General features: G+C 34.5%; 4 protein-coding genes, 1 long non-coding RNA gene and 1 other non-coding gene across 13 annotated transcripts; 1 reads left to right on the top strand and 5 right to left on the bottom strand.

The window, feature by feature from the left end:
• Positions 1-271: 271 nt before the first annotated feature.
• On the bottom strand, positions 272-2,063 carry LOC141672815 (uncharacterized). Of its 3 annotated transcripts, none has more exons than XR_012555712.1 (5): positions 1,838-2,063; positions 1,277-1,313; positions 937-1,097; positions 745-859; positions 272-579 (listed from the first exon to the last, which is right to left on the bottom strand). XR_012555712.1 is itself a non-coding variant. In XM_074479498.1 (4 exons), the coding sequence occupies exons 1-4, from the start codon at positions 2,051-2,053 to the stop codon at positions 809-811; spliced, it is 465 nt and encodes a 154-aa protein (XP_074335599.1). In that variant the 5' UTR covers positions 2,054-2,063; the 3' UTR covers positions 581-808. The 3 variants fall into 3 exon arrangements, 1 of the variants encoding a protein (XP_074335599.1); XR_012555713.1 differs by having other exon boundaries at positions 272-512; XM_074479498.1 differs by lacking the exon at positions 272-579 and having other exon boundaries at positions 581-859.
• Positions 2,064-2,208: 145 nt separating this feature from the next.
• On the bottom strand, positions 2,209-7,663 carry LOC141672814 (small GTPase LIP1-like). 6 transcript variants are annotated; one of them, XM_074479492.1, is made up of 7 exons: positions 7,015-7,663; positions 6,220-6,311; positions 6,008-6,140; positions 5,568-5,872; positions 4,633-4,686; positions 4,422-4,546; positions 2,209-2,634 (listed from the first exon to the last, which is right to left on the bottom strand). In XM_074479492.1, exons 1-7 carry the CDS (start codon positions 7,106-7,108, stop codon positions 2,433-2,435), a joined length of 1,005 nt encoding a protein of 334 aa, XP_074335593.1. In that variant the 5' UTR covers positions 7,109-7,663; the 3' UTR covers positions 2,209-2,432. The 6 variants fall into 6 exon arrangements, with proteins under 6 accessions (XP_074335593.1, XP_074335595.1, XP_074335597.1 ...); XM_074479494.1 differs by having other exon boundaries at positions 6,008-6,117; positions 7,015-7,170; XM_074479496.1 differs by having other exon boundaries at positions 6,008-6,114; positions 7,015-7,170.
• Positions 7,664-11,429: 3,766 nt separating this feature from the next.
• On the top strand, positions 11,430-13,653 carry LOC141670802 (ras-related protein Rab7-like). The gene is made up of 7 exons (XM_074476800.1): positions 11,430-11,546; positions 11,754-11,780; positions 12,352-12,451; positions 12,561-12,707; positions 12,814-12,894; positions 13,062-13,210; positions 13,355-13,653. Exons 1-7 carry the CDS (start codon positions 11,494-11,496, stop codon positions 13,419-13,421), a joined length of 624 nt encoding a protein of 207 aa, XP_074332901.1. The 5' UTR covers positions 11,430-11,493; the 3' UTR covers positions 13,422-13,653.
• A 1,098-nt stretch (positions 13,654-14,751) lies between these two features.
• LOC141672003 (RNA cytidine acetyltransferase 1-like) lies at positions 14,752-29,918 on the bottom strand. Its single transcript, XM_074478478.1, has 26 exons — positions 29,658-29,918; positions 29,427-29,518; positions 27,043-27,214; positions 26,814-26,936; positions 25,496-25,669; positions 25,092-25,202; positions 24,875-25,008; positions 24,686-24,779; positions 23,743-23,841; positions 23,032-23,168; positions 22,775-22,872; positions 21,933-22,056; positions 21,761-21,848; positions 21,568-21,667; positions 21,429-21,481; positions 18,925-19,101; positions 18,760-18,797; positions 18,343-18,436; positions 17,607-17,786; positions 17,404-17,512; positions 17,246-17,318; positions 17,021-17,168; positions 16,636-16,764; positions 15,848-15,973; positions 15,276-15,341; positions 14,752-15,192 (listed from the first exon to the last, which is right to left on the bottom strand). Exons 1-26 carry the CDS (start codon positions 29,760-29,762, stop codon positions 14,926-14,928), a joined length of 3,111 nt encoding a protein of 1,036 aa, XP_074334579.1. The 5' UTR covers positions 29,763-29,918; the 3' UTR covers positions 14,752-14,925.
• Positions 29,919-31,144: 1,226 nt separating this feature from the next.
• LOC141672005 (uncharacterized) lies at positions 31,145-34,518 on the bottom strand. Its single transcript, XR_012555322.1, has 3 exons — positions 33,661-34,518; positions 31,447-31,676; positions 31,145-31,353 (listed from the first exon to the last, which is right to left on the bottom strand). It is a non-coding gene; the product is annotated as an uncharacterized LOC141672005 (long non-coding RNA).
• Positions 34,519-40,047: 5,529 nt separating this feature from the next.
• LOC141675659 (small nucleolar RNA R71) lies at positions 40,048-40,154 on the bottom strand. The gene has a single exon (XR_012556301.1). It is a non-coding gene; the product is annotated as a small nucleolar RNA R71 (small nucleolar RNA).
• Positions 40,155-72,071: the final 31,917 nt, after the last annotated feature.

The following is a 72,071-nucleotide window of genomic DNA, read 5'->3' as shown; positions in this document are numbered from 1 at the left end:
TTTGTTTAAAACCCGATATAGCTTATGCACATATCGTTACAAAATTATTAAATCCATGGAACATGATTTTTTTTATAATTAGAAATTATTATTTTTGAACTTTTCTAATAATTTATTTTTTATGCGAAACTTCTAAAAATACCGGGTATTTTTTTAATTATAACTCAACCAATTGATAAGAAACTTAAGACTTGATCCAAAGAGCCAGCAAAAGAAAGAGCAAGAGAGCTATAGCAAAATTAAACTTGTATCATTGATGATGAGAGTCGGTGAAAAAATCAGCAAGAAAAAACTAAAAAGTCCTTTAACACTGATTAATCTCATTGCATAATCGTTCAACAAGGAGCAAGATGACAGACAAATAATTTAATATTCGTACTTGTGTACAAGTTTAAGATAATAGGAACTTGCAACATATTCTGTAGAGAACACCTTTCATAAATAATCCTTTTCTTAAGACTATGTGACCAAAGACCAAATTCCGTTGTTTGTTCACCACGACACATTCTCCGCTGCAACATATTGTGTAAATACCCCATATCCAGGACTATGTTAAATTACGTAGAATCACCCAAAAGTCTGAAATATAATACTCTTTTGAGTTTTCATAATTTTTTTGAAAACAACGAAATTCGAGATGGTAGTGTCATAGATGCTCTAAAATTCTAACAAAAGGGACAAAAATAAAGGAGTCCAAAGCAATAAATACCCTTGCAAAATGCCCGAACTTGTATTGAAACATACCTAAATAACTGAATTTCCAATGTATCTCGTAGGACCTCCTTCTTGGCCAGCACAGAGGAAGCTTTTAGGGCATGGTAGCATATTGTCCCAAAAATATCTTCTTCAGCTTCCGGGCCTTCAATACATGAAAGGATGAACATTTGACCTCATGCATTTAGCACAATCTTTGGGAGAAAAGCACAGGTTACAAACCTTTTGCATACAGAGAATCAAATGCCATGCCAAGCAATATAAAGGTATCTGCAAGACGCCAAGACCCTGCACTCCAACACCAATAGGCCCTGTGCCTTTAATTTGACCTTGCTGTCTCAATTGGATACTAATTAACGTCAATGACCTTGTTAAGGTTGACCCTAACCAAGGTCCCAAAGGAAGCAACAGAACAAATGAGCCTAAGTTAGTAAAATCCCACTTCGATTACTAAATAAAATTATATTATTAGACTACCAGTAGAAACAGGCAACTATATAAACTAGACAAACCTCAGCTAGTTTGTCAAGATCTAAATATCGATTTTGAGAACCTTGATTACCTGAAAGCTTTGATGCTTGAGATTCATCTGCTACACCCTGCAACATACAAAATTGGATACTACACCAGGAACCGAAAAACAAGAAAACCAGCATCCCTTCATATTTCATATTGATGTCTCCATTATTCACCTTCTCTCTTACATATCAAGGTAGAGCAACTGATGTTGCATACAGCAGTTTCTTTTCGTCTTGTGTAAATTACCTCAGTATAGAAGTTGGAAGACTTAATTGTTACTCAGCTCAGTAATGAGCTACAAAGCTTTAAGATGACTTGCTTGTTCTTAACTAAAACTAAGAATACCTAAAAAGATGCGATCATGCTAAAAAAAATTGTGGACAGTAGACAACAATGCATAACATTAAACCAAAGCAATATGAACCTGATCAATCTAACCGAAATTACCTGTCCATCCTTATTCCTCAAATCTAGAATATCATATATATATATATAAGAATGCCAAATACACAGCAAAAGCACCTACTTACCTAATTATTTTTTCCCATAAACATAATATAACATAATCTAGAAGATCAAATACAACATGACTTAGGATATATACCTTTCCTTTTACCGCTTCCTTGATCAACGTAACGGGCAGTGTCACTGAAAGACGGAGCACTAGAAACAATTCCATTGGATGTGCCATTAGTTCGACGAGAAAACAGAGAAGATGCACAACAGTCAAGCCAAATGTCAAGTGCTTTAAATACAATGAGTTGACACTTTGGAAGTGAGTGCCGAAAGACGAAGTCAATGGGAAAGGCAGGGTACTCATGGTAACGAGATATGTATGGCCAAATTCAAATAAAGTGCTAGACAAAGATAAGAATGTAAATGCAGCCTTTCCGTCTAACTCTCAACTAAAGCAGAGACTAGCTCGCTGCGAGAACCATCTTTCTCTATAGATTTTATTATTTGTTATCATCAATATAAAAATTAAATTAAATATAATATAATAAATCAAACCGAATATACACAAGTAAACAATATTGCAAAACAATATATAGCTTAGGCTGAAGAATACACGGGGACTATTTTAATCAACTTTACAACTGTAATGTCATATATGTGTGTGTGTACTTTAGAAACTCATAATGGCTCATTTTACTGTCTTCCAGAGGAGATATGTTCTTTCAAGTAATGATAAGCAATCATCAGACGTTAATATCTGTACGCTTGGATCTAGCAGCAATGCTATACTCGTTAGTACTTGTCATTGCGAATCTTGGGATGCTGGTGTAATTGGTGTCGGGGGTTGACATGGGCTGCTGAGGATAAAGCGTAGGCGGAGGTGTAAGATTTCGCTGTGCTGGAAGTGGTGGGAGTACATTGTACTTGTAAGGGTCACCTACGACACTGCAATTAAAAATAGACGTAATAAATAATTAACAAGTGTCATACAAACAGGACCATAATATATGCTAAAAATCTTAAATGTTACAAGAACATATCATAATCGCATAAATATGAGAACTTCACAAATCACAAAATGTATAATAATACCCCCTACACGAATGTAATATCTAGCACATTAAGCAAATATTAAATTGACTACTCTAATAATTTAAAGAATAAATATTACAAGATAACATATACGGCCGTGTAAATGAGCTGAAATATTATGTATACACAGAGAGGGAGCTATAGAAGGGCTCCCCTGGGCTTAAGCCCAGGATGATTTTAAGAAAATAATTTAGTAGTTATACTTATTTATATATTTCATCGCCCAACTTTTATTTGATATCTAGTGACCAAATAAGTACTATCAAATGGTTAAATACCTTACTACTTATTATTACTGCTTCCGTTGCAAATATTTTACTGGTGAAACTTGGCTAGTGACTTGTCAAGGCCCCCTTACTTGAATTTTTAGTTCCGTCCCTGTGTATATATCTAATATTGTGTGAGCCCGTGGGTGGCAATATTGGTACTGAATTAATTAATTACCCGGTGATTGGGTGCATATACAACAAAGCTATATCACAGATATTGTACATGCAAAATCTTAAACCTATTCTAGTCATCAAAAGATTTGGTAACATGCAATAAAAATATATAAAAAACAAATAAACATAACTATATATAATATATGCATGTATGTATATACAGAAATTTAATCAAATTAAATAAAAATATGTAAAATATATGAAGACATACGCACACCATATATTTACTACTTTGTAGTTTATAAGCACACACCTCGGCATGCACAGTTATGACATATAAGTTTTTATTAAAGGAGCAGTTTCATTTTTTTTAGAATTATATCAACAAGAAATCAGAATGCTAAATACTTCATGCATGCAAGTCGATCTACGTAAATACATTTTTTATAATTCAGTTTTGTATTTGTTTCTGGCTTTCTATAATTACTTGGAAATCATTTGAAACTTGTGCAAGTGTAGAACTCAGCTATTAGAAGTCATTACCCTAAAGAAGATAACGAAGACACACTTGTCTTCAACAAATTACTCATGATGCGTCTACAACAAATTACGGATACCCTCTTCATGAAGAAAGGGAACTTTTTATTAATAAATATTACTTCCTCATTTTTAATTTGAACATCAACCAATGTAGACAACAGTAGTCTAAAATCCTCATAATTAGTCATACATGCAACACAGCAAAGATCTGTCTAAGATTTTAATACAACGGCATTACCCGTCCTATTCCATTTTAGAAAACTAGAATAATGATGGATTACCATAAAAGTTACTTCAAGGAATGAATACTGGTATAAAGGGTTCTCATAAAACAAGCTCGAAGATTTTTAGATTATAACAGGGTAAGGTTTAGAATGTAAATCCTTTGTCTTTCCCATAGTATTATTAAAATTTCATTTCCGTAAAAAAGAATTGAAGTAATCATGTTGCTTCCTTACAGTCGAGAGTTTTTAAAGCCAACTTTCATGGAAGAGGAAGGTTAACGTCATCACAGGAAAAATAAACATATAATTGAGTATGCAACAATGTATTCTCAATGGTAGTCGCAGCAAATATTCACATTTATATGTGAACTAAATTTAAATTAATGTGCTTTTCTTTTGGAGGAGAAGTTTGATTTTCTTACAGACAAAATCTAATTCAAGCAACTAGTACACTTACAGACACAAATCCAGCAACAACGGAAAGAAGTGGTACCTTGTACTTTTGTATAACTGATCTTCGTCACTCATAATTTCACCAGACAACGATAAATTCTTTACTGGGATAGACCATGGGCTTGCCGCTGAGATTTCATCTGCAAAGTATCTCCTCCTGATCAACTGGAAAGGGACATTAAATGAACATTAAAATTATATACTAATTCAGTCATTAAGGGTCCATTCCACGTAAGGAGGAAAAGACAGACCATCCAAAAGAACTTCATCACGGCTTCCTTGTCATATCGTGCTTCCTTGGCAGCCTATTATGTTTAACCAATTCAAGATTTTAGACATAACATAGAGAAAAAGTATCAATAGGGAAAAAAGGGGTAATCAGCAGAACTTATCTAGCTGTGCAAGATGAATGATCTTTCCATCTATATATATAACATCTCACCAAAGAAAACTCCATGTAGTAGCGAATGTTATAACATTTACGATTAAAGTAAAAAAAATGCAGCAAAACAATATCCAACTCTGGAAGATTTTTTTTTTTAAATTCGATATATGACCAAATCAAATAAACCAACGGCGCTGTCATGTATTAAAAATTTACAGTTCTGTTTCTCTCTAAAATAACAAACTAGATACCTAGGAAATTCAGTTATGCATGAAATCCTAATGCATCCATTAACATATACAGATTACAATAGCAACTAGTAATCGCCATAATATTTTAAGAAACCTTGGTTAATCATAATTGAGGGAGGACTAAGTAATTCTAGTTCAGTTGTGGGTCGTCAGGATGAATATAACAAATTTAATTCTTTAGGGGCTTGGCAAAACCCACATATACATCCTCCCTGTTTAAAAATAGATGTAGACACACAAAAGCTGATACATGGCTCAAATCCAAGCTGAGAAAGATTGGGGATAAACACATTAAAAAAAATTAAATCTAATAGTTCCATAATACTATCTGCAAGCCAGAGAAAATATAAATAGAAGTGTTTGCAGAAATATATTGAATTCATGTAAAACAGTGCACTGGCATCACTTTGAACATTTCAGAGGAGCACATGTTTCGGATAAAAGACCTTGACCAACAATAAAAACCAACATAGTATGATACATATAGTTTATTATTTTGTTATTTACATTTACTTTTTCAAATTAAATTGTCGCTCACGTCAAATCTTACCGCTATAAGGCCTCCACCACTAGGAAAACTCTCAGTTATCGGAAGTTCATCACTTGATGAAAGCAGACCCTGCTTCTCTACCCATTGTCGAGCAACGTCAACAAGATTGCCACTGCTTCCTCTTGTACCTTCTTTTGCAGCAATATCTGCTTTATTACTGATGACAATGTATGGAACAGGAAGGCCACCAGGACCTCCAGAACTTAGTGGAGCTGAAAATGTCCCATTTGCTGCAATCTCGACAGCCCAACTCTGCAGACTTGTTTTTGTCCTTCTCTGGGAAAGATCATGAACAAAAATTACACCTGCCATTAAGTTTCAGTTGAACTATTAAGATAAGCATGAATCCCGCAGTTTGCCTAACATAATACTAATTAGCATATCTTTGAACAGGTAATCAGGTTCCCATAGTTTTACAAGCAAGAAGGTTCCCCTCCTACCATTGATCTGTGAATAAAAAAGAGACCGGCAGTCTTTGTATCGCTCATGTCCAGACACATCCCAAAGTTCAACAAAAAAGTCTCTCTCAGCATCACCATTTGAAGAGCTACTAGAAATTCCATAAGTAGTATGCTGGATATCAGAACCAATAAGAATTCAACAAAAGCTAAATGAGTCCAAATTTGTACGAAATGAATTAATAATGACTTACTTTAACCCCAACATTACAGCCAATTGTTTGAGGAGGACGTGCAAATGAAGAACCTTTCATAATGAGATGAACAAGAGAAGTTTTCCCCACACCTACCAGGAAGAAAAATATTTATATGCAGACCAAATAATTTACTATGGTTGAAAGCATCTCAATGGACTGCAGCTGTCATCATACAACAATAAAACAAAGTTTCAGTTCCGTTACACACTTCTAGGACAGTAAAGACGATGAGCAAAAACGGAACCTTAACATGCACCAAAAACTTCACCATTAATTTTAAGTTTGGCAATGTAACTGGTTCGGTTTTGGTACCAATTAAAAACCGAACCACACTGATTTAAAACCTGGGCTTCCTACATGTCAAGAAATAACTCCCATAATTATTTCCAAATCTTCATTTTACAGATTTATTTTCAATTATTATATTTACCTCAGATGGTATGATTACAAATGCTAATGGCACACTGATGAATTTATAATATTTAACTTGACGATATAGTGCTATTTCAAATCGTCACCAATTCTGCTCTCTATCATGGAGAAAAACTAGTCTTATTGGAACCATTGTCATATAGTAGTATCAGATAATTGCAAATACAATTATCGTTCTCTGACAGGAAGTAAAATCCTGTGTCTGCTTATGGTGACAATTTACTTAATATCATTGCTCTATAATTGGATTTAAAGTACCTCTCCTAACTTTCAGATTACAATTATAAAAAACAATACTAAAAACTCAATGCAGCTACTCTTAAAGAACTAAAGAACAAAACGCAATGAAAACAGAAGTACCTGAGTCACCCACAACAAGAACCCGAACCTGCCCACAAGGCGGCACACTATTCTGTTCTTTGATCTCCCTTTCACTTCCCCTCTTCCAGAACATAACTTCTTTCAATCCTCACACCTCTCTCTCTCTCTCTCTCCTCTCTCTCTCTCTCCCCCTCCCTCTCCCTCTCCCCTCTCTCTCTCCCTCTCCCTCCTCTCTCTCTCTCTCTCACACACACACACAAGCTAAAAAAACCTTGTTAGAAGCCCTCTCTCTATATCTCTCTCTCACACACACAAGCTAAAAAACCCTTGTTAGAAGCTCTCTCTCTCTCTCTCTCTCAAATACACACACACAAACTTGTCACAACTACACCTGATCAATCAAATTCACAGTAAACACCAAAACAAGAAAAGACCCAAAAAAGAAACCCAAGAATGACAGTACATAAAAAAACACTAATAACCCAACAGATCTAACACTAAATAATCAACTGGGTCACCCCAAGTTCCAATTTTTAACTAAACAAAAATAACAAGTGACTGCTAATTAATCTATACAAGTTACACACATAATGAATATATATCTAATATCACTTAGCAATGCATTCTTTAAGAAAAACAAAAGGGGGTTAGAAGTGACAGTGATCAGAAGAAGCCAAGATTCAAGATTGTGAATGACGGTGATCAACATATTCACCACTGACGGTTTACAGTAAAACAGTAAATAAAAATTAAGTATTTTTTGGTATAAATATTTATTTAGATTTTTTTTATGGATGATAGATTTTAGGGGCTTTTTTGAAAAATATCAAATTTCAAAAATTCTTTTTTTTAAAAAAAATACTGTAAATTTTTTATTTGAAAATGAGATTTTTCAAAAAAAATTACAAACATACGATTTTTGTACAATTAGATTCAATCTCGACGGATTTCAGTCATAAATTGTAACAAAAAAAAACTCGACGAAACTAATTGTATATCTGTTTGATTTTGGTTACATCATTTTTTTGCAAAAATTTTCAGAATATAGTAAAATTATAAAAAAAAAGTCCTAGAAAAAAATGTTTTTTTATAATTTCTCTAGATTATATTATATTTTTTATGTTTGTACTTTTAGTTCGAAGTTTGAGTAGATTAGGCATACAAAGTCTCAAACTAAATTACAAATTTAAATTTAATTTAAATTTTATATAATTGGGATTCTGGACATAAAATTTATAAATTATCGTAATTGAAGATATTTATACATCAAAATTTATTTGACAAGGAATTAAGTACAAATTTTGTCAAGTATAATTGTTTAAGAAATAACTATTTAATAAATAATAATTGATTTCATTTGTATATTCGTGATACACTTGTCAATGGATTGAAGTTTCGATCTGATCTGGTCCGATTCGAGACTTAATACTTAATAGGTGGATATAGTGTTCGTTTGGTAAATTTTTTAAATAAGTAACTTATTATTTAAAATAAATAACTAACTTATAAATGATAAATAAATAAATACTTATAAGTAACATAATAATTTGGATAATTTTACTTATATGTATGGACTAAAATAATTAGTTTTTAAATATAATTATCTTTTTTCAAAAATATAATTATCTTTCATTATTTTTTGATTATATTAACATTTACAAATATATATTTTGAAAACTAAATTTAATTAAAAATTAAAAAATCAAAATAATTTGAAAGAAAAGTACGTTATTGCTAACACTCAACTTATCGGCTTATAAATTGTAAATTTGACTTATAAGATTGATAAACAGTCATCAAGTGCTTATGACTTATAAGTTAATAAACCCCCGTATAAGGGGTCGGTCAAACAAGCCTAGCCTAGATTGTATCTGATGCGATAAAGAAGTTGATATAGATTTCCACTTATCTGATTCGATAAAGACCATATCTAAACTGCTAATATATATATATATATATATATATATATATATATATGTCTACTACACTACAAATCAATTTTAGAATAGAAACTGGAAACCAAATATTTTTTAAAAAAATACTTCGAAATATATTATGTATGATATGCAAATCGATTGTTGAGAGATGAAGAAAAATACAATGAAGTCGGTTTTAAAAAAAAAATTACCGTTTGACGGAAAAATCAAATGAACAACGGAGGGGAAAAGTTGAGATTGTATATGGGAGGGTGCAAATTAGTTGTGTGTGGTGTTTTTATGGGGACCATTAGATTAGATTAATCTAACGGCTTGGATTAGTTTCTAATTTTTATTTTAGTTTTATTTTTTATTTGATCATGTGCCTATATGTGTGTATATATATAATATATACATATATATATATATATATATATATATATATATATAAAGAGAGAGAGAGGGAGAGGGAGAGGGAGAGAGAGAAGTGTATGGAGATCACATTTTTATCGGAGACCACCTATATTCTGCAATCAAAACACTATCAAATATATTATTTTGTGAATTATGTTTTACGAATATCACTAATTCATTAAAATTGTTAAAGATCATTTAAGTTTAATAAGTATAATGTGTATGTTCTGTAACTTGAACAAATATTCTGTAAATTAAACATGTTTAGTAGAATTAAACATTTTGGGATGTTCTACATTTAGTACATGTATGATGTTCAAGATTTTGAATAACATAATGATCTTTGTAGATCATAATTCGCAAAATAATACAATTTGCAATATTTTTATGCAAGATTTTAATTGCTGAACATAAGCGGTCTCTCTGTTTCCAACAAAAACGTGGTCTTCATATAACTTGACCCTATATGAGATATAATATATATAGGGTAGTACTTCATGAAATACCCTTTTATATAGAGAATCGTGGAGAACCATTTTTTAAAATATATAATTTATTTTATTTTTCATTATATATAGTTATAAATTTTAATTATCAAGTTACACAATTTTTTATTTAAAAAATTATTGAAAAAGTTTAAATTGGTTTTAGAGCAGAATCACTACAGAATCACGCTTATTAAAAATTATTCCACTGTATAATCAAATTTGAAATCAAGTAATTTTATCAAAATTTAATTGTTATTTTTTTATTATATTTATTATTCTAGATTAGCATCAAATTTTATATTTTTTAAAATAAAATTTTACAATTTGTGATGAGATTCTATAATAAAAACAATAGTTCTTCACGGTTCTCCATATAAGATGGTTATTCACGGAGTATATGCCTATATATATATATATTAAATATAACACAAATTATTATTACATCATATTGTAATTTCTTATAGACACCATTTGTCATCATATTCTAATGAGTGAATTATGTGTGTCGAAATTTATTTTCAAACATTGTGTTTTATTCGTAATTCACAAAATTTCTTTATTTTAATTAATGAAATTTATATATAAAATTAATTTTTTTATGTTTCTCAAATTACATTATTATATTCTTATTTATTTATTTCATAATTAGTTTAAACTTAAAAGTTTTCACATATTTTCAAATATTTTTAATTTTCACATCATCTTTGGCAATAATATAGTTTTTTTTTGTGTTTAGATTTATTTTATTATTGAATTATGTTAACTTAATATTTTTCATCTCAAAAAATAATCTGAAATACTAATAAATTTGGATATGAATTAAGTTATTAAAATTTGGAAAGCATCCAATCCAAATCTGATTCACTCTCGCGGGAACGTGAAGCCGGGGAAGTATAACTAAAATATTGTGATAACTCGTCAATTTTACTGATAAATCTTAAGCTTTGAAAAATTGTACCGTAAAAATCTAAGAAAACACAACTCAAAATATTGATCCCAAGCAGGCTAGCATGCCACAGAGTCATTGACCATCTACAATATTTTTTCACAAGAAAAGTGCCACAAATCAGCACTTTGAAACTTTATATTATAGGTGGTTTCACAAGAAATTACTCCTCCTATGTGGCCCATATTTTATCATATTCAACTTTTAAACATCAGTTTATTTTCTTAATATAATACTAAAGTGATCTTCGTGTTCGTGTACTTGTTGATTCGTATTATTTATAATTTATAAGAGAGTATTTGTAAATAATTTTCCGAAAAATTGATTCTGATGCAGTTTTAGTTCAAAAAAATAATACTCGGATTTAGAGAAATACTTGTATTATTATATCTATCCTGATCTATCTGTATTCTGTACACATAGACCAAATTATTCAGTTATAATTAGGCCTATTATTAATTAGGAAAAAATTAATATCAAGACTGAACTGTCATGTACACATGTAACACATATGTGGGATGCACGATACTTGCATAATTATAGTTAAACCCAATAACAAGTGCATTAAAGAAATGATACTAACAAATAACAACACTAAAATGATTGATATCATTAGCATTACACAACCTGTCAATTTATGTTTTTGTCAACTTTCAGACAAGTCAGCAATGACTCACATATATTCATCACAAACTTTCATTTTCTTGAAGTTGCATTTTTTTTTCACATTGATTTTTTTGAGTAGTTGATAATCATGTTGACTCCACAGAGAAGTTTGCTTAAGGTCATTGTTCTTGGTGATAGTGGGTATGTTTTACTAATCTTTATGTTTACATTTTCTTGTTTTTTTATATGCAAGTTCTTGATTCTTACCCTATAGCTCCTGGTATAACTCGCTACCTTTACGGAATGTCGAGGTTTGAACCTTGTCAAATACAAGGTGGGTGTGTAAGTGTGTTTAAGTAGCGAAAAAAATAAGTTCTTGATTCTTGCTCTCTTATTTATGCATTTCAGGGTGGGAAAGACATCTTTGATGAATAAGTATCCTTATTAGTTTGTTGTTTGATTTGTAGGGTGTTCTTAAGTTTGTTACATTTTGAGTTTTTTATCATTTACAATCTGTTTTTAAGTATTTTGTCATGTGCAATTGTCTCAGAAAGTTTTCCTTGTCTTGATTTGTATATGGAACATTATGACCCGTCGAAAGTAAGTTACGAGGGTGAGATGTACGGAAATCTTATCATGTTGTGACTTGTGAGTAAAATGTTGTGAGGTTAACAAGATTAAATGCTATATTAGATTGAAGCACGTTGGATGACAAATAAACTTCATGTTTTGCCTATTGCTTTTCTTTGTAGTTTAGGGCTAATATATGATTATAACTATTTAATGATCATTTATTTACTACCTTTCTCCTTTTATGAGTAGGGGCAAGGGCTGCGTAAATTTGACATTCCCTGTTCTCTACTTTCGAGTGAGATATATGTTTGGTTTGCTTTACAAGATTACAAATCATGTATTTGTTATAAAAAAAAAACTAAAACCAAGGATTGGAACCTTGTATCCAACCCAACCCTCTTCCTCTGTTGAGTTTCTTAACCTACACTCCTAGATATGTGTACAACAAGTTCAGTCAACAATATAAAGCAACAATTGGAGCTGATTTTGTAACTAAGGAGTTGCAAATTGATGATAAGCTGGTTACTCTGCAGGTGAGAACTGCTGTTTAAACACTTAAATTCCAACCACTTTTTTCGGTTCAGTATATATAGACAATGTTAGCCAAGCTGGTATGACAAGTTTGAAACATGAACTGCTCAGATTTGGGACACGGCAGGGCAAGAAAGGTTTCACAGCCTTGGCGTCTCGTTTTATAGAGGGGCAGATTGCTGCATTCTTGTTTATGATGTTAACATACATAAAACATTTGAAACGCTCCAAACCTGGCATCAAGATTTTCTTAGACAGGTAATTGGTTGTTGATGTTCATGCTTATTTAGCTCTTGTTTCATCTGAAAGCGATTAGTCGTTTGACATGAGAAGAGTGGCTTATTTTTCGTTATTTACAATTCAGGCAGATCCAATTAATCCGGAGTTGTTTCCATTTGTGTTGCTGGGGAACAAAGTGGACATAGATGGCGGGAACAGCCGAGCAGTAAGAATTCATTCTTTTACCTCGACTCGTGCATTTAAAACAACTTAGTTATACCAAACGCACTGCACAATTACTTGTGCTCAAAGTCTAAATTAGACAAGATGAAGGGACAAAAAGACGATTTTCATTGTAAATGTAAAAGAAGTTAAACTGCAAAATTTCTGCAGGTCTCGGAAAAGGTAGCCAGGGACTGGTGTGATTCAAGAGGAAATATACCATACTTTGAGACATCCGCGAAAGAGGGCTACAATGTGCATGATGCATTCTTGTGTGTTGCACAAACTGCACTTGCTGCTGAACACCGTGATCAGGACATGTAAGTATCTGCAGTAAATAAGTTGACACAAAAAATAAACACATAATCAATAACATGAATAAAACAACATAGACCAAATGTTAAACAAATTAACTCTTTGCTTGACCTAGCTACTTGCTAATTGTTTGTTTTTCGCAAGCACAGTTATTTTCAAAGAATCCCTACAACAGTTTCAGAAACAGAGGAACGACGTGGAGGTTGCGCATGTTAAAGTCTGAGAAAGTGGGTACTGTAGAGTTCAGGCGAGGTGGAGGCTGCACATTGTTATGGATCATGTATTATTAGACACGGCTAATTTATAATTATTTATTTTTTTGATTTACAAGTTCAAAAAAGTGTGAAGAGTAGGCCAATTTATTCTTCTTAATTCACAAGTGTAAAAACAGGAGCATGGATGAAGTCAAAAATTAAATACAAGTGAGGTATGGATATCTGTTTATTTACATTGTTGTTCAAGTTGCACACAATGCCATAACAAAAACTCGAAAACTCGGCCTTAAGGACTGGGATATCCGCTAAACTAAGGCTTGGAAATATTAGTCGCTGAAAGAGAATAAAAGAAATCATGATAACATTAGAAACGCAAGTCAGAAAAATTTGCGGAACCAGAATTCAGTTTTTGACTATTCCATAACAAATTTGTAAAGCACATTGAAGATATTGGAAGAAAGCCGGAGAAAATACAAAAGCATGCCCCCAAAAGACATTGCTGCATCTGATATCAATAAACTTGATGGACTATGCTCGATATAGAGAATCAAGAAAACAAATATTCCTCTAGATTCTCTACAAGTTCAAATCACTCACATCTACTGATTCTAGTGTTTTAACTAATAATCTGCGGAATCTTCAGGAATTGATTGATGTATACCTAAGGCTAAAATTTTTAAACATAAATGCTCATTCGACCAACATTTCCAAAGTTACAAGTAGTGCTGATTACCTAGTAGAGAAGAAAAAAACTGCTATGATTACTCGAGAACATCACCGAAAAAGAATTCTTACTGTTTTCTTTTCTCTTCTTCCTTGTCGGGGATTAGAATCTTTCCAAGAGCCTTAGATGCTGCCGGAGCTTAGTTGGTCTAACCATGGCGGTTGCCGGATTTTCATATCTGTTAGCTATTAGCTATTACACCTCCCATGAATTGTATAAGGCTGCTTCGGACAAACCACTTCTCCCTGGAGGCGCACAACTTAGCAAAGAAAAAAAAGATTATGAGATCAGATTCCAACAGTAAAACATTGTGCCCTATGCTTTGCTGAAATAAAATCACCCTTCTCAAGTTTATAAAAACTAATAGATATAACTGGCCAAAAACTAACAGATGTGCAACAAAGGGTTCCAAAGTTCAACACTTCCTTGAACCTTTGAAGTCATAAGATGCAACTGTGAAAACAGAATGTCCTTTCTTCCCCTGTTAAACTAGAAAGTGCATCTTCAAAATTCCTGAGTTAGAACCACTGTATTTAAAAACAAAATTATTTTTCGGTAATTAAAATTAACTATATATTGGTTATCTTCATTAAAAAAATAGATGCAATGGCAAGGGAAACTTTCTTTGAATTACATTTCACAGGTGTATGAGATATAGCATAAATTACAGCTTACAAAATTGAGACAACTATTCCTACAGTAGATAGCACAACTGCCAATCTGCCACCCAAACAGATACTCGTGTTTTCTCCTTTGAGCTTTGCAAGCCACGATTACAATTTTAATCTTCAAACTTAGCCCTAGCCCCTGGGGAAGACTTCCTCTTCTTGTTTGATCTTGAACCATGCTTCTTTTCCTTTTCTTGGCTTTCTTTTCTTTTTCCTTGTTTTTCTACTGCGCTTCTACTGGATTTTACACTGACAAGACCACTTGAAGGTATCTTCCCGCTACCATTCTTCAGCGCGCTTCCAAAATCAACTTCAATGGCATACTTTTGGAGGTGTTCTGGATTTAATGTGGCATCATCCATCTTGGCTTTCATCTCATTCTAAAAGATTAAACTTGTAATTAGTACACCTAATTTAATAAACCAAATAACATAAGATATTCGTCCAAGGAACGCAAGCATACCATGACTTGCTTGGCACCATCATTTAGATCTTCATCCAAGGATATTGCATGAGGTTTCATAGAAATCTGGCAACAAAAGCGAACAATTACTACAATTGTGGCTGTAGTTGAAAATAATACGGCAAGGACAACTGCAAATACTAGATACCCATATTACCCTAGTAAAGTGCTATCTAATAGCAATGCCAAGACATGAGAAGAAACTATGCTCCGTTTCTAGTAAAGTAAAACAGAAATCCAAAATATACCATGTCAGCCATTAAGTTTCAAAAACCAGAATGAAACTTGTTCATGGTGACAGTAGGATAAGGACCGCTGTCTACTTCAAGTTCTTATTACATGTTTCACTAGTTATTCTACATTTATTCAGAAGGTAGTTCAAGTGATCATATCCATCGACAGGTGAACCTTCCAACGGTAAAGTTTTAGTGCATTCCAACTTCAGAACCTTAGAGCCAAGAATACTAGACCGTCTATCCCAGTAATATCATGGGAGACTCTTAACTCATTCAGAAAATTTACTAAAATAGCTCCCGTACCATACAACTGACATAAAATAACTATATACTTACTTCCTTGGGTCGAGGTAGAACTGAATCAATCTCCTTGGTGGCAATACCAGTTAAATACTTGTGAAACTTCTTCATAGTCTTTATGTACATTGACAATATTTGATGCCTTTCCAAGTTCATTGCTCCCTGTTAAACAAATACAAGCAGAATATGATAAACCAATGTTGATACTAGCTACCGATTATAATACCCATAGAACAATCTAAGATACATATAACACATTAAGATCATAGAGGGGTTGAGAGTTTATTCTCAAACACTGAGCAATCCACCCAGGCCAGAATGAGCAATTGTGGACCTAACTACCATACGACAGTATAAAATGAACATGCAGATAACATCTATGGATATAGTAACCCTATAGTCCAGGGGCAAGTGACTTGTGGAAAAATAACTTGTTAATAAAAAAAAATAGTAAACAAACACAATAAATGTGGAAATACAGTCTGATGATTCAAGAATATTATTTTAATTCACATTTAATGTTATATATGATATTTGCTAGAACTGCCATCTGACCAATAGTAAAATAAAAAAAAATGTTCAAAAATTGAAGGGGAGCATTCTAGTATATGTGAATGTAATTCCAACATCTTGATTGATAAATGATTACTAGGAACATTAGGATATAATTTAGTAAATCGCAACCGGAAAATCGAAAAATGCTCCCTCCGTTCCAAAACGTACAACTCTTCGACTTTTCATGCATAAGATACATGAAAAAGTCACAGAGTCATACTTTTTGGGACGGAGGGAGTAATAGCTTACAAAGAAGTCAAAATGCAAACCTCGACATATGAGAGTTCTTGTCTCTGCAATCCCATACATAACAATACAGAAGCCTGGGTATATGACAGAGTAACTGGAAGTTTTTCCTCAAAGTACAGAGTTGCAAGGATGGGTTCAAGATATGAGATCTGCAGAAAAATAAGATTACTACAGGAAAAGAAAAAGGGAAATGTACATTGTATTCCAGAGGTAATTTCCAGTAATATTGCATTCTGATCATAATTTACCCAAAAAAGAAACCATGTTTACAATTCGTATAGAACTTCCAAAAGACCCCGCAGTTTTGGGCTTTCTGAATAAAATAAATTCCAATAACCCAGGACCCAGAACAAACTAAAATGACGGGAAAAAGGATTTGACCTAGCAATCATTAGGAGATCTTACCGAAAGAAAATCAATAAGGTTGTTCACATAGTCCGTAAGCCGAGCCATACTGTAACCCGATAAAACATGATTAAACAGATATGATGATTCCCTTGTAGGTAATGAAGTTGGCTCCATATCTGAAAAGTTGATCTTTGGATCCAGCACACTGTGATCCAGGGTACAATGAGCATAATTGACAACTAAACAAAAATTTCATACAGACATTTGTAATTAGACTTGGACCTCATCGCAAGCTTGTATTCCATTGTACGAAAGCTAGAAGAACCCAGTAGCCATGTAAACTTTTTCCTGAAATCTAATAACATATAGAAAGCAACAATCTTAATAAGGAATGACAGGATATTAAATCAAACACGATCCTGCTTAGAGAATATGCCCACCTTGGTAGAAAGGACCAAAAAAACCCCATTCATCTGTTCCACTAGTTTCAATATCATCATTATCTAGTGGCTTCAGAACCATACAAGTGTGCTCACCTGTAACAGCATTCTGGTACCAAAAAAAAAACAGATTTACTGGTCATTTATCTGATCATTATCTAAACCCCCCCCCCAAAAAAATATGTGGAAACAAAGATCTTAACTGGATTATGACCAACATAAAATGGCGCAAATTTCTGTTTCTTCCAAAAGCGAAGTAAATCCAGAGTAAGCCCAAAGGAGACACCAAGATAATGGAGCTTTTCAGGTCTTCGTTCACGTAGATGTGCAAGCAGCGGAGGAAGGTCTGTCCTAGGTTTTATATTTTCTTCTAGTAATGAAACCTGCAAGGATGCAGTTGGCATCAAACAAAGATGCTAATTCACAACTATCAGAAACATATCAATCAATTCATATAAAATGAATCATCGAAGGCATCAAAACTGCCAACCAGAAACATCCTCCCCCCCCCCACCCACTACAAAAGATCATAATAGAAAAAACCCAAGAAAAAAAAAGAATTTGATATAAATTTCTATTTTAAAGGCATTAATATGGGAAGAGTAAAGTCATGGAAGCTACACTCCAGCGCTTAGTTATCTATCTTCCTGTAGTGCATAGATGCTCCACAAAGAAAAATCATTGACCTAATTATAGGATTCGAGCAAAAGGAAGAATAAACTTTCACCTCTTATCCACCAATAAGGAAACATGCACATTTGCCATCACTACAACTTGGGGCTTTTCATATGAATAAATGTATAACGTGAAGATTGGATCAACGTCCAATATGACAAACCAATTTTCTTCTCTTTTTAAGAAGTTGAAAGTCAATACATAATCATTCAAATATAGACTACACACTACCCAAAAGAAGAAAAATTAGGTAATAGAGTGAACCTGCTCTGCAGCATCGGTAACTCTCATATGCAAAGGCTCGGAGGCAAATTCATCATCAACTTCAGATATAGTAGTGAATTGTCCTTCAAAATACCTGGGAACAGAAATTTTATATTATTACACATCAATCCTACAAGTATCCAACAGATATGCCAGCAGCACGTAGAATGCATGTAAAAGCACTTGGACTGCACAATTTTATCAAAAAGCATTTAAACATGATTTAAAGGAATAGAATAACACTTGAAATTAACAAATGCATGTACATACATTGGTTTCATTATTATAATCAAATTTTTAATAGAACTTATAACATATTTCTAAGAATTTTTTTGCCACACTAATAAAATAACAGAGCCGCCGTACAGTATATTTTACCCCGCGACAAGGATCAAGTAAAAGATAAAACTAGTTTACCTTGTCAAAAGTTCCACAGCCGTCGAACCATATCCAAGCTGTACGAAAAGTTGTTAATGGGAGGGTCAAATTGAAAGTTATTTTAAAGGGTTTAATTAAAGATTTAGTATCTATTTTATGAGTAAAATTTTTAAACAAAACTGTTCTGCTTAGAGAGAATTTTACCTTCATTGCATTTGGATGTGTGGCTATGCGCACAATACGAGCACCTGAGAGAGTTGGAAATACCGTGTCCCTGAACTGCTCTGCAAATTTCCAAGGAATTTGGTCTCCATAGGGCTGATGACCCTCAGATAAACTTTTTTTGGCCGAACTACTAGGTATCTGTCCTTCAAGACAAACCTGCAGATCATGTATAAAAAAATCTTAAAATGTTTTTAATCATCATTTTGCTGACTCAAGTAAGAGAATGGGAATGTCAAAGTGTCAGGAATCAGCTTAAGTAGAAGTCTATAGTAATATGAGTAGGGATAGTAGTAGTAAGGGTAATTGTGTCTTTTCATTACAAATTAGTATAACAAGTTAATAGAGTCTACAAATAGATCTACTCAGTTGTATTTTCTATTATGCATTATGAATATATGAAAATGGAACTTGTTCCACAAGTCTCTCTCTTCTCTCTCTAGGGTTTCTCTCTCTAGAAATCTATCTTCTTCAAGTTACTCTTTCTGTCTCTCTCTCTACAATTTCTGACTCTATCTCTCTGTTTCTGCCTCTATTCTAATGTCTCGATCTGATTCTCTGCTATATCTAGTTGTTATCTCTCTTATATAACAAGAAAATACCAAAAACAGTAACAAAACTAGTTCAGGAACCACCAATTCCTGACACAAAGTATATTAGACAACAATTCCTAGCTTAAGAAAAATGACAATTTTTTTTTGACATTACAAGTACATCCAGGGTTTCGGACTTTCAGTAACTTGGTCTTGTACACCATCATCGTAACATGTGCACACACATATGTGGATCGGTGGATCCTTAATATATTAACATATAACTGAAAATTAAACCCCGATAAAAATAAACCACCAGCGCATTCAATAAGGATTAGCATCATGTAAATTGAATCATTATCCTTCGACTCTTGCACATTATCTACATCACGCTTTGAAGGATGTCTTTTTTGGCTCTCATATGTATGCAAGGGAAAACTTATGAATGGCAACTGGATGTAGAATTGGGCAAGTTTAGTATGTTCGTTGTACTTTAGACAGGATCTCAAGTCCTCGTTGGATGAGACAACTCAAACAACTACTCATTTATCCAAACATAGTTACAGAATTGTAATGAAAGAAGCACATATCAAATTCAACAGAATAGATAATAACTAAAATTAGATCTACCCGAAATATGTAGACCTTAAGTACATCAAAACATTTTACCCAGGAATATGCTTATAAGTGTACAAATTGAGTATTTTTACTAATTTTGGAAAAATCATCACTTCTGATGCCTTGTGGTGGGACAAGATGACCTACATTTATTATTTGGACAATAAAATAAACCTTAATTTGAATTCTGCTAAAAGTTTAAAATGAGAAGGTTTAGATCTGGAAAGGGTAGCGTAAATTAGTGCCCAATGGGTGGGAACACAAAACGTTAAAGTGTGGCCCAGCCACAATATTTCAGGCATTGGAGGATGGTATAATCCATTTGAGGAAACTCGGAGCTATGAGTAGGAAAATATATCAGACAAGGACATTATGAATTTTCTATGGGAAATTAGTACTTCTAATACAACTTATGATATAGACTATAGAGCATGATTGGATAGCCTAGTGATAAGGGTTTATCTTCGGTCATGGACTTGATTCTCGCTCACCCAAGATTTATCAAATAATGGATACTAATAATTGGCTCAGATGCTATGCTTTTGTATAAAAAAAATCTATCGGGCAGATATGCTTCTGTATAAAGCTCAAATTCCACATGTCATGTTAGCACGGGTGAAAGATAGATCAAGAATATCCAAGGCTATACGTGGGATGATATCATGGGCCATGAAATTGTTTTAATATAAGGAATGCATTACCCTAGTGGTGCATGTCAGTCGTCGCCAATAACTATACCTAATGTAATCCATTTAATTTCACTAAACTTTGCATGTTATTAAATCTTAAAAGCAATACAAGTCCAATTCTTCATTAAGGAATTTTGGTCTCACATTGTAAACAAATTCAACTATAAATAGTCAAAACCCTGAGAATGGAATAAGATATAATGGAGTTCTAGCAGCAATACTTTCACCAAGCACAAAAATGGAAACAAGGGAAATAAAGTGTCTCATAGCATTGCTCAACAGCAATGTGAAAACAAAATATTATTTCTGTCAACTGAAATGGAGATAGTTTTCTTTAAAAATCTTTAACCAATGGCAATTAATAAATCTGGAAAAGTCCCCATTGTTTTAGCCGCTGCACGCCAGACTCATTTCCTCACCCCAAAAAAAGAACTGTGGAAGGCCGGGGAATAAAACAACACAATAGTAAAGAAAACAAAATGCCACACGCATGATTGCAAAGAATTTAGGCTTCATTCCAAAAGATCATTCCACAACAATATACAATAATCAAAACCACAACGGGCGAAAGCAGGCATTGTCATATGAGGCACTATGAGTCAATATCAAACTTAAATTTTAAACAATTTAGCCAAAAAAAGTCTACCTGAAGAACGCAGAGAATATCAGGAAGATGGTTCCTTGATTCATCAACAGGGCCTGCCACAAATGTTACCAAGTAAACATATCTGGTTGAATAATGATAGTTCGAGAAAAACTATAAGATAAACAGACGCAATAAATACCAAGCAACACAAATAAGTGGTGAGCAGGGGCATCAGCCATTAATTGTAAATCATTTGGAGAGTTTTTGTAGTGAGAAGCAACATAGAGAGCCATCATCCGCTGAAATAATTAAAATACATAGGCAAAAAGGTTCAGTATAGAAATGTAGATAACATTAACAAAAGAGTTTACATGCTAGAAAAGTTTCATTACCTGTAAAAATAACTCGCTATCTTTGTGATAAGAAAAAAGTGTATCTCGATTAACATAGTAAAGATCACATTCACTGGGTGAAGGCAACCTATATGCACCAGGAAGTGATGTTGTCAATAAAAAGAAATAAGCAGGTACCCTATGCTTCTAGTTTACATAACAGGGTTCAAACCTGCTGATATTGGGAATATAGCTGGTTACGTCCAAACAAAGTAACGTGTGAAGCCAAGACTCAATGGGATCACCAGATGCATATCTAATAGATTCAGCCAATTCAATCTTCTTAAAAAGACGACCTACATTAACAGTCAACAGATCATGAGACACTTCAATACAACAGAATCTACAAAATTATATACTTCATGTTTACAGTATACAGTCTCTACAAATAATTAATCAGTAGACGAACCAAGCGACTCAGACAAGCACTTCTCTGAATTCATGCTTTAGAGAATGACCCACGTACATTATTTCTTCAATTAACTAGTCCTATTTACAATAATTAAAATTAACCCATAATATGTGACTGGTAATGAAATGAACAGTCTACAACTTTTAAGTTAAACGTAAAAATGATAACATTTAACAAAGTACTGAAAAGTGATATGCCGTGAGTATAAGATTGATTATTTTTAGTCAAAATCCCAAATTAAAAAAGTACATAAAACCTTTGGCATATGCTCAACTTATAAATCTGTTTTGATTTGTAAGTTCTTAATTAACAAATATAATTTTACATAATTTTAGGCTTATAACTTGAACGCTAGCGATCTAGGCCCTTAAACAAAACAAGCATGGCAATCAAGAAAAAGGACCATAAGTTTGAAAAGTAAAGTTAATTGGCTTGTTAAGGAGCACTTTGAAGCAAGATGCCTATTTATTGGTATAAAAGAAGTTAGCACTTTCTAGTACCAGCACCTAGTTCAAAACAATTTTTTTCCCCAAAATAGTTGCCACTAATTAACAATCAAAAGGAATATTTTATTTCATGAACAACATAAAATTCACGAATACCAGAAAGAGAGCTTTCAGAGCTTTTGGTTGAGACACGGCTTTGCTCCTCCAACTGCTGCAGTAGTTTCAACGATAAGGACCTCCCCGTGCCTTCATAACTTTAAGATAGGAAAAAGTACATTCATGAATGTAAATGGAGCATCAGCGTCGATTGTATCCAAGAATAAAGACATTTAATTTCAAAAACTGAGTATAAATGGTTGATTGTTAGATACAACCAACATAAAGTGATAAACAATCGAGCAAATTTACTATACCCATTAACTGTAGAAGAAAGAAAGACCAGGTAAGGACCAAGCAACGACTTCACAACTGGCAACGGTATTGCTGCAGCTTCATCAACCACCAGCAGTTCAACTTGGGAAAGCTTTTCATGTTCGTGTGGTTGTATATACTGCAAGGAAGCATTTGGTAGATCTTTTACGATTATAGCGATTTAGAGACACTTGGAGCTTATTTTTTTGTAAATACATCCATACAGGGTTAATTGAAGATGTACATATTGTTATATTGATTGTTATTATTTTTCTATTAAAATTCTGTCCACAAAATGAAAACACATATTAACTGAATTATATATGCTTAGCACAGGTTATATGCTTGTAAAATGTAAGAGTTTATAGTTCATAACTGGAAATCTTATTTTCATGTAGTAAAATGCCGAAAATACACACATATAAAACACTAACTGAGGATATGCACCCTACATGCACCTAGCAAAATTAGGTTTATTAAACAGATTCATTTAGCAGGAGAAAACGTCAAACATATAACTTTGGAGGTAAAGGGCAGGATTTCCTTCCTCTTATGGATTCCATAATCGTGCTTCTTAGGTCACTCAATAACTACTAATTAAGAAATAATAGAAAAACAGAAGCAAAATTCCATTAAGAAGATCCATACCATACAACAATCATAACATCTATGTGTGTGTTTTGTAAAGCACATTATAAGTTATGTAAATCAACCTGAATCGTTTGTCTGTGTTGTCTGTAAACATTGATTCTCACAGTGGCTTTCTTGAAATCTGGATTGTTGCTTTGCACAATATCATAATCCAAATGCTCCTATAAACAAATATTGTAATTGGACTGATAAATAATACAGCTTAAAAAATGTCAAATGGATCTCTCTTTCGTTTGACTGCTAAAATTTAACATCAAGCATCCAATTCTTAAATGCAGAAAACAATTAAATTTGATTATTAATAAACATATAATCAATTTAAAAATATAAAACTAACAGTGCTTGGGAGAATTGAAGGAACAGCCACTGGGATATTAATTACTGCTCCTGATCCGGTTAAGACAAACTTAATAAATATCATATAATATCAAATTCAAGGCCATCAGAAGAGTAATAAGAAAACAAGTGGACATACACTCGACATCACTTGTTCACCATCAAGTCAGCTATTTATTTGTACTTTGTTCTCACGGAGCTGTACTCCAGTCAGGAATGCACAATATTTCAAAATAAAAAACACAATACTAAAGGTTGTTAAAGAAAAAAACACAATCACTATTTTTTTGTAAAATCTTAGGAGAAGAACCCTAAAATCTTAGGAGAAGAACCCCATAATCCACAAAAAAGGCCATAAGTCTTAGCTGAATATAATTTCTAATTATATGTTTAATGCTTTTCTAATTTTATTCAGTATCCTGTTCATCATCTGGAAGCGTGTTGCAAAAATTTTTTAACACTCATCCATCCTATTTCAAATACATACATGAATTAATCAACAATCCAAAATTGAATTGTGTTGCAACGTGAACACGAATAATGCAGTTCTGAAGTGTCAACAGTGTGTTGTCTACCCTTTCACTACTCCATTCTCCTTTCAGTAGTTATAACATGGAAATACATTTTTACAGAATGATAATTTGATGCATATTAACTAATAGAACACACCTTATAATCCAGCATATCAAATCCCTTGCATATGAACTCAAACAAAGTTTTCAGATTCTCAGGGCTAGGTGCAGTAACGAAGATATTGGAATACCTACAAAGTAGATCTTGCATTAGTGTATAACAAAGGGATGAATATACATGTAAAGTAATAATGTATCGAATCATATAAGTAGTGTCATGCAATACCCTGCAGCAATGGCTCCAGAAATTGCAAGACCAAGTGCTGCAGACTTTCCACGACCACGAGCAGCAAGCAAAGCAACAGTGCTTCGAAGTGTTTTATCCAAAATTGCATCAAGAAATGTAATCACTGCTTTGCCCTGTTTAGTTGTTTTAGTAAGTCAAGGCAGATATATAATAAATTAATTGACACTACCATGCAGATCAAATAAACAAATTCAACCTGGTCTAGTGTACGACATTTTTTAATCAACGGACCAACAGGAAAGTCATCATGTAATTGATCTTTCAAATCCTTCAGGTCCTTGTCAGCTTCTGAGAGTCCCTCCGAGTCCTTGCATTTCCACAAATAAAAAACAATATTACAATTTTACAAAACACTGTTAACACATTTGCATTTTGCAGACAGTAAAAGTTTATCACTGATAAGGTTGACAGTGACAATCCATACTTAACAAACTGTAACTATCAAGACTCTCTCTCCCCTTTTGTAAAACCACCACTGCATATTCTTTTATAAAAGAAATCAGATAGAGCAACTTTTGCATTTCAATACCCTAGTATCCATTAAACACATGTTCGCATGATTAATTTACAACAACGCAGATTCATAATCATGCAAATTACCTCTTTGACTGGAACTGGGGTAATTGATTTCATATGGGAAGAAACAGGTAGAATATTTAGCTCATCATCCATAACTATACACGCTTTGCATGACGTGAGTGACAGTAAAAAGCGTTCATTGAACCGTCCAGTAGCTTCAGAATGAGATGCTGTACGATACCTCTCATGAACATCCTGCATTTAATCCAAATATGTATACATTACAGTAATTACCATTATTTTAGAGATATAGCATGCATCTTATTACAGACAACTCCGGAAGTTTAAACACAATGTATCGGTGCTTTTTAAAACCTTAAGCCCTAAAATGAAACCAGAACATTTCACAGATCATTGTATTAGTTGGCTATGAAACACCCATTTTCTGCAACAAACCCAAATATTCTCAAGACCTCTTCATATCTTATCATTCCTTGGCATTTTTCACTCTAGTAGTAATAAAATATGTTTTCCAATGCACCAAGTAATACATAATTTGTAGTCTACAACATCAAATCAGACAGCTCTAATTAATGCTAAACAATGGATGATAATAGGAGGTACTTGAAACAGAAAATCATTTCAAAAAAAGGTTTGAAATGGCTCGTTCAGTTGTCTTAAAATTGGAATTAAACATTTGCATTTTCTAGTCTAAATTTAATTCTTATATTACTCAACAAGGATGAGAATAATCCTATCCAATATTCTACTTCTCTCTCTGAACATGTTATCAAACAGTTCTTTGCAGTGCTAGATCATGATGGATGTAGATATTGAAAGCTGAAATGAAATTCAAGGACAGCTTGCAGAACATACATGATATGCAGGAGAGGTCAGAAATGAGACTAAAATGTCTGATGCATAGTACATGGTACATTCTTTTCCTACATATTTGAAGTATAATGCTAAATTCTACCCTTCAATTGTAAGTAGTAAATATTTTAGGTACATACTCCTATAATATAACAACACTCAGATATTTTTGTGATATGAGGTTCTTTAAAAACTAAATTAAATGTGCATACATGTCTAGTAATCAATGCCTGACAATCTAACAAGAATGATGGGAATAGAGGAAATGAACTTGCAAAATATGGTAATGACTAACAGGCACAAATCCACCAGTTCATGTTATTGACAGTTAATTAAACATGCACTAGCACTTGAGAAATTATGCAACCAGAATTTTTTTTTACCAGGAGTCAACCATGTACAGGATGTAAATGGTACAATACAGTATACTATATCCAAAAAATATAATGATGTATATAACAGTTGTGTGAGGAGTTAAAAGAGTAGAACATATGCCGAAGATGATCATTGGCTCCTACATTCCTACCATAACCATAGTGCAAAGACTTGTTAGTGAGGCCAACTTTCGTAGCAGCAATATGACCAGTCCACCGCCCTCCACAGTTTCTATAGTTCTAGCAAGAAGATTTGGCGTCATAGCCTCAAAATCCTAAAAGAGGACAAGGCGACAAATATAGTTATTATAAATACACAAAAAAACTCTAGTTGAACACAATATGCACTTACCTCTACGGTAATTCAAATATGTAACCAACCTGTAACACCAACATGCCAAAGGTATTTCCTAAAATTCTTTCAGAATCTTTGTACTGGCAGTACTGTATTCCCGCAGTTTCCACAAAAAGTGAAAAAGCATCAACCTTCTCAGGATCCAAAAGGCCCCTTTGCATTAGCTTTTTAACCTGCTTGGCACGCTTTTTCCTATGACTGCAGAAACACAATTACACAAACCTTACTAACTGCCCTTGGAAGATCATGTACGTGTAAACAACATAGGAAACTATGATTAGTGTCAAGCAACAGGACCTTGGGTCTAAATACATACATATTACATGAAACATGCCTCATTCAATTTTCAATAACATAAGTAAGTAGAAATCAAAATATAGAAAAAGAAACAGAGAATATGCAACACAAAGTTCAAAATACTAAAAGATAAATATCTAAATAAATTCATTTCTAGAAAGGCCAAAACAAAAAGCTTGTAACTGTCGAATCCCAACCATAAATGCATGTAGCTTAAATTTCTAGTAACTGACAAGATACAACCAAAAAAGACCACAAACAGTCAAGACAAAATTTATTGGCATTAAAGAGTTCCCGACCCCAAGACAACCATGGTTGTCACAGCGTTAAGTCGAGGTAAGTTAATGGATCTCCGATAATTATAATCAAATATAATATATATTTATGAATTAGATTCCTAGTTTTCAACATCTACCAACATATAGCATTTCAGATCCTTGTATCTCCTATCCACGGATGAGGACTTGAAGAGAACGCATAGAAAGAGAGAAGAGACAAAATATCTTATGAACTGTAACTTAACTTGTAATTTTGTAACTAACAAATAATTTACACTATAACTTGCAATTTTCAAATTTATGAACATGATTTAAGCAATTTTAATGCTAAAAAGGAGATAACAGTTTCAATGTTCATAGCAGGCTTTCAAGTAAAAACATAGCAGGAAGACCTGAAAAGTAAGAAAAAACAGAGCAGTTCTGCATAAACTAAACAAAGAATATCTGATAGTATTGAGGATAATATTTTTCAAATATGCAAAGTTCCAAATTCATGGGCAATCAGTGAGCAGTGAACAATTAGAAAATGGTATTTTGAAAGCAAAACTATACAAATAATGTGTTTGCATTTCCATCAAATAGAAGTTATAGTACACTGAACTACAGAAACTGCAAAAAATAGTGGAAACAGAGAAGGTATGATCCAATATATAAGGAGCCTTACCAGTGGTTCTAGTATGTCTCTATAACATACAAACAACATTTGTACTTCCAACTATGTGAGAGTAATCTTTTTCACAACAATGAAAAAATATATATATAACGTAACAAAACTAACAAAGACGAACTTGATAATTTCTTTCTTCATCTGTTAATCATCTTTAAAGAAGGGGTATCAAGAAAACTAGTTTTTGGTAGGATTTGAAGAGCTTGGCGGCCGCTTCCGTAAACTGGCTTCTAATGATGTCTCAGTTTCTTTAAATGCCGCACTTCACTTTTTTACATCATTTGCAGGAAAAGTTACTGAAGCAAGTAATCTTCTTGATTGACTTCTTATCATGTGAAAATCTTGTTGTAATGATATAGCAGAGCAGATATGAGATATCTAACTCATACAAGAATATTATAGTAGTTAACCAAAACAATGTTCTAAAACTGTATCTCATTGTGTTTTGAAGATGTGTAATGCACTGAGAGAGGTGGATGAGGCTTCTTTTCATATGAGAATTTCTTATAAAGCTAAGGCAAAACATGCTTACTAGTCGCAAGCTTGTAGCTAGGGCTTAAGCCTGACAAAACATGTGAAGTTTTCAAATAATAAAATATAGAAGTATATTATACTAGGAAAACCAGTGTAAAGTGTAGTGTGTGATTCAGTCAATATTGACGAATCTGTCTTTTATCATTAAAAAAATCTTAGGAAATATATATATATTTGTGTATGGGGTCTTGTCCATAAAAAACCATATATTGCATTATACTATACGTCGCTTATTAAGCGCAGTTAGGTAATTAGTGGACTTACGGTTTATTAACATATCCAAACGACTATTCATCCATGCCATCCTTGATAAATATGATAGTGGAACATACTTATATTATGCACCCTGACCTTTTATGTACGGTAGATGGTTCAGCTTTCCAATCAAAATACTAGCTCAAAACAATAAAACCAGCTAAAATAACCTCTTATCATTCCGACAAATATGTAATAGAACACCTCGCTAATTCTCCAACATTAAAAAAGTTCAAGACACATACGAATCAAGCTTTACATACATCCTACTTCCAACTCGGTACAAAGTTGCCAATGTTGCAAACAATCAATAATTAATAACCAATCATTTGCCTAAATTCAAACATTTCGAAAATCATAAACAAGTAAATTCACAAACCTGCTAAGCTCAAGTTTATCCCTATAGCACCACAAAACATTCGGCCTCGACTTCGCTACCGCCTTACTTAACATATAATGAAGATTCACAATCTGTAAAACACAATCAAAATCAAAATTACATATATAACATAATAACATAAACATATAATCAACACAATTTACGATAAATGTATTAATTTATCGAGATTATTGATTTATCGAACATTCATTTATTGAGATTCTACAATACCTGTTCACGAGACTTGTCACCGATGATTACGAAAAAGGAGCGGTGTCGAGTTTTGACGCCGTTATCGATGAGAGTTCTCACTCGTTCATCTACTTTCTTCCTCATCTCTCTCTCCTCTCTCTCTATATATCTCTCTCTTCTCTCCTTCTCTCTCTATATATCTCTCTTCTCTCCTCTCTCTCTCTCTCTCAATCTCTTTCTCTCTCTCTGTGTGTTTTTAATTGGAAGAGCTTTTTAATTGTGTTGGCGCTTCAGGGAGGTTTAAGTTAGGGTTTTAGCAATTTAGGGCACAGATTTTAGGGGACCGGCCGGTGTATGCATCCGTGTGAGTCCGGTTCATCAAGGGACCGGTTAATTATATCCTAAATTATTTTTACTTGATTAAAAATACAACTCTAAAAATAATTAAATGTTTTTATTTGGAACATAAATTTATGTTTGCCTATCAACAAATAATTATAATTTTTTAATAATAATTTAAATTTTATACATACTTAAATCATTGTCCAAGTTCGATTGCCGATCAATTCATACCTTTGCTTATCTTTCAAAATTCGGTGGACTTCAAAAAATAAATTGACTAAATATAAATTTCAAGCTCGCCCTGCATGATTTGTAAAACAAATAGAAAACCAGGTATTTATTAAGCAAACATAATTTTAGGGAAACTACTAAAAAGATGGATTGTTTTTTAAATTTTGGCTAGTCGATGACAAAAAACTTTACAATAATTTTTAGCGTACCGATTTTCAATTTCGCCCATAACATTGCATAGAACAATTCTTTATACAGAACATGAAACTATTGAATGTATAACCAACTGGTCAAACTATTTTAATAAAACCATGCAACACGAAGTACCCGTTTGGAAAATTTTAGAATAAATAATTTATAACTTAAATTTAATAAGTGACTGATAAGTAATAAGTTAATAAATACTTATAAGTTATATAAGTGTTTGGATAATTTAACTTATAAGTCAGAATTGTTTTATTTAATTGAACTAAAATAAATAATTTTTAAATATATTTATCTTAATTCTTATATTTTAAGTTAGATTAATATTTAAAAAAATATTTTAAAACTAAAATTAAAAAAAAATCAAAATCAAAAATAAGTTGAGAAGAAGTATGCCGTTACTAACATTTAACTTATCGGCTTATAAGTTATAAATTCAACTTATAAGTTTGGGCGACAAAATAAGTTGATGTGGGCTTATAAGCCAATAAGTTATAAGATTTGCCAAACATATACTCCCTCCGTCGGTTGTTTACATTGGGGGACGGCGGATCGGTACGTATTTTAAGGCTCCCGTAAAATATGGTTCCCTAAATAATTTTAAATATTTTTTTCTTTTAAATAAAAATATAATGTTTAAACTTTTATAAAAAAAAGAAAATTCTAAAAAAAATTATAGAACTATATTTTATAGTAAGTATAGGCAAAAGTATGTAAAGATCATGTGAGACGGAGGGAGTATATAATAACTGATCCAAGCTTTTATTCTAGAATTTCATTTGAGATATTGCTAAACGTGTGATATATGAGGGTAGCTCGCGCAGGGCCACCAAGAATTTTTTACAGACAATCAGCAGTTCTTTTGCTCCTAGGCAATCTCCAGTTCTTCAGTTCCTTTGACTTTTGTTTTGCCTGATAATGCCTGCATTTTTTGCTTCTCTCTAGCCTCCCTCTCAGCCTGGGAATATTATACTTAAAACCGTCAACTATTGTCCTGTTAAACTTATATACATCAAGCTGGAAAAAAGATGTCTAGTGGAGGTAATTTTACCTTTAATATTTTGAATTTGGCTTCTCTTCTGGAGATTTTTCCTCAAGCTCGGCCTCCCGTTCAAGTTCCCTCTCCCTTGCATCAAGGTTCTTCTCTAAATAATACCGTGATTTGGAAATTGATGGGCCAAAATAGTGCTTCTGGAGCTTGATAGAGTAAGGTCGTCAAATCGGATGATCCTTTAGATTTGTTGGTTCCCTAAACTTGGTTATACATTCTCATCTCATAAACTTGCAGTATCCATACAAGCAATGAAAAGTTAATTCACAAAAATCATGCTGTGAAATGTGTACTGTTTCAAGAGATCCAACATGAAATGCATTTACAAGAACTGTTTCAAGAGATCCAACATGAAATGCATATACGAGAAATCAACAATTCAATCTACCATTAGAACATGAAAACTTTGACAATCAGTACAACTAACAGTAGTTAATAACTTCAGGCACAAACTCAAAAGCTTAAATATTCCTGCTCCTAAAAAGATGCAGCCTACAGAATATGCTTACTATTTAACATAATCACAAATTTTAGTCTAACCAGACCTGTTCTTTGAGAGAACAGGAGAAATTACAATTTAATTAACTTTGTAACAAAGTTTGAAATATTATAGGAAATCCGACTCTATATTTTATTTAATCATTTTCTATTAACATCAGGTAAAGTCTAACTAACCGCGGCAAGTATTTGAATTAACGAAATACTTAAGAAGGACATTCATATATTTAATCATTATATAAAAAAAATTAAAAAGATATTACTGTTTTTTATCATAGTTTTTCATCACACAATATCAGGGGGAAAAAGGAATACAAAAGCACAAAAAAATATTATTATATTAAGAGCATATACTAAGAGGAGTTTGCTTAAAATTAAAAAGTTGAGTTTTATACTACAAAATCAAACCTGACTATGTTACAGGAACAGAAAAAATTGTATATAAATTGCATTACAAAACCTACTGATCCATTGTGAACTTTTGCCAGAATCCTAGTCACCAACAACAATACTAACAACCAAAAACAGCAAGTACAATGATGGAATTTTATTAAAAACAAAAACAAAAACAAAAATAAAAAATCATAAATCATTTGCCAAATCCGCATCAGGAGTGACAAGTTTTCCGACTATATATTTTGTGTTTCTGTTTAAATATTTCAATCAATATCAAACAGAACCAAACTCTCCACAAAAGGACTAATGATATAACGTGGTGCATAGCCTTCCTGGTAGGGTGATTTAGGAGTCCAACGATCCCACGAATCAACGAAATCATTTGCTTCATGACTATCAAGATTATATGTAATGAAGTTATTAGATTTTGCGAGTATTGGTTCACCATTATTTCTTACACCCAAGACCTCCTCCTGAACATCTTCACTTGTACTAACACACATCTGCTTCTCCCAAATAAACTCATGTATGGGATGGTCTTTCAATACCCACATGTCAAAATGATGTACTCTATGTTCCCAGACAAAGTAAGCAATATATTGACCAAATGGGTAGATAACTGGAATGGTTTTAGGTGGCAGCCAGTCAGGTAATGAGATTTCACTCAAAATATCAGTCTTGGTATCAAAGCACATAATTATTCTATGCTTGTCCGAATTAACCCCTACCCAATATGCAGCACCATTGACGAAAACAACATCGTCATCATTGCAAAATGTTCTAGAAATAAATACATTATCTCGCCTTAATTTTTTCCAAGAATTAGTGTTTAGACTATATACACCAATGATGAGCGAGTGGGAGTTGGGGTGCAAATAAGGTTTGATAATATGTACCACAACATAATCATTAACTTGGGGCACAAAGCCAAAAGCTAATGCCTCCCATTCCTCCCAGTCCTGTTGTGAGGGAAGAGGTGATTCAGGAAGCGTTTTGTACTTCTGAATCAGAGGATTCCATAAATATATATTGCGATTATAATCCTCTTGATCTATACTTAATGTTGAAGACACACACACTAAACCATAAGATACTCCAAACCATGCATATTTGGGCAAACCGGGAGGAAACTCAATTTTGTAGTATTCTTGACACTGTACATCATCAAAACGTATGGTCAACTGATTCCGGAAAAAGAGATATTTATAGTGATGATAACTAGAAGTGGTGGCGCCAATGATATTCTCCTTCTGATAATTAAAATGGTAGGTGATAAATATAGGAGATTGTACGAAAGAATGCCATGCTTTTTGGACGCACCTACAACGCAAGATATATTTTACAGGCAACCTTTTAAGAATTTCTGCTAGCAATTCCTTAGGCAAGTCGTCAATCGTCCTCCCATTGAGATTGTCAGGTATTTTCCTGTGCTTTTTAAGAATTGGAGAAGCATTGTCAATCAAGGTTATCTTCCCCTTTCGCTTGATCAAAACAGAACTACTACTAGTACTACCACAACTACTAGTTCGATTAGGCACTGAGGTCCCGGTGCTTCGATTATAAGTCATCTTCCCCTTTCGCTTGATCAAAACAGAACTACTACTAGTACTACCACAACTACTAATTCGATTAGGCACTGAGGTCCCGGTGCTTCGATTATAAGTCATCTTCCGCTGGTGCTTCGATTTCATCATCCGGATCTGAGCCTGGAAAAATCCCGCTACCAATAACCTCCTTCGCGGCTTTGACCTTATATTGTATATCTTCCTTCTCTTCTTCTTCGAATTACGAGTACTACTACTAGTATTAATTCGGTTATCAATCGGGTTCAGGGACGTGTTTGGCTCCCTTATTCTTATTCTTCTACTACCTGCCCAAAAGTTATACTTAATCCCAGAATAGCTATCCGATCCGGGACGAACGCTCAATCGAGGACAATCATTAGTTGTGTTACAGTTTACGATCTTCACTTGCTTAATCACGCAATATCTCGTGCTAATTTGATCCTCATTCTCTGACCTCATCTTGTCCTAAGCTATAGAGATTTAAAACAAATTAACTGCTATGATGATCATCTTGACCTCGTGCTCGCAAATTTAACTCTCTTTGGAATCCGATTTAAAAGTTTGATGGATCATATTCCCAGCCGACCAGCCCAATTACACGTGAACCATCTAGAGTTCAAAAGGTCAGATCCGGAAAAAAGCAGAGTCCGGTTTGGCTCGCCCCGATCCACAACCTTAGATAGGTCGGGATAAAAGATCGGTTCAGCCCGGACAAAAACTCATATTTTTCAAAATGTTCAAATAAAAATTCAATTTTTTATATTAAATTTAAAATATACAATATGTTATTTAAAAAATGAAAAATATATTATATTATCATGCACAATAGAGCATATTTGGTTTATTGACGATCAGGTATAGGGTTGCACATGGGTCGGGTTGACCGAGTTAGAGGCGATTTAATAACCCGGCCCAATTAAATCAATTTGAAATTTTTTAGCTCAACCCATAAAATATAAGTTCGTAACCCAGCCCTACCCGTCGAATAGCGATTTGGGTCGGGTTCTGAGTCGATTTGGATAATTTGAATGATCCAATAAAAAAATTCAATACTATCTATTATCACTCATTTTGAAAATTTAAATAAAAATAAAATATGCATAACTTATAATTATAGTACTAATATTTAAATTTGATTAACATCATAATTTTAGTAATGTATATCATATCGTAAATTATATGCATACCCAAATAAATTAACCATAAAACTATAAACGAAATTGAATATGCAAACATAAATTGAACAAATAAAATTCTATCATATTTAATAGAAATCTTTATATGACATTGGAGATGGGAAAAAAATACACAATACATTTAAGATATTATACTAGTTACGTGAAAATATATGAGAAGAGATGTAAATACATGTTAAAACTTAAAAAATTAATCTCATTATTATAATTTAAATTTATAGTTTTATTTATTATAAAACGCTCTCATTATTATATTATATTCACAATATAATTATGTAAAAACAAATAAAATTATAATCTATACACACTATTCCTCTATCTATCTATCTATACTATAATCTATACTATTATATTAAAGACGAAATATTAAAAGTTTGGTTGTTGGTTGTTGGTCGTTCTATTATATTTTAAAATAGGACACTTAATATTAGACACCTAAAATTACTCGCCTATCAATTCTATTATATTTAAATAGGACACTTATATTATGACACTTCATATTATATTTAAAATAGGACACCTAAAATTAATTGTCTATCAACTCTATTATATTTAAAATAGGACACTTGTAATGCCCTCCAAATCCGGGTCAGAAGTTTGGGGCTCACAACACACACACACAATATATAAACCTGTATATAAAATATTATATGCATTGACCCTTCTTTTCACAATCATGGATCGCAACAGGTTCAAGTATGAAAACAAGCCATAACCTTATCTTTTATTACATCGTACCAAATCCCAACTAGTTCACCTTACCACTGATAATAATATTGTTCTTACAATCTTGCATAACTCATCTACAATATAAAGCTCTTGCTAGCTCGATCCAACTTAACTTGGAATCCTAGCTCACACACTGGACTGAGAATCCTCATTACCAACAATTTCCTTTTCAACTGTTGAAAATATAAAACGTTTGCAAGAGTGAGCTAACTAGCTCAACAAGTCATAATAGAAATAACGGAGGTTAAACAATAACCAATTGAAATGATTCAGAAGAATCAAGTTTCTGAGTACGCAATGATTAGAATTGGATATTCACTTTTAATTTTTAAAACCAAGGTTAGGCTGCTGATCAGTCACGCACTAACCCCGAGCAAGGCTCCCAGCTTTACTCTATATACTGGATCCAAGGCACGCATTGGCCTATTACGACCACAAATCTAGTCCGACCACGAATCTGGTCCACATTTATAAAACCATCAAATTCTAAAAGAATTCAATACCATGAAGGTGTAACAATGAATTCAAAAGATTTGCTTTCAATCGAGGAAAGAATCAGAAAGTACAAGACCAAGGGTTCAAGGGTTCCAAGGATTGGTCTTCTATTAAACAAGGAATAAGGGTTGGTATGTCAAGCAATTCAATATCAGAAATCAGTATGTGGCAGATATGTATTTGTGGAGTAGTATCGTATGTGTCTGGCTCGTATCTGGGAATTCAACAATCAATGGTTTATGAAGAATAAGGTTTATGGCTCAAGATCAATAAGAATCAGGGTTCAAGGTTGAATAGCTTAACGCGCTTGCACTCTAAAACGTGATTTATTTTGAATACTAGCAACATGTTATGAGAAAGTTTGAAAATATTTGCAATATATCTTGAAGAAAGTTCAGAAGTACTTGCCTTATCACCGATGATTTCCAACTTTACTTGTACCCATCTAACAATTTTACTTTTCCATCATTTTCCTTCTTTTTCTATGTCTTGCTTCTATTCATCGATCATTTGCTTTCTTTTTCTAAACTTCAGTTCTATTTACTAATCACTGACCTTCTTTTCTATGCCTCGCTTACTCTGCTAGGCATCACAAGTATCTATCAATACTCAATCTCATATCATTCTAATCGTCACATAGACGTCATAAGCTTTTATCTACCCTTCGTTTTACCCAAATCCGATTTACGGATTGAAAGTTATGACTAAAACAGTCAAACAATAACCATATAGGCATATAACACATCAATCAGATAACACGTAGCACATAGCACGCACGATATTCGATCAAAATAATTTTTCAAAGAAGATTCGGGGTCAAAATGATTTTCCAGGTATTTATTACGAATTTTTAAACATTTTTCGGAATTAAAACGGGTCTCCGAATTAATTTATAATTAAATAACAGGGTTCAAATACCCAAATCTAACTTTAAAATAATTAAATAATAATTATCGAGCTTTAAAAATAATTTAAAATAATATCTTAAAGCTCAAAACTATTTTTTGGAATTTTTAAATCAAATTAAACAATTAAATCTAATTATTAAATCAATTAAAATCAATTAATAACTAATTAAAATAATTAATCAAGTAATATTAAATTAATCGATTAATTAAAATAATTAAAAACTAATTAAAGTTAATTAATAAAATAAATCAGATTTTTTTTAAATAAACAAATCATTAAAACAATTTTCTGAATTTAAAATAAATAAATACACATTTTTCTGATTTTTAAAAATAATAAACAAATAATTTTTAAAAATAATTTAAACAACAGGGGTCAAATTGCAAAATTTTAAAAATGAAATATAAAAAATGCAAAGTTTGCAAAAACTCGGGGCTAAACTGTAATTGTTACAGTTGTCTTCCCCGGTCGCCGGAGAAGCCATGGCCGCCGTCCAGAAGCTTTTCCGGCGATGACCACATCCTTCCAGAAATGAACCAGTTTAACGGGGTGTATTCTTCTTTCTGCCAGGAATCGATCTGCAGAGTCAAAACAGTCGAAAAATCAACGAGTCGAACGGAATATCAATCTGAAAATTCCGCCGCCGCTTCAACCCGTTTTCCGATCATCCCCTTCCAGTAATCATTTGTTTACCACGTATATATCATTCGAATCATCTTTTGACGATCTACAAATCTGTGCAATTGATAAGTGGCATTTTATACAACTTTGAGCGTCTCATACGGCTTGAATTAGTGTATTGGATTTAAGTATTTTATGTATTTGACGCGTTTTCTAGTGTTTTTGCATTTCAGGGTATAACTCGCTTAGATAGGTGGTTTTCATCGAATAAAGCTTAAGGAAGTGCTTGGAAACAGTCTAGGGGTGATGAGCGAAGAAATCAGCAAAAACATAAGCAAAATAATATATCTTCCAGAAGGGTTGCAAGCGCCCGCATGCTAGTAGCAGGCGCCCGCGTAGAGGATGCAGGCGGCCGCCTGTGGGTGAAAATTCAGATTCTGGATTTTATTAATTCGATTACAATTGGGCTTCTGTTGGCGCTGGTTCTCTTGGGCTATTATATAAACCTTACGGGAAGACGTTTTCTTCATCAAGAGAAAAAGATAAGGAAGAGCGAAGGCAAGAAGATTGAGAAGACCGTTTTAGCACGCGACAACGAAGAAGAGGAAGCATACGTTTATCTTGTGATTCTTTTAATTCGTTGTAACTGTGGATGCTAGTTTTCTTTATGCTTTGAACCTTAATACTCTTGTGACGTACTTCATTATTTATTAAGTATTTTTATTATCTTTGTATTGTTGTGTTATTATCATGCTTTCATATGAACCCATGGTGACGATGAGTTCTATTATGGGCTAATTGTGATCATGGGATTCTAGCGGATTTATTATGAATTTCTTTAGTTAATTGTTTAATACCTTGGTATGTGGTGATTGCATGATATCTAGTATAGGTTATGCTTATTCGTCTTATGTGCGTCGCGGACATGTAAGATAGCCTGTTAATCTCTTGTGAAGCGATAGTGAATCTTGAGATTTAGAACTTGCCATGCTAGCATAGGTTCATGTATTGTATGCATGATTAGTGGGTAACTCTAACCGTTTTACTTTCCCTGTGTAATCATCATGAATAACTTGTACTTAAATCGTTATGTTGACAAATTCTGTAGACATATAGGGTCTCAACATAATTGATGCCTATTCAACTTCTATCTTAATTGCGGGTGCTTGGTAGAATGGTATTCGTACAACGAAAGTTGGCGTTTATCAGTTTCATGTTGTTCGATTAATATCATCACCATTACATGCTAAGGTTAATGACAATAATTATTGAATGAAGTAGTAATGAAGTTAGGATCTCACGTGTGTTTAATATTGTTAATTCAAGTGTTTAATTCTCGTAGTTAATATTAGTTAATCAACCTTAATTGTTATTGTCTTGACATTGAAGAATAATCATACATTGGTGAGTAAGTGTTAATTAAATATAATTAATTAGAGTATCTGTGGGAACGAACTATAACTCATTCTAATTACTTGCGAACGCGTATACTTGCATGATTTATTTAGCGCATGCTTTGTGCCTAACAAGTTTTTGGCGCCGCTGCCGGGGACTCGGTGTTAATTTGTTTAGTTTATGTACTTGTAATCAGTGGTCATTAGGATTCATTGATTAAGACTTGTTACTTACTGCTTTCAGTTTTGTTTCAGGTACTCTAGCGAGCGTTTATGCAAACACGTTCTCGCACTCGCAAGAGAAATCTGGATAAAGCTGAGGAAACAGATAAATCTCTTGACTCTCCGGAGAAGATAGTTTTTGAAGATTCGGATAAAGAGAGTGAAAAGAAAAAACCTGAAACAATGGGTGATCGTCTAGCTCAAGCTTATCCAGTTCTTATGGACTTTTCTCGACCTAAAATTGATGACATTCAGTCAAGCATCATTCATCCGGCTATTGAGGCCAATAATTTTGAAATCAAGTCGGGCACTATTCAGATGGTGCAGAATTCTGTTTCTTTCGGAGGGGCTGCGACTAAAGATCCCAACATGCATATCAGGAATTTTGTCGAGATCTGTAGTACCTTCAAATATAATGGTGTCACTGATGAGGCTATCAAGCTGAGGCTTTTCCCATTCTCTCTGAGGGACAAAGCTAGGGACTGGTTACATTCTTTACCAGCTGGGTCCATCACTACTTGGGAAGATCTTGCGCAAAAGTTTCTGGTGAAGTTCTATCCAATGGCCAAAACTACGGCTATGAGGAGTGCTCTTACTCAGTTTGCGCAGCAACCAGGAGAAACTATGTGCGAAGTTTGGGAGCGCTACAAGGAGATGTTGAGAAAGTGTCCACATCATGGTATGCCTGACTGGATGGTGATCATTGGTTTCTACAATGGTTTGGGGGTCCAATCTCGACCCATGCTCGATGCAACTTCTGGAGGCGCCTTGTGGGCCAAAAGCTATATTGAGACCTATAATCTCATTGAAACTATGGTTGCAAATGAGTATCAAAACCTAACTCAAAGGATGATGCCTGGGAAAGTAGTTGGTATTCTGGAAGTCGATGCAGCTACAGCTATTGCAGCGCAGCTCAAGGCGCTGTCTATGAAGGTCGATTCTTTAACTAACTATGGCGTAAATCAAATAGCTAATGTCTGTGAGCTTTGTGCAGGGTTTCATGCTTCGGATCAGTGTTCTCTTGTTAATGAATCTGTTCAGTATGTGAACAATTTTCAGAGACCGCAACAGCCTGTGCCCGCTACTTATCATCCTAATAACAGAAATCATCCCAATTTCAGCTGGAGAAATAATCAGAATGCTGTTCAACAACCATATCAGCAAGCTGCAAATAAACAGTTTAATCCACCTGGATTCCAGCAACCTCAGCAATTTTCTCAAAGGCAAACATATTCTCAACAAGGGGGTGCTGCTCCACCTTCTAGTGCTGATTTCGAGGAGTTAAAGCTCTTGTGCAAAAGTCAGGTTGTTTCTATCAAGACCTTGGAAAATCAAATTGGAAAAATATCCAATGCCTTGCTCAATCATCAACCGGGCATACTTCCCAATGATACTGAAGTGCCAGGCAGGAAGGAAGCTAAAGAGCAAGTCAAAGTTGTCACCTTAAGGTCTGGAAAAGTTGCTGATGCTGAAAAAGCAAAAGATGTAGAAGTTGAAGTTATAGATAAAGAATTAAAGCAAAAGGAGAAAGAGGGGGAACCAAGGAAGACTACTATTGAACGCACTCTGCCTGAGGGTAGTACAGGGGAGAAACAGCTCTATCCTCCACCACCTTTTCCTAAGCGATTGCAAAAACAAAAGCTGGACAAGCAATTTGGTAAGTTTCTGGAGGTGTTCAAGAAACTTCACATTAACATACCTTTCGCTGAGGCTCTTGTGCAAATGCCTAGTTATGCGAAATTCATGAAAGGTATTCTCTCGAGAAAGGTGAAACTGGATGATCTTGATACCGTTACTCTAACAGAAGAGTGCAGTGTCATTTTGCAACAAAAGTTACCTCCAAAGCTTAAGGATCCAGGTAGCTTCACCATTCCTTGCACCATTGGCAAGTTGTCATTTGACAAGTGCCTTTGCGATTTGGGAGCAAGCATCAATCTGATACCGTTGTCTATCTCCAAAAAGCTGAATTTGCCTGATCCGAAGCCCACCTACATGTCTCTACAATTGGCTAATCATTCGATTACATACCACGAGGCATTGTGGAGGACGTGCTAGTAAAAGTAGACAAGCTCATCTTTCCTGCAGATTTTGTCATTCTGAATTTCGAGGAAGATAAGAAGATTCCCATAATCTTGGGAAGACATTTCTTAGCCACAGGTCGTACCTTGATAGATGTGCAAAAAGGTGAACTCATTATGAGGGTGCAAGATCAAGATGTGACATTCAATGTATTCAATGCGATGAAATTCCCTACGGAAAATAAGGAGTGCTTCAAGGTGGATTAGGTCGATTCTGCAGTTATTTCAGAAGTTGATCATGTGCTAAGGTCTAATGCCTTAGAAAAAGCCTTATTGGGGGATTTTGACAGTGAAGATGATGAAGGCAATGAGCAGTTACAATATTCTTCTCCTTGGAAATGGAAGTTAGACATGCCATTTGAAGCTCTTGGTAGTACTGATCTCAAGAATGCTGAGGGAAAGCTCAAACCATCTATTGAGGAAGCACCTACTTTGGAGCTTAAACCATTGCCTGAACACTTGAGGTATGATTTTTTAGGTGAAGCATCTACCTTGCCTGTTATTATTGCATCTGAACTTTCAGGTAGTGATGAGGACAAGCTCTTGAGGATTCTGAGAGAATTCAGATCGGCTATCGGGTGGACCATAACAGATATAAAAGGGATCATCCCTTCGTACTGCATGCATAAAATTTTGCTAGAGGAAGGGAGCAAGCCTACTGTTGAGCAACAGCGAAAGCTTAATCCTATAATGAAAGAAGTGGTGAAGAATGAAATTCTAAAATGGCTGGATGCAGGAATCATATATCATATTTTCGACAGTTTCTGGGTGAGCCTCGTGCAATGTGTACCTAAGAAAGGAGGTATTATTGTGGTAGCAAATGAGAAGAACGAGCTCATCCCCACTCGAACAGTCACAATATGGAGGGTATGCATGGACTACAGGATGTTGAATAAAGCCACGAGGAAGGATCACTTCCCTCTTCCATTCATTGATCAGATATTTGATAGGTTGGCTAGTCATGAGGATTATTATCTTCTGGATGGCTATTCGGGCTACAATCAGATATGCATTGCACCAGAAGATCAAGAGAAGACTACTTTCACTTGTCCATTTGGCACGTTTGCTATTCGCAGAATTTCTTTTGGTTTATGTGGTGCACCTGCCACTTTTCAGAGATACATAATGGCTATATTCTCTGATATGATTGGAAACAATGTCGAAGTGTTCATGGATGACTTTTCCGTCTTTGGACATTCATATGATGAATGCTTGAATAATCTCCGTTTGGTGCTCAAAAGGTGTGTTGAGACCAATCTGGTGCTCAACTGGGAAAAATGTCACTTCATGGTGCAACAAGGCATCATTCTTGGGCATAAGGTCTCTATTAAAGGTCTTGAGGTGGATAAAGCCAAGGTGGGCGTCATTGAAAATCTACCACCACCTATTTCTGTGAAAGGAATTCGTAGCTTTCTCGGTCATGTGGGTTTTTATCGGCGTTTTATCAAGGACTTCTCTAAGATATCCAAGTCGTTGTGCAATTTGCTCGAAAAAGATGTGCCTTTCAAATTGGATGATGAATGTTTGGCAGCATTCGAGACTCGCAAGAAGAGTTTAATCACCGCACCAGTTATTACGGCACCTGATTGGAGAGAACCTTTTGAGATGATGTGTGATGCAAGTGATTGTACAGTGGGAGCAGTTCTTGGGCAGCGAAAGACTAATATCTTTCATGTGGTCTACTATGCTAGCAAGATGCTAAATGGAGCCCAACTGAACTACACCACTACTGAGAAGGAGCTTTTGGCTATAGTTTTTGGTTTCAAAATTTTTTGATCTTATCTACTTGGGACAAAGGTGACAGTGTTCACTGATCACGCTGCCATCCGTTATCTGGTCTCAAAGAAGGATTCGAAGCCTAGACTTATTCGTTGGGTTCTCTTGCTACGGGAATTCGAGTTAGAGATCAAGGATCGAAAAGGTACTGAAAATCAAGTAGCTGACCATCTCTCTAGATTGGAGAATCCCGAGTCTACTTCACATGATAAGACTTTGATGAACGAATCTTTTTCGGATGAGCAGTTATTCGCAATTCAAGAGGAAGAGCCATGATTCGCAGACATTGTCAACTATCTTGTTAGCAATATAATGCCTCCTAATATGAATACGACTCAAAAGAAGAAGTTTCTGCATGAGTTAAAGTGGTACATGTGGGATGAACCATATTTATTTAGACAAGGAGCTGACCAGATCATCATGAGATGTATCCCATTCTGTGAGACGGAGGGGATATTACGAGACTATCATTCCATAACTTATGGTGGACATTATGGTGGTAAAAAGACAGTAACTCGTATTCTTCAAGCATGTTTTTTTGGCCTACGTTGTTTAAGGATACACATCAGTTCGTTTTAAGGTGTGATCGTTGCCAAAGAGTTGGGAATCTTACCAGAAAGGATGAGATGCCTTTAAATGTGATGTTTGAAGTTGAGGTCTTCGATGTTTGGGGAATCGATTTCATGGGACCATTTATCTCGTCCTGCAATAATCAGTACATTTTGTTGGCAGTCGATTATGTCTTGAAATGGGTAGAAGTCAAGGCTCTACCGACTAATGATGCAAAGGTAGTGTTGAGTTTTCTTTATAAGCAGATATTCACAAGGTTTGGAACACCACGAGTTATCATAAGTGATGAAGGGTCGCATTTCTGCAATCGTAAGTTCACTTCTATGATGCAACGCTACAATGTGAATCATCGCATTGATACTGCCTATCATCTGCAAACTAATGGTCAAACTGAAGTGTCCAATAGAGAGATCAAGCGCATTCTAGAGAAAGTCGTTTGTGCGTCAAGGAAAGATTGGTCTTTGAAGCTCGATGAAGCTGTTTGGGCTTATAGAACAACATACAAGACTCCACTTGGGATGTCCCCGTTTCAACTTGTCTATGGTAAGAAATGTCATTTACTTGCGGAGCTTGAGCATAAGGCTTATTGGGCATTGAAGAAGTTAAACCTTGATCTAGATGCAGCTGGGAAGAAGCGAATGCTTCAGTTAAATGAACTTGATGAATTTCGACTTCAAGCGTACGAAAACAACAAAATGTACAAGGAAAAGGTAAAAAGGTGGCATGATAGGAAGCTATCGCCTAAGTCATTAGTGTCGGGGTAATAAGTTCTTCTATTTAACTCTCGTCTCCGACTTTTTCCTGGAAAGTTGAAATCAAGGTGGTCTGGACCATTTATCATCAAAACTGTGCTTCCACATGGAGCGGTGGAGATTTTTGGGAACGATCCGGGCCAAGCATTCAAAGTAAATGGTCAGAGATTGAAGCACTATTATGGGGATACGGCAAACCGTGAAGTGGTTAGTGCCGTTTTATTATCCACTTGATCGCATTACCCTACGTCAAGCTAATGACGTAAAAGAAGCGCTTCTTGGGAGCAAACCAAGATATGAGACCATAGGACATCTTAGAATTTAGTACTTTATCCAAAAACCCAAAAAAATCCGAAAAAAGTTGGCAGAATTTTTTTTCCCAGAAGCTTTGCAGGCGCCCGCCTGTTAGGATCAGACGGCCGCGTGCTAGCAGGCGCCCGCCTGCTGGTGCCAGGCGACCGCCTGCGCCCCTGATTTTTGAAAAATCATTTTTCAGCCTATATAAAAAAAACAAACAAAACAAAAACAAAATTTACAGAACCCATATCACCCATTACCCCACGACTTCTCCCCATACTTAGCCACAATCCTCACTCCTAATCAAATTCTAACCCTAATTTTGCCCTATAAATACATACAACCTCTACATAAACATCCCACATACTTTCAACTCTACAAAATCTTGCCTACACACCAACACAAATTCTCCAACTCTTATTCTCAGTTTTCATGGCCCCAAAGAGATCATGAACTGTGGGTAGCAGCAACACCAATCCGACTTCTACTGATTCTTCGAGGAATACTATTGCGAGGCCCCGATTGTTGGATAGGACTGTTGAAGAAGAGTATGCTAAGCTTATGACTAAGCCGATTATGAAGGAGAGGGGGTTCTTGCCATCAGGGAGGGATGGTGAGTTGTTACCGATGATTGCTGAGAAGGGATGGATTATATTCTGCGAGTCACCTGAGGCGGTACCGATGAGTGTTGTTCGCGAGTTCTATGCGAATGTTAAGGCTGACAGGAATGAGTTTTCTGTTGTTCGTGGGTTTACTGTTGATTATCAGCCCGAGACGATTCGCCGTGTTATTGGGCAGTGACAAAGGAAACCACATGAGGAGAATTGGAATGCAAAGGCCCCTGAGGATTTTGATTCGGACTTGATTGTTGCTACTCTCTGTCAGCCGGGCACAGTGTGGAAGTTTAAAAGGGGATCCAATGATTATCGTAGTTTCCCTGCTGTCGCGATGAACAGGTATGCTCGTGCTTGGAATGCGTTTATATGTGCTAATATTCTTCATTCTTCGCATGCACATGAGGTTACAGTGGAGAGGGCGAGGTTTTTATGGGGGATTCTGAATGATGAGTATTATGTGGACCTTGGTGAGTACATCTACCAAGGGATTTTGAAGTTTTTGAGGGGGAAATCGCAGTACTCTATCATGTATGCCTTTAATGTCATGAAGCTTTGCAAGGCATGTGGAGTCCAGTGGCCTTCATATGAGCAGCTGCAGATGTCGGCCGCTCCTATTGATTCATCGACGTTGAATGCGATGCAAGAGTGGACGGGTGGAGAGCCCGAGTCACATGGTTTGGGGTATCGCCTTCCAGGAGGAGTTCCAGCAGCTGGTGCTACCATGGCTAGGTCCAGTCAGGCTCAGGGAGAGGCAGGCTCTTCGAGAGCCCAGGGAGGAGTTGGTTCGGGATTGGCTGATGTCCAGTACAGGAGGCTTTCCAGGAGGATGGATGCGATGTATGAGTTGCAGAGTCGGTTTGCGCAGGAGCTCACCCAAACACTTGGGACTACATTTAGAGGCCTTGGAGCTGACATCCAGTGGCCCGTTTATGGTGAGGATTCTGCTTATCCACCTCCTGACACTCCACCCTCTGAGGGTGATGATGATGATCCGTCTGAGTAGGTATACCCTGTGTTCCTTTCTATTACCTTCACTGGGGACAGTGAAGATTTTAAGTTTGGGGGTAGTTGTTAAGGAACATATTTGTGTGTGTGTCATGTAGTTGCATTTTCATGATTAGTTTAGTTCATATAGTTGCATATTTTTGCCATATAGTTTTTTTTATAATAAGCTTTATTTATCATGTCATATAGCTCATGCATATACCATGATCCCTTTGTGTTGCTTTGCCGATTAATATGTGATATTGATGCGAGTGTAGTGATAGCGTTAGAGTGATGTTGAATATTGTTAGGTTGATATGCATGCCAGAAATACTTGTAATTTCACTAAGTCTTAGAGTATGCTTAAGGACTAGATTGTTGTCATGGTTTGATGGTTTTTGAGGTTAATCTATTGCTTATGCTTAGAATGCATGATAGACTCTTAATGATAAAAGACATGAAAATATAAAATTTGGAGATAAAAATTGGAATTCATTGCTAGTTGTGGCTAGGCGTCAAATGGCTAGTAGCCGACTCGTATTGTTTACGAGTAGTCTAGGGTTGAGCGAGCTGGAGCGAATAGCACTTGTGGCGCCCTCCAAACCCGGGTCAGAAGTTTGGGGTCCACACACACACCTTAATTATAATCTGCTTATAACAATAATAAAGATAATAATAATATATGCAGTGACCCTACTTATCAACCACCACGGACCGCGACAGGTTAAAGTATGCACACAAGCCAACACACTAAAATATTACAAACCGTTCAAATCCCAACTATTTCAAACTCACACTGAGTATCAAACATTATTACAAACTTTTACAAACTTAAATTATCCCAAAAGAAGTCTACTAGCTCAACTTCCTCAACCTGAACCCCTAGCTCTCGCGCTGGACTGGGGATCCTTGCTACCAACTGGTTCCTTTTTAACTGGAAAGAATATAAGCAACATCGCACAAATGAGCTAACTAGCTCAGCAAGTCATAATAACAAAACTGAGAATAATGATCATTAGGTGACTATGATTATGATATCAAGTGAACATTGGGTTATGATTTAGAATTGGATAATATACTTTTAATTTAAAAACCAAGGTTAGGCTGCTGATCAGTCACGCACTAACCCCGAGCAAGGCACACAACATTGCTCTAACTACTGGATCCAAGGCACACATTGGCCTAATTTGACCATTATATGGTCTGACCACGAATCTGGTCCACAATTTTATAAAAACAATCCAATCCTAACATAATAACAGAATATGCAATAATTAACAATAACCAGAATCATTAACAACAATGAGTGTTTAACAATGAAAGGGTTTCAATCTTTGTAAGGATCAATAAAGTAGTTTAAAAGCTTGAATGCTGGGTAATGAAAGAATTGGATAACAAAAGAATCAATATTTCAGGGTTTCAAAGATTTGGGCTTTCAAAGCATAGAATACAATGGTTGAATGTACAAGTAATTCAGTTCAGTGTTTGGGATTTAGTTTGCATGTGTTTATGGAATAGTATCGTATACTTGAGGTTCAAGTTTGGGTTTACAATAATCAATGGTTTAAAAAGAATATGGTTCATGGCTCAAGAACAATAACTGAAATCAGGGTTTCGGTTTCCGTGCTTCAAAGCACTTGCAAGGTCAACAAGACTATCAAGAATTACAATATTTCGAGAAAGTTCAGAACACTTGCCTGGAATTAGCTTACTACTCTGTACTCGCTTCCAATCACAATCGTCTTACTCCTCAACTATCTGTTTTCCTTTCCTACGCCTTGCCTCTTCTGCTCACATATCATAAGCATCTATCAATTATCGACTCAAAAGATTCTATTCAACGCACACTTCTATCTACCCTTCGTTTTACCCAAATCCGATTAACGGATTGAAATCTATGCAATAACCAAGTAAATATCGAGTATACAGACCGATAGTCAAACACCCAGTCACGTATAACACATAATACATCACGTAATCAAAGACATATCATTTATAAAGAGGTCTCGGTCATAAATAGGCTTTCTGATATTTTAAAATAATTTTTAAAACATTTTTCGGAATTAAAACGGGTCGTTGGATCAATTTCGGGTTAATAAACAGGGTTCGGTTGGCCAATTCTGGCTCCGAAACAATTTTAGAATAATTATCGAGCCTTGAAAATAATTTAGAATAATATTTTAAAACTCAAAACTATTTTTCAGAATTTTTAAATCATTTTTAATAATTAAATCTAATTAAATAATTAATTAAAAATCAATTAATAATTAATTAAATCAATTAATCAATTAATTTTCGAATTAATTGACTAATTAATCAATTAAAAATTAACTGAAATTAATTAAATAATTAATTCAGATTTATTTGTGAATTAAAAATAATTTTCGAAATTAAAATAATAATTTTTAGAATTTTCAGAAATTAAAAACGAATTTTTATAATAAAAATAAATGGGAAATATGATTTTTAAACATTTTTAAAACAGGAATCCTATTTTTGCAAAGTCTGGAAACTACAGGGACCAAACTGCATCGTTTTCAAAAGTTCAGGGACCAAACTGCAATTTTTACAGTCAGTCGCCGGAAAATACAGGGGTGGCCGGAGAGCACGATTCCGGCCTCCTCACCTTGCCACAAGCTCCAGATCACATCTACACAACACCAGGAACACAACCATGCAATCAAAACAACCTAACAATCCCTGAGTTGGCCGGAATTTGGCCGTGAAATTTTCCAGTTTCCGGCGAACATCGGAAAACTTCAAAACACAACTCCCTTCTCTACAGACCTCGTTGGTTCATGAAACTTATACGACTGGATTGCAAATTTCACAGAGAACACAACCCACTATAATACAACATCAATCTATCACAGAATAAGAAACCCCCAAATTTCAATTAAGAACATTCATACAGGTTATAAACCCTAATTTTAAAATTCGAAAATCAAACTCAAATTTGAACATGTTATTGAACTCCAAATCAGACGTATGACATATGAAAATCATCAGGAAAACAAGCTCTACAACATGCAATCATCAAATCATACAAACAATCATCCGAACAAAAATTCATATTTTTAATAAAATAAATTCGAAAATAATTAAATTTTTAGAAATTCAACCTTTGATTCTGCAGGTGTATGGATTATAGATTCTGATAGAGCTTCTCAAGACCTTCAAATCCAGTACTCGAGCTTTTCAAACAAAGATCACTAACACCTTCAAAAGTTGGTTTGATTCTCAGAAAGGTTTATGAATATATGATTTTTCTCTGTAAAATTATATATTTATCAGTCTGTAATTGATTTTGATACGAAATAAAATACGGAAAAAGGCTATTTATAATTACGGAAAATTAGTATCACGTTGGATCATTCCGGATATAAAATGGTACGTTTATTTATAAAAACTGATCCAAACGGTATCGGTTTTCGGGATAATTATCCAAATCAGTACAACTTGTACTGCGGTCTTGGTCTCAGCACCCAGTTACACGTACTACGAAGTGATAATTGGAATAGTTTAAATAAAAGCTCCCGTTTATCGAAAATACGGGTTTTATTAATTTACCGAAACGAATATTGTATCGAAAATGTTGTGCCGGGACCCGCGCAGAACAAACCGTACGCCGGATCGAAAAAGTCGAAACATGGAAAATGCTCGGAATATTACAATTAGGTTAGGAAGGAGTTCTCGGAAGAGTTTCGGGTTCCAAAAACGTAACAACGGTTGACGTCGGTTGGTTCCCGTTTTTATAAAATAGATTTTAATTATTCGGAAAAAGATTTTAAAAATTTCATATGATTCTTATAAATCTATAAATCCACATAAAAATAATTAGGAAGATATAACAATTATCTATATTTTATTTGGGACATATAAAAATTAAAATACTCAATTAATATTATTTTTGAATATTCAAGTACATATATCACTTAACAATTAACTCACAGAAGAGGTACTGAACACACATATTAATTATTTAATAGTAAAAATAATTACACGTTATATCCCGGATATTACAGCACTTGCTCAGAAATTGAAAAAAAGAAAGAAAAAGAGAAAAAAAAAGAAAAAAATATATTGTTTAATGCATTTGATCACGAGTGAGCTCTTTGGTATTCGAGTTATTAAGTTCTTAGGGGATTTTGTGCCTAGTGACCTAAGGCTTTTATAGTCTGGGATCCGCTAACCTAACGCTCGCTAAATGGGTATCATTGCATAAGTCTTTTGTGGACCTCACTCATTGCACGATCAAATAAGCATTTGTTTTATGTGTTGAATAAAAGCATGATTCCGTAATAAACTCCAATAATCTTGCAGTGTTATAAGTCATTTTGTGTCTAGAATATATTCTTCGTATAAATTTGTGATTGCCTTGGGGATAATTAAGTTATGGTGATTGATCTAGTTTCGAAGCATATCTATTAAGCATTCGCACACACCACGTTTCTGGTTGTATGTTAGCTTGCTTGATTTGATTGATCTTTAGTCGCCTAATTGCATTTGTTGATATATCGTGTGTTGGTTGCTTTAGTCATTGCGATGTGGATCGCTACATTCATATAGTTGTATTCATGCATGTTTTAACCTGAGTTTGAGTCTATGATGCTTGAGGACAAACATCGATTTAAGTTTGGGGGTGTGATAAGTGACATTTTATACCACTTAGAGCGTCTCATAACGGCTTGAATTGGTGTCTTAGACTTAAGTATTTTGTGTATTTGACGCGTTTTCTAGTGTTTTTACATTTCAGGGTATAACTTGTGAAAGGCATATGTTAAGCCTATTTGTTTATTCGAGGATTTAACTCAACTCAAATAAGAATGTAATAAGTAAATAGTGGATCTATCGTCAGAGAGATCTCACCAAGTAACATCTGTCAAAGGGTAAAGAAACATTGTTCATCTGCAGACTTGAAGATTCACTGGAAGAAGCTCAAGTAATTGATCAAGCCTCAGTGATATAAATCAAGATTGTAGATTTAACCGAGTGACAGAGATCTCGTCAGGGTATCAATTAATTATAGGAATTTAATCTGAAGAAAATCAAGACTTGAAGAAACATCACAGAAGTTAGTCATTCATGAACCAGACAGTACATCGAGTGTCAACATTCAAGTGGTGAAATTGATTCAGTGATTTTCAGAAGATTGTCAGAAGAGTGGTTGTTGTTCAAGAGTAGTATTAATTCTCTATTAATTAATTAAGTCATTTAATATAATTAAGAAAATAAATTAAATCTGCAAAGATTAATTTATTGATTAATTGAATTAATTGGTTAATTAATTCTGAATTAATATTATGCATTTTTCAGAAATGAATTTGGAATTATATTCAAAAAGATAATCAGCAAAAACAGATTTGAACTGGTATGACAATTGGATTGTCATACCGAAAGTCATTCCAAGGCAATCAGGATAGTCCTACCGATAGTCTTTCCAAGTCAAGTAATTATCCTACCGAAAGTCTCTTCAGTTCAAAGGATTGTCTTGCTAGTTCTTTTTGGATTGTCTTGCTAGTTCATTATGGATTGTCTTACCGAATGTCATGCTGATTCAATCAAGTGCTGTTTACTTAAACAAACAGAAGCAGACAATTCATAACACACAACTGAATATCAAACCAACCACTGAAGAACACAGAACAAACAGAAGCTGAAGTATTATTGTAAAACTCTCAGAGAATTCATTTCTAGTATTTATTGTCAAATCCAATCCACTAGAAATCTTCTTATTGTTATTGTGTAACTATCTAGCAGATTAAAATCCCTAGAACTTAATCTCAAATCGCTTTTAGCATTTGATTCTAATTATTGCAAAAATAGAAAAAGTTCATGTTGAATTTATTCTAAATTTGTGATAATTAAATTGAGATTAATTCCTTGTAACAGATACCGTTGTTGTAACACACTTCAAGTTTAATAAAAGTTTTATTTAACTTGAATTTTGTTTCAATTCTTTTATTCCGCATTTTATTCGATTAAACGGTACTGTTTGTATTCAACCCCCCTTCTACAAACATATTGGGACCTAACAATTGGTATCAGAGCCTTCTGATTAACGAACCAATCAAGATCCTAAACTTTTATGATTTATTCAACTCCTTGAATTTTTATTTCTTCAAAAATTCATAAATGACTACACAAAAAGTTGGAACCGTTAAAATTCCACTGTTCGATAAAGAAAATTACATTATGTGGAAAAAGAAGATGCTCTTGTTTTTACAAGTTGCAAATCCCAAGTATCTGGACGTGTTAAAGAAGGGTCCAAAAATTCCGATGGTTATTGAACCAGAGGTAATAGAAGACGATGTTGTAATTACCAAAGCTAGAACCTATGTGAAAGAGCCTGAAGATTTTACTCCTGCTGAAAGAGAAGATGCCTCCTTGGATGCTAGCCTTCAACTAATTTTAATTGATTCTCTTGATCCCCTGATGAACAGGCATGTGATGAACTGCAAAAATTCCAAACACATCTGGGAATCTATTGAGATAATTAATGAAGGCACAGAGGAAGTTAGGGAGAACAAACTAGAGATCCTAACCTCTGAGTATGAACACTTTAAATCCAATCCAGGAGAAGGAATCACTGAAGTGTTTGAAAGGTACAATGCATTGATCAACAATCTGAACATAAATGGAAAATATTATACACTCAGAGAGGTCAATAAAAAGTTCCTTTTAACCCTGCCAGCTCATCTTGAACATAGAATAACTGCCATAAGAGAAGCAAGAGATCTGAGTGAGATTTCATTGGAAAGGCTTTATGGTGTGTTAAAGACCTATGAGTTGGAACAGATTCAGCAGAAGGAGGTCTATGGAAAGGGTAGAGTGGTCAACACGTCTACTGCTCTAGTAGCTGAAGGTCAACATCAACAACAACAACAACATCAACAACAACAACATCAACAACAACAACAACGGTCAGAGAGAATGGTACAGTCTTCCAAGGATGAAGAAAATGTTATAGTAGCAGAATTTGATTCACCTACTACAAATCAATCTGGAGATGATTTCTATTCCTTGGATGAACTGGAGAAATTAGAAGATGAGTCAATGGCCCTGATCGTCAAGAGATTCTCAAATGTCAGATTCAAGAGAAATCCCAAGTTCAAGTACAAGTCCAACTATAACAGATTCCAGAAAGGTGGATCTTCATCCTCTAATACCAGCAGCAGTGGTTACAAAACAGGGATGGTTGATCGAAGCACCATTCGATGCTTTAACTGCAATGAGTTGGGACACTTTGCCACAGAGTGCAGAAAGCCAAAGCAAGCTAGGAAGAACTCTTATGATTCTAATCAGAAGAGCAAATCTGAAAGGGCTTATCTGGCAAAGGGAAGAAGCTGGGATGATACTGATACTGAAGATGAAGAAGTTGGGAATCTTGCTCTTATGGCCATTGATGGAAAGACCTCATCGTCAAGAAAAGAGGTAAAATTTACTGATGCTGAATTAGTTTATCATCTTGGAGGCTCCTTAGATTGTGCTCGTCGTGATAATGAAATGTTAACTAAACAAATCAAAGACCTTGAGAAAGAGGTCAATGAATTAAGACTTGTGCACAATACTCAAGACAAATTAAAAGAACAAGTATCTTTCCTAGAGAATAGAGTTGATTGTTATAGACAACTCGAAACTATTCTCAAAGACAAGATCACGGATCTTGAGACTAAGGTTAAAGCTTACTTTAATTCTTGCTCGAAGGCTAAAGAGTTCTACAATAAGCAAGCTATTAATCAAACATCTGGTGTAGGTTATGATTACAATGTTGCTATTGGAGAATTAGGCATAAACTCCCCTCCTCATGTCTGTGCGAAAGGTAGGGAAGTACCACATGTGCTTAAGGGTGTTGATGAACCCCTCTATAAACCATCTATTGCTGAACCATTTGATGAGACCTCTTTTATTATTAAAGAAGAAATCTTTGCTGAAGATCTTGCTAATGAGAAGGTTGTTCCCAAGTCAAGTGTGTCAAAGGTTCAAGTCAAAGTTATGAAAGCAACTAAGACTAACTCAGACACACATGAGTTGGATAACAAACATGCCATGTCTGCCATGCATAATTTGCCTTCTATTAATACCTCTCATAAAGCATGTGATGTTTCTGATTGTATGTCTTGTGCTTTTAATATGATGTATGCTTATTTTAATGGTAAGCATGTTTCTAGTGATAAGACTACTCCTCGTCAGCATGTTAATTATAAAAAACATAATAGGTCAAAGACTGCTAGTCCTCCTAAAGCTAGAAAGGAGACATTTGTGCCCAAGCCTAAACAGAAATTTGTCAAGGCTGGTTACAGGGTCAAATGTCCAGTCGTTGAGAAGGCTGAGGACATGAAAGTTAAGAATGTTGTTTTGCCTGATAAAGGCCAATTCTTTAAGTATGCCGGACCCAACCAAGTTTGGGTTCCGAAGAAGGTCTAACTCATTTGTAATTGCAGGGCATTAAACAGGTGGAACCGGTAGTGTGGATTCTTGACAGTGGATCGTCAAGACATATGACCGGAGATAGAGCCCTGCTATCAAATATGGTTGAGAAAGCTGGCCCGGTGGTTACCTTTGGAGATAACAGCAAAGGTTTAACTGAGGGATATGGTTGTTTACATGATGGAAATGTTATCATTGAAAATGTGTTTATTGTGCAAGGACTTGAACACAATCTGCTTAGTATTAGCCAGTTCTGTGACAATGGCTACTGTGTTTTATTCGACAAGCTGAAGTGTCAGATTCTGCACAAGAAAAGTGAGAAACCCTCCTTGATGGGAATCTGGAAAGGAAATCTGTTCGTAGCTGATATGAACTCTGGAAGCAATCCTGTAATCAATTGTTTCTATGCAAAAGCATCCTCAGATGAAAGCTGGCTATGGCACAAGAGACTTTCCCATCTCAACTTCAAGACAATGAATTCTCTTGTCACAAGAGAATTGGTCAGAGGTTTGCCTCAACTAGAGTTCTCTCCAGAAGGACTGTGTGTGGCTTGCTAGAAAGGAAAGTCAAAGAAAGCTAGTCACAAAGGCACTGACACATCCTCCATAACTGGTGTTCTTCAATTACTACACATGGATTTGTTTGGACCAGTTAATGTTCTTTCTATGTCAAAGAAGTGTTACTGTCTGGTGATAGTTGATGACTATTCCAAGTATACGTGGGTTTTATTTCTTCACTCTAAGGATGAAACTCCACAAGTTGTGATTGATCATATCAAGTTGATTGAGTTAGATTCTAATGTCCCTGTTAGAGCAATAAGGTCAGATAATGGAACAGAATTCAAGAATTCACTTCTCAATGGATTCTGTACAGACAAAGGGATAACTAGACAATTTTCAGCTCCTAGAACCCCTCAGCAAAATGGGGTGGTAGAAAGGAAGAATCGTACATTGATTAAAGCTGCAAGAACTATGTTAAGTGAATCAGGACTTCCAATGTACTTTTGGGCTGAAGCTGTCAATACTGCATGTTATACTCAGAATCGAACTCTAATCAACAAAGACTTCATGAAGACTCCTTATGAGATTATGAATGAACAGAAACCTTCTATCAAATACTTTCATGTATTTGGTGCCAGATGCTTTGTGCTCAAGGATGGAGATGATCGTCGTGGCAAGTTCGAGGCAAAGGCATATGAAGGTATTTTTGTTGGGTATGGAAGAAGATCTTACAGGGTGTATATCATTGATCAACTCAAAGTAACTGAAAGTGTCAATGTTACCATTGATGACACTAAACTCCCTAGTATCCAAACTGAAGATCCTTCTGAGAAACTGAAGTTTGATGATATGTCAGATTCAGAATCAGAAAATGATCAAGTACCTGAGATTGCTGCTGGTGAAGAACCTGTTAATCATGATGATACTCAAGGTAATGGTGATGAAAACATTGGCAACAATGGAGATACCACTGCTACTGACGAAGAATCATCAAGTCAACCTGGCAACAACTCAGGGGGAGATGCTGAAGGATCAACTAGTAGGACACAACATCCCAATGTATTTCAAGGCGAGTCATCAAGATCAAATCTTCCAAGACAGACTGTCTGGAACAAAGCTCATCCTTTTGAGCTGATTATTGGTGATCCAGATGTTGGAGTCAGAACTAGACGTGCTACTCAAAATGAATGTCTGTTCTCAGGATTTCTTTCTGAGATGGAACCTAAGAAGATTGAAGAAGCACTAACTGATCCAGATTGGGTGATTGCTATGCAAGATGAGCTCAATCAGTTTGAAAGTCAACAAGTCTGGAAACTGGTACCTAGGCCTATACACAAGAAAGTTGTTGGTACTAGGTGGGTATTCAGGAATAAACTAGATGAAGATGGTGTGGTTACAAGAAATAAGGCAAGACTGGTAGCTAAAGGGTATTCTCAAGCTGAAGGCATTGATTATGATGAAACCTATGCTCCAGTGGCTAGACTTGAGGCCATCAGGATATTTCTGGCATTCGCAGCATTCTCAAACTTTAAAGTTTATCAAATGGATGTCAAGAGTGCCTTTCTGAATGGAAAGCTAGATGAAGAGGTGTATGTAGAGCAACCTCCTGGCTTTGAAGATCCAGATCATTTGGATTTTGTCTACTTTCTTTTCAAGGCAATCTATGGTCTCAAACAGTCTCCAAGAAAATGGTATGACACTCTCTCTGAATTTCTTATTAAAAATAGCTTTGTTAGAGGTGTCATAGACAAAACTCTCTTTTCTAAAAAACATAAGAATGATACTATATTAGTCCAAGTCTATGTGGATGATATAATATTTGGGTCTACTAATGATAATCTCTGTAAGAGATTTGCTAAGTTAATGCACAGCAAGTTTGAAATGAGCATGATGGGAGAGCTGAAGTTCTTCCTTGGATTACAAGTAAATCAAAGGTTAAACGGAACATTTATTTGTCAATCCAAGTATCTCAAGGAACTCCTCAAAAAGTACAATCTAGAGGACTCTGCATCAGCAAGGACTCCATCAACTACAGCTGTCAAGCTTGGACCATGTGAAAACTCCATTAAGGTAGATGTCACAAGCTACAAAGGTATATTGGCTCGTTACTCTATCTTACTGCAAGTAGACCATATATTATGTATGCTACATGCTTATGTGTAAGGTTCCAAGCGGATCCTAGAGATATTCATCTCGTTGCTGTTAAACGAATCTTGAGATATCTTAAGGGAACATCAAATCTAGGTATTTGGTACCCTAAAGAATCTGGTTTTAACCTTGTTGGATATACAGATTCAGATTACGCAGGAAGTGTTGTTGATAGGAAAAGCACCTCAGGGAGTTGTCAATTCCTAGGTAGCAGATTAGTCTCATGGTACAGCAAGAAACAACATACAATTTCCAACTCAACGGCCGAGGCTGAATATATTGCTGCTGGAAGCTGTTGTGCTCAAATCTTGTGGATAAGGAACCAGCTACGAGACTATGGCTTTGTATTGAACAACATTCCTATCTTATGTGACAATACAAGTGCAATAGCCATCACCAACAACCCTGTGCAGCACTCGAGGACAAAGCACATTGACATCAGGTATCATTTTATTAGAGAGCACGTCATGAATGGTACTGTTGAACTATTTTTTGTTCCAACAGAAGAACAAATAGCAGATATTTTCACTAAACCACTTGATGAATCCATATTTACCAGATTAGTTGGTAAATTGGGTATGTTGAATAGTTTTAGTGATTAATCTAGTTAATATATGAGATCTGTTCTTAAATGAATTTTCAATTGAATTTTCCATACATGAAAAATTCATTTGCAAATTTATTTTATCATTTTATCACAATTTCTTGCTTAATTCTCTGTAATTTATATTATCTTATCTGTTTTATTTTCCCTACTTATTAATTTAAAATATCTCAGAATATTTTATTTTCTCTAAAAATATTTTTCTATGAATTTTATTTGCTAAAATTCAATAGAAATCTATTTTTGGAATAAAAATAATAAATTCTGAAATATTGACTTTGTTTCTGTAAATATTATAAATCTGTATTTCAGTTTTCCTAATTTGTTATATAATTTCAGTACATATATATATATATAATTCTGTACATATTTGATTGTCTTTCTACTGAAATGACAATCGGCAAGACAATTGAAATTGTCTTGCTGAAAATAATTTAAGTACTTATATATATATACTTATTTTCATATTTACTCTATGTGAAATCGTTTTATTTCCAGAATGACAATCGGCAAGACAATTGAAATTGTCTTGCTGAAAGTCATTTCAGTATATAATTGTCATATTAGTATTTTTCAGTATAGTTTTATACTGGCAAGACAATCGGTATGACTATCAATTGTCTTGCCAGTTATAAACATTATATATATATATATATATATTTTATTTTATTTTATACTGGTATGACAATCGGTATGACTATCAGATTGTCATACCAGTTATATATATTTAGTGTGTTTAATTAGTTTTTAAGCTGGTATGAGATTGTCATACCAGTTATATTACTTAAACGTTTCTGTGTCTCGTTTTACTTTTATCAGTTCTTTTTATTTAAAAAAAATTTCAACAGTTTTCTCTCTTCTCTCTCTCTCTCTCTCTTCGAATCAAACACTGCATTTGAACTCCTTTGCTCGAGTTTTTACTCAGCAAACTTAATCATCACTCCTGTGATATATACATACAAGTATATACATACAGAAGTGTTGTTGGTTTTTTTTGTTAAAATCATTCAGTTTTTTTTTAATTCTGATTTGTGTCTTTTGGCTTGATTAATCTGTGTTTGTGAGTTAAGAATTTTAACGAGATACATTCCTGTCTAAATTTTTCGATTATAATTAATTTAATTCGAATTATTAAATTAATTTAATTAATTCGAATTTTCTTAATATTATTCTTAAAATTCTGAAAGTGTGTGTCTTATTATTATTTTAAATGGCTCTCAATTTCCAAATTGTCGCGCATAATCAGGTTGGTTATTTTAATCCAGATAAATGTGATGTGGAAAAATTTAAGCCATGGATTAGATTTTTAAATGATCATTCGATTGTTAGCTCTGCTATTAAATCAAATGTGATTTTAAACGTCGATCTACTTAGACTGATTTGCACAACCTCTACTGTGGCCGATGATTCAAAATTTTTTTCATTCACTGTGGCAAACACATAGTATGTAGTTGATGAAACAATCGTCAATCGTGCGTTAAATTTTCCACTAGACAATTTCTGTAATTTACCCTCTGAAAATGATATCACAAACTTTTTCCATGCTATTCACTATCAGGGGGTGATCAATTTAACCAAACTTTCCAAGTCCAATTTGGTTTCTGAATGGGATATTTTCTTTGATACACTTTCCAAAGTGTTTGCCAACTGCACTAAATCCAACTTTCATAACATCACTTCCACTCTGCAGTATATTGGTCTTGCGGTTGTTTTCAATCAAAGGATCAATTTTGGCAAACTACTTTTTCCCATTCTATTGAGACGTCTCATCACAACTTTGCGAGATCATTCTACGAATCGTAGGGTCTCATGTTACTACGCTCGTTTTCTTATGCTTATAACAGATCATCTTCTCACTCCTAAGCATAAGGCTCTGTTTGCTAATTCAGCAGTAACTGAACCCCCTCCTCTAGCTCAACCTCAACCTCTAGTGGTTCAAGCCACCCAGGCTCCTCCAACATCAGATGCTCTTCCATTAAAGGTAGTACTTCCTCACTCTCAAACTATTCCTACTTCTGTTGAAAGAACCCCAGTGGTTGATAGGGCTGACCATGAAGTTGTAGAACCACAGCTTCAATCCCAGGTCATAGAGCCAAACACAGTTTCTCAAACTATCTCAACCTCTCCCCCACTGTCTAAAATGCTACCCAGAAGGTTAGTAGGAAGTAGTGTTGTATTGAATGTGAGTGAACCCTCAGCTCTGCCTCCTCCCAAGAAAAGAAGAACATATACTGAGGCATCTGAAAGCCCATCCTTGTCCTTCCAACAGGACATGGACTTTGAAATGGCCAATGAACAGTTACTAGAGACATTCTTTCAACAGGATGAATCTATTGAAATTCGCCATAGGGCCATGGCATCTTGTACTGAGTCAAGCACAATTCCATTACTCATAATGGAACCATACATTCCCACAAATGATTCTCAGGACACAGAGCAAGGAGTGCACATTGAGTCTGTTACAGTGTCTGCCATAGTTACGGCAGAAGAGCAGTCACATGCTTCAGAGGGAAAATCTGACTCTCAGCCACCTCTAATAGAGTCATTTTCTCCCCTCCCAGAACCAACACCTCTGGCTCTCTTATGGGATTCTTCACTCGCAGATTTATCTGGAGAAAGTGAAGGGCAACTCAGTCAATCTATCCCTGAAGCAATTCAGACATCTATTTCAAATGAATTGATGGTATTGACTGAGGATCGGGACTCGCGAATTCCCATTGCACCACCACTGACCTCTCTTGAAGAGGCTAGGGTGATCTTAATTGCAGGTACAGAAGAACAGCAACAGGAAGACTCCTCACGAGCAATCATATTGAGAGAAACACAAACACGTGAGGTGAGTGAACCAAACACGAGTGAAATTCAGGTTAGAGCACACACAAACACTGATACTGCAAACCTGTTGGCTCAAATTGCTGCTCTAAAAGAAGAACTTGCTAAAAGCCAAGCTGAGGCTCAAACATTTAAAGCACAAGTGGTTAAACGGTCTTCTTCTTCCACCTCTGTCAACAATCAGCTGGCACTCATAAGGAATGATATCTCAGATCTCAAGACTACTGTAATACCAAAGCTCAATTCCATTCAGGAAACTCCAACTTTATCAACTGATGACATTTCTAACTTCTGCTCTCTACATACAAGAATGACTTCTCTTGAAGACCTTGTTGAAATGAATCATTCACTGGACTCCTCCAGATTTCAAAAGATAGAAACGGGCATGGAACATCTCAATGAAGGGATGAAACAATTGTATTTCATGATCAAGAATTCTCATTGCCCTAATGAAGAACAAAGAACTTACTTTGAAGGGCCGTCTGGTGGAGGCTCAGGCTCTGGAGGTGATGGAGGTCATGAAGGTTCTCAAGGAAAGTCAGTAGAGGATCCCTCAACTAAGGGGGAGAAGAAAGGGAGTAGTGGAAAGGGAAAAGAAAAAGATACCTCTGCTGGAGACAAAGGACTGGCTGATGATGTCTACTACAGTGGAGAATAGGATGACTTTGATATTTTTGACATTCCCACTGAACCAGTTCAGGAAGATAAAGATGGTTTATTTGAAGCTGAAGAGGAAAGTGATTTTGGAGAATGGGAAGAAGAAGCTACAGTGGATCCTCTGTTTGAGAAAGAGTTTCAGAAGCAGCAGTCAGAGATGAAAAGAAAAGAAGCTGAACTCAAGAAGGTCTCTCAGATCATTGACATGAGGAAAGACATTCAAAGAACAGAAACTCTTCAAAAGCAACGTCTTCATGACATTAAAGCTCAAGAAAGGAGAAGAGATGTCAGACTGAAGATTGGTGAAAATGGGATGAAGCTAGGAGAGTACTTGATATGCCTCAGCTGAGCACTAACAATGATAGGCAGTTCCTACATCTTCTTGATAAGTTGGAAATCTCAAATCCTAACAATGACATGTACATGAATGATATCAAGACTGAAGTCTCAAGGATCACAGCTGCTTTTGACAGATCCCTAAATAAGATGAGCATTTTTGTATATTGTCAGAGTGAAGGATCTTTCAAGGTATCACTTCATCTATTTGAGAATCGTTCTTTGTCAGAGATTTGGGTTCTTTTAAACAAAGTCAAAAGAAGCTCAGAATTGAATGAAGTTCTTCGAGAAAGGCTTAAAGAGTTTGCCAGCAGGGCTAGTCCTCAAGTGGTCAACAATCCTCATCAGGTGAGATTCTCTAAGTCCGATTGTCTTCAAATCTGTCAGCTAGATGCACAATCTCTTAAAGACTACTCAGCTAAGCATCTGGTCTGGATGGAACATCATTTAAGAACTGCTGGATATTCATCCATGTTGAAAACTCAAGCTGCTGATTTGATTCAAGCTTATTGTGAAAAGAATATTAAAAAGTACAATCAGTTCAAGAATAAGCTGAAGTTAGTTGGAGTTCAACCAGTCAGACCAGACAGCTTCACTTCAGAAAAGGATCGTGTCTTTGACAAAGAATTGCTTCAAGATCTGGAAGAAGGTGAATTCGGAAGAGAAGACATCTGAATTCAATTAGCTCAATCTTAATGTAAAATGCTTAGAGCTTTATGAATCAAGATAGAAAAATGTAGTCATATGTTCAGTCTAGAGGAACATCTATCTTGTATTCACTTGTAAATTTCTGTTGGAATCTGGAAAATGTTTAATATAATCCAGAACTTTTCTGCTATTTACTTTGCATCACTGTTTATATCTTTTTCTTATTTGTTAGTTGAGTTATCCTCTTGGTATTTGTTTTTATTGTTTAACAAACAAATAGGGGGAGATTGAAAGGCATATGTTAAGCCTATTTGTTTATTCGAGGATTTAACTCAACTCAAATAAGAATGTAATAAGTAAATAGTGGATCTATCGTCAGAGAGATCTCACCAAGTAACATCTGTCAAAGGGTAAAGAAACATTGTTCATCTACAGACTTGAAGATTCACTGGAAGAAGCTCAAGTAATTGATCAAGCCTCAGTGATATAAATCAAGATTGTAGATTTAACCGAGTGACAGAGATCTCGTCAGGGTATCAATTAATTACAGGAATTTAATCTGAAGAAAATCAAGACTTGAAGAAACATCACAGAAGTTAGTCATTCATGAACCAGACAGTACATCGAGTGTCAACATTCAAGTGGTGAAATTGGTTCAGTGATTTTCAGAAGATTGTCAGAAGAGTGGTTGCTGTTCAAGAGTAGTATTAATTCTCTATTAATTAATTAAGTCATTTAATTTAATTAAGAAAATAAATTAAATCTGCAAAGATTAATTTATTGATTAATTGAATTAATTGGTTAATTAATTCTGAATTAATATTATGCATTTTTCAGAAATGAATTTGGAATTATATTCAAAAAGATAATCAGCAAAAACAGATTTGAACTGGTATGACAATTGGATTGTCATACCGAAAGTCATTCCAAGGAAATCAGGATAGTCCTACCGATAGTCTTTCCAAGTCAAGTAATTGTCCTACCGAAAGTCTCTCCAGTTCAAAGGATTGTCTTGCTAGTTCTTTTTGGATTGTCTTGCTAGTTCATTATGGATTGTCTTACCGAATGTCATGCTGATTCAATCAAGTGCTGTTTACTTAAACAAACAGAAGCAGACAATTCATAACACACAACTGAATATCGAACCAACCACTGAAGAACACAGAACAAACAAAAGCTGAAGTATTATTGTAAAACTCTCAGAGAATTCATTTCTAGTATTTATTGTCAAATCCAATCCACTAGAAATCTTCTTATTGTTATTGTGTAACATCTAGCGGATTAAAATCCCTAGAACTTAATCTCAAATCGCTTTTAGCATTTGATTCTAATTATTGCAAAAATAGAAAAAGTTCATGTTGAATTTATTCTAAATTTGTGATAATTAAATTGAGATTAATTCCTTGTAACAGATACCATTATTGTAACACACTTCAAGTTTAATAAAAGTTTTATTTAACTTGAATTTTGTTTCAATTCTTTTATTCCGCATTTTATTCGATTAAACGGTACTGTTTGTATTCAACCCCCCTTCTACAAACATATTGGGACCTAACAACTTGCTTAGATAGGTGGTTTTCATCGAATAAAGCTTAAGGAAGTGCTTGGAAACAGTCCAGGGGTGATGAACGAAGAAATCAGCAAAAATAGAAGCAAAATAATATATTTTCCAGAAGCGTTGCAAGCGCCCGCCTGCTAGCAGGCGCCCGCATGGAGGATGCAGGCGGCCGCCTGTGGGCGAAAATTCAGATTCTGGATTTTATTAATTCGATTACAATTGGGCTTCTGTTGGCGCTGGTTCTCTTGGGCTATTATATAAACGTTATGGGAAGACGTTTTCTTCATCAAGAGAAAAAGATAAGGAAAAGCGAAGGCAAGAAGATTGAGAAGACCGTTTTAGCACGCGACAACGAAAAAGAGGAAACATACGTTTATCTTGTGATTCTTTTAATTCGTTGTAACTGTGGATGCTAGTTTTCTTTATGCTTTGAACCTTAATACTCTTGTGACGTACTTCATTATTTATTAAGTATTTTTATTGTCTTTATATTGTTGTGTTATTATCATGCTTTCATATGAACTCATGGTGACGATGAGTTCTATTATGGGCTAATTGTGATCATGGGATTCTAGCGGATTTACTATGGATTTCTTTATTTAATTATTTAATACCTTGGTATGTGGTGATTGCATGATATCTAGTATAGGTTGTGCTTATTCGTCTTATGTGCGTCACGAACATGTAAGATAGCCTGTTAATCTCTTATGAAGCGATAGTGAATCTTGAGATTTAGAACTTGCCATGCTAGCATAGGTTCATGTATTGTATGCATGATTAGTGGGTAATTCTAACCGTTTTACTTGCCCTGTGTAATCATCATGAATAACTTGCGCTTAAATCGTTATGTTGTCAAATTCTGTAAACATATAGGGTCTCAACATAATTGATGCCTATTCAACTTCTATCTTAATTGTGGATTCTTGGTAGAATGGTATTCGTACAACGAAAGTTGGCGTTTATCAGTTTCGTGTTGTTCGATTAATATCATCACCATTACATGCTAAGGTTAATGACAATAACTATTGAATGAAGTAGTAATGAAGTTAGGATATCATGTGTGTTTAATATTGTTAATTCAAGTGTTTAATTCTCGTAGTTAATATTAGTTAATCAACCTTAATTGTTATTGTCTTGACATTGAAGAATAATCATACATTGATGAGTAACTGTTAATTAAATATAATTAATCAGAGTCTCTGTGGGAACGAACTAGAAATCATTTTATATTACTTGCGAACACGTATACTTGCGTGATTTATTTAGCGCATGCTTTGCGCCTAACAGTAATCAATTCCAAACAATAATCCTAAACACAAAAATACCCAATTTCCAATTAAGAACATTCAACCTATAAACCCTAATTTAAATTTCCAGAATCAAACATCATTTTCTCTATGTTATTGAACTCTATTTTTGACATATAATATACCAAATTGACCAGAAAAATATTACCTACACGATGGAATCATCAAATCATATCAACAACATCAAGAACAAATTTTCATAATTTAATTCATAAATAATTTGATATAAAATAATTAAATCAGAAAAATACCTTGATTTCTGCACCAAAAGTGATGGTTGTTTCAGAAAGGTCTTTTCGAGAGCTTCGATTTGATATATTGCACGCCCGAATCGGAGTTCAATAACGCCTTCGTTCGTGCGTTTGATTTTCAAGAACGCGACATGTATTCGACATTTTCTCTATATTTTACGGGGGTTTACTGACTGATTATGATTATACGAATAAAATGAAATGATAAAAGGGCTATATATATTTTTGGAATATTGGTTCATTTTGGATCATTTTGGATCGTTAAATTAGTTACTTAGCCGCTAAGTAACTGTGAAAATGATCCAATTTGATACCGGTATGGGATAATTATCTAAACTGGACTTCTTATAAAACACTTTATATGAAAATAACGTAATAATATCCCGTCTTTCGAGAATACGGGTTTTGTTGATTCACCGAAATGATTATCGTATCAAAAATCTTGCGCTGGGTCGCACACGGGTCAAACCGTAATCCGGATTGAAAAAGTCAAAACACGGAAAATGTCCGGAATTACCAGATTAGGTTAGGAAGGAGTTTTTGGAAGAGTTTCGGGTTGTAAAAATGGTTGAAGTTGGACGATTCCCGACTTTATAAAATAATTTTGTAATTATTCAGAAAATAATTAATAAATTCATAAATCAATATAAAATCATATAATACTCCAAAAATTACCAGAAAATACCTTAATTATTCTAGTATTTTATTCTGGACATAATAAAATTAACGTAATTATACTTTACCACATATCAACATCCACATAACAACACCAATCGTCAAATAATTTACCAAAATTCACATAATAATCATTTATGGATAAAAATAATTACACGCTATGTCCCGAATATTACATCCTTCCCCCCTTAAAAGGATTATGTCCTCAGAATCATACTAAGGATCAGATAATGATACATTCAAGTATCTTACTTCCATTTTCTCAGGTTGATTCCTCAACCTTACAACTTTTTATAAATTTTACTCGCAGTATCACTCATTACTTAATAGCCTATCGCTGACATCATATTCTTTTAGTGCTCAAAATAACTCAACTCAAGTCTTCATTTTATATATAATGAAGCTTAATTGCTTTTCCTGAATATATACATATAAACATCCTATGAACCAGCTATATGTGTGGTGGTGAAGCCAACGCACTTACACTTATCTTGCTTATTTTACTGTTTCAAAAGGACCAGCATAATGCACATTAATTCTCCTTTCTTTCTATTTCTAGTAATTCGTGTTCATGAACGTTTCCAATAGAACTGGTTGTTGAACTTCATTCCCACATGATTCTTTGTTCAATTAACCTAGTTTGTAATCGCTTCCAATCGTATTTGAGGTTCTTTAATTGCTCCCTTAATCTTCTCGTCCATCTGCGAATGTTATACTAAAACCATGGCGTATTTGACTTCTAACGTTCTCGAAATTTTATCAGGATTAAGAATTAATGAGAAAATCTTGACTGGATATGATTGTTGTACAAACTTATCACCATATCTTATTTTCCTTGAATAACAATCGAGTATATTTGCTAAGCGAAATTTTCGTATTGTTTTGAAGAAAATGAACTAACCTGGAGGCATTTCCAGCATATTCTATCCCTTATTATCATATGTTTTGGTTCTAAGAAGTTCTCATACGAAACTGACTGCAATGTTTTCCTTGACGTCTAGTCATATATAACGTTTATTCTTTCTTGGTGCCATACTATCAGAAAGTCTTCTTTGCCATCTAGGTCTTGTATCATATTTTCGGAGTAGCTTGAATCTCTTGAGCTATCGTAGCCAATTTTTATTTTTTTTGTTTTGCCTTACTTACTGCCCGTTCATCTAGGAGTGGTATAATTCATCGTATTCTGAATACTCCTGTCAAATCTCACATCAAACAATATTGAGTACAATAAATTTCCGGATCTGATGACGTGCCATCATTTCTTCAAGCAACAACTAACCCACTTATTGGACGAACCGTTTAATAATTAAAGAAAATGATTAGGTTTGGAATAACCTATCCATAATGATTCAATTCATGCTTTTCTCACCTTTGGTTCCCAGGTGACTTCATTACGACATCTCCTGACGAAATATATCTATCTTTATTTTTGAGAGTCAACGATTATAATAATCCATCTGGCCTTTGATGCTCCGTCCCAATTCTTGGGTTGGTATAACATTTACTTACGTTTCCCCCTATTTCCTCTTCACGTCTGGTCACTAGATATTTTCTTTCAGCCCTCGGTACTCAATCGTATTTCTGAGATGCATTCCATATCTCAATTTACAAATTTTCCTCAAACTCTTCACTTTACTCCTGTCCCACATAATACCCATATCTTACCTATATCATGGCATCTTATAAAGTTTCTTTATCATCCTTTTAATTCCACTTTCTTTCCTATTTATGTTCTTCATTCTCATAATTTATTCAAAACCGAACTCTTGACATTAATACTCATTTTGATGTCATATCAAATTAGATATCAATACGAACTTTGATGCTCATAACATCTTATTCTGAAGTAAACATCAATCATCTATAGTAATACCACTTTCGATATTTAACAACAACCTAAGTATCAACATCAATTAGAAAGTGAATTAAAACTGTATCTCACATTTTATCCAAACCATAATTACTTGATAAATCATTTATTGTATGATTATCAAAACAATTTGGAAGCAAAACGTCCTTTAATAAAACTGTACTGCAGATGATAAAATCTCTTTGATGGACTAATAAAATCCATATTGGTGTAGGTACTAATCTCTTCTTCACTCCACCTCCCTTTTTCCTTTCCTTCCTTCCTTCTCTTTGCTCTATCTTCAATCTTAGTTCTTCAAAACATTTTTCTCACTTTTCCATACAAATAATTTTTTTTGTCTATTATAAAGGCATATTCATCCTAGTAAAGCCTCATGTACTTGCAGCAACTTCTGAATAATATTGGTGTCCATAACTTCTCCATATTCCTCATTATTTTGATTTCGGATTCGGAGGTCACATAAAACGTTGACTTAATCTAATTGGAATCGATTTCCATCTATCTGACCATTAATTGGTAAAATTAACCAATTAACTCACTTAATTGATCAATTACACCAATTGATGACTAGCTAAATGAAATTAAAGGCCAATTATATATAGTCGGATTGGCTGTAACAACCTTTTTCAAGAGTCGAGATCACAATTATTTGGAGTATCAACATGAATATCAATAACATACGGAAGTATACTTTCCATTTTTAAGAGTAGGGTATTTTTCAAAAAATTTGGGCAGCATCTCCTTTATATTATTGACTACCAGTCGGGCTCAAGTCGACACCAACAATCAATCAAACAACCAATAATCAATCCTCAAATATACCAATCCACTGCCACTTTCTACACTCACCATTTCACCACCTCATGTAATATTAATCAGTACAACCCATGTCTCTAGTTCAACTTAAGATTATAGCGAACAATACTTAGTATACCATATCTTTTCTCATATCTTTTGATTATAACAGAATATCAATACTGAGTACAATTATAAATTATTCTAGAATTCTTCTAGTTCACGTTTCAAATCAAGCTCTCTACTTAACAATTCGTCCATCCTTGACAATATACACTTGTTTTTATTAATTAACTTGTTCAACTTCTGATAACCAACACCTGGTCTCAACCAACACTCTTATAATCTTGCGAATGAGTTCATTTGGTTTTAAAGCTTCACATTTTAAAAACTGTTGCAGTCAAACCACCATACCTTCATCTTCTTTTATGTCTTTCCATATTGAACCTTCTTTACCGACCCAGCTACAAGCATCAATTTTATCACAACTCACTTACTTGAGTGGGAAAGCCCAACCATTCCTTGATGAACACATTCAGAGTTTGTTCGTAACTAGCATTTCTTCGATCTTGAATCTTCATAATAAATATCTCCCACATGATTGAGGTATGCTTTATCTTCACAACGTATTAATCGATTATCTGGTTATTATTAATAATTTCTTCATTCGCTTCCGTTGTCCAATCAATCATTTGCCTTATCTGATATACGCAACTTTGCTTTCCTATTTTTTTTCTAGTTAATTCACCTCATACGGTTTGCTAACTACTTCAATTTACGCCAAAATCTCAGACTTAGAATGTATCATGTATACAGATTTCCGCTTCCGATTTGATGTCGTCGCGATAACCACGTTATTGGCATAATGATTCATCTTTACGCGTAAATGTCCACCATTTATTGGCTTGCAATTATTTATACTCATCATATAACTCCATCTGCTTCACAGGTTCATTTCACGTCCTTTTTAAAATATTCAAAGGATAGACCTTTCACAAGAAGGAATTTGTGTATATAATTCTGATTGGAAACTTTTTGTAAGGAATAAGAGTACAAAGATATAATCGGAAAGATCCATGAATCAACAAATCATATTTTGAAGAGGAAAAAATGAATGATGATTTGGATATGAGGGAGACAACCATAATTGTACTCAAGATGGCCAGTCTTTCATACTATATGGCATACAACACATGATTAGGTGGCGTCCCACTAGACTCTTTGTCACTTCGACAAAGCGTCACACCATAACACTGTTTGTCCCAATAAGAAGATAATACTTGAGGGAAAAATGATTTTGAAAGGAATACAACAATTTTCTTATCACCTCATAACGCTGATTATGAACGAGGTTCATACTTTATTCAAGATTCATAAGAACGAATGGTATTATAGAAAAGGATGATAGCATTGGTCGCCATCCATATTTCATCTATTTATAGCTTTAATGCTGATTCGATCAATATATTCCAATCTAAGTCATATATTAACTTTAGAAAGTTCTCTGACATGCCTTCTTAATCGATCATTAGAATAAATTTCCCCTGTACTGGGTCTTGTATCTTTAGCGTCGTGCTTCCATATTTATAATTCGACTTTATTTGCAGTCTTACGAGATTTACAATCATAACTTCAAATTTCGCTTATGCTTCTGATCGTTCAACATATTGCCTCCTTTGCTAATAACGTTCTTCCTTTAGAAAAGTCTGGAAATTTTCTCAATCTTCTTTGCTCATACTCGGCTTCTTGTGAATCGACGTATTCTTCAAACTCTAATCGTTTCAGAAATTGGATGAACATTTTCTCCGTACATTGGTTCTGTCGTTAAACTTATCAAACAACATTTACATTCTTCTGCTAGGAACAATCAAACCTTCTCTATAAAAAGCGGGTCCACATGGCTTTCTAAACGAACCATACTAACTTCTAGAACAAGTACTCTTCTAAATAATCCAAATTTTATAACAATCGAGAAACCCAAGGAGTAATTTAACAACCAAGTTTTTAAAACTTGTTTTGTTTAAAGGACTTTTAGAAAAAAAAATTGTTAAGAAAATCTCTTTCGAAAACTGGTTTAAAATTTTGAAAATCATACACCTGGTCATCATTACTATATGAGTTGGTTGTCATCCTTCTCAACTATCACAAGGAATCCAATTAGGAAAACAATCAGATAAGAGCCCATTTATTTCCATATATCTTCTACATCTTATTGGGTCCATTTTGCCTTTATTGGTCAACAAAACTCCAATTACCGTTGCATACTATCTTATTTGTAACTTCACTTCTAGTCTTCCATACTGGTAACATTCCCATCATCATCTCTTACGGTTAATAAGTATAACAAATCCATCCAGTAATCATCAGATTTATTTTATAACACAAGGTCGATTTATATCACATTACTTCTATACGTATCATGTTTAATCATAACATCATCATATAATTTTCAAGAAAACTCTCGATTTCCAATCCTCTCAAATTTCTTTAAAGATCCATCTAGCTCACTCCACAAGATAATCATGGTTGGCATACTCATTAGTAACTTCATATAACCTTGTAGCCGCTATTTTTCGAAACACACGAATCTTCTCTCTAGGTTTCTTCTCACCTTCTTTAATAACTCGTATATTCACTATATGTTGTAGCTCTCGAATCCATCCTCATAGGTGTTGTTACTTCCTAAGACGAGTTTGAAACAGACGTTATAGAACAAGGACTAGGGTATACAGAAAAGATATACTCACAACCAAACATCCGGTAGAACCAGAATCAGCATGTGGGGGGATTCTTGTTGGGGCATATGTTGTGTGCTTGATGATTACATAAACAAAACACCTAAGTAGATCTTACTTAGTGAAATAATGTAGCACTCGACGGATAAGAAGTATAGTCCCGACGGATAACTCATTTTG

This window comes from Apium graveolens, chromosome 7 (assembly GCF_009905375.1).
Source record: "Apium graveolens cultivar Ventura chromosome 7, ASM990537v1, whole genome shotgun sequence".
NCBI classification, from domain to species: domain Eukaryota; kingdom Viridiplantae; phylum Streptophyta; class Magnoliopsida; order Apiales; family Apiaceae; genus Apium; species Apium graveolens.
Note: the sequence above shows the minus strand (reverse complement) of the source record. Positions and strands in the feature narration are given on the sequence as shown.

Bases quoted from the DNA above. Each gene is read 5' to 3' on its own strand.
- LOC141672815 (XM_074479498.1), bottom strand. From the start codon at position 2,053: ATGAGTACCCTGCCTTTCCCATTGACTTCGTCTTTCGGCACTCACTTC. The intron at 1,098-1,276 runs GTAATCAAGGTT...GACCTTGGTTAG, and splicing joins TCAAGCATCAAAGCTTTCAG to GGTCAACCTTAACAAGGTCA. The intron at 860-936 runs GTTTGTAACCTG...CATGTATTGAAG, and splicing joins TGATTCTCTGTATGCAAAAG to GCCCGGAAGCTGAAGAAGAT.
- LOC141672003 (XM_074478478.1), bottom strand. From the start codon at position 29,762: ATGAGGAAGAAAGTAGATGAACGAGTGAGAACTCTCATCGATAACGGC. The intron at 22,873-23,031 runs GTATAGTAAATT...CCTATCTTAAAG, and splicing joins CTTTCTTCTACAGTTAATGG to TTATGAAGGCACGGGGAGGT. The intron at 22,057-22,774 runs GTATTCGTGAAT...CTGTTAATGTAG, and splicing joins CTCTGAAAGCTCTCTTTCTG to GTCGTCTTTTTAAGAAGATT.
- LOC141672814 (XM_074479492.1), bottom strand. From the start codon at position 7,108: ATGTTCTGGAAGAGGGGAAGTGAAAGGGAGATCAAAGAACAGAATAGT. The intron at 4,687-5,567 runs GTAAGATTTGAC...TAAACATAATAG, and splicing joins GTGGTGGAGGCCTTATAGCG to GCTGCCAAGGAAGCACGATA. The intron at 4,547-4,632 runs GTCTGTCTTTTC...GTCCCTTTCCAG, and splicing joins TGATGAAGTTCTTTTGGATG to TTGATCAGGAGGAGATACTT.
- LOC141670802 (XM_074476800.1), top strand. From the start codon at position 11,494: ATGTTGACTCCACAGAGAAGTTTGCTTAAGGTCATTGTTCTTGGTGAT. The intron at 11,547-11,753 runs GTATGTTTTACT...TATGCATTTCAG, and splicing joins ATTGTTCTTGGTGATAGTGG to GGTGGGAAAGACATCTTTGA. The intron at 12,895-13,061 runs GTAAGAATTCAT...AAATTTCTGCAG, and splicing joins ATGGCGGGAACAGCCGAGCA to GTCTCGGAAAAGGTAGCCAG.